This window comes from Mytilus trossulus, chromosome 4 (assembly GCF_036588685.1).
Source record: "Mytilus trossulus isolate FHL-02 chromosome 4, PNRI_Mtr1.1.1.hap1, whole genome shotgun sequence".
In the NCBI taxonomy this organism is placed as follows: Eukaryota; Metazoa; Mollusca; class Bivalvia; order Mytilida; family Mytilidae; genus Mytilus; species Mytilus trossulus.
In genome coordinates, this window is record NC_086376.1 from 42,870,396 (window position 1) to 42,942,484 (window position 72,089).

The 72,089-nt window shown below is 32.7% G+C and overlaps 5 protein-coding genes across 5 annotated transcripts; 3 read left to right on the top strand and 2 right to left on the bottom strand.

Annotated features, from left to right (window-relative positions):
* Positions 1-29,334: 29,334 nt before the first annotated feature.
* LOC134716623 (THAP domain-containing protein 11-like) lies at positions 29,335-30,658 on the top strand. Its single transcript, XM_063579631.1, has 2 exons — positions 29,335-29,721; positions 30,581-30,658. The coding sequence occupies exons 1-2, from the start codon at positions 29,410-29,412 to the stop codon at positions 30,656-30,658; spliced, it is 390 nt and encodes a 129-aa protein (XP_063435701.1). The 5' UTR covers positions 29,335-29,409.
* A 110-nt stretch (positions 30,659-30,768) lies between these two features.
* LOC134716624 (uncharacterized) lies at positions 30,769-34,183 on the top strand. Its single transcript, XM_063579633.1, has 3 exons — positions 30,769-31,263; positions 32,586-32,845; positions 34,046-34,183. The coding sequence occupies exons 1-3, from the start codon at positions 30,831-30,833 to the stop codon at positions 34,181-34,183; spliced, it is 831 nt and encodes a 276-aa protein (XP_063435703.1). The 5' UTR covers positions 30,769-30,830.
* Positions 34,184-35,302: 1,119 nt separating this feature from the next.
* LOC134715324 (putative nuclease HARBI1) lies at positions 35,303-38,102 on the bottom strand. Its single transcript, XM_063577433.1, has 3 exons — positions 37,374-38,102; positions 36,302-36,588; positions 35,303-35,539 (listed from the first exon to the last, which is right to left on the bottom strand). Exons 1-3 carry the CDS (start codon positions 37,909-37,911, stop codon positions 35,336-35,338), a joined length of 1,029 nt encoding a protein of 342 aa, XP_063433503.1. The 5' UTR covers positions 37,912-38,102; the 3' UTR covers positions 35,303-35,335.
* Positions 38,103-38,171: 69 nt separating this feature from the next.
* On the top strand, positions 38,172-40,854 carry LOC134715323 (uncharacterized). Its single transcript, XM_063577432.1, has 3 exons — positions 38,172-38,249; positions 38,807-38,996; positions 39,868-40,854. Exons 1-3 carry the CDS (start codon positions 38,198-38,200, stop codon positions 40,715-40,717), a joined length of 1,092 nt encoding a protein of 363 aa, XP_063433502.1. The 5' UTR covers positions 38,172-38,197; the 3' UTR covers positions 40,718-40,854.
* On the bottom strand, positions 40,797-45,441 carry LOC134716625 (uncharacterized). The gene is made up of 7 exons (XM_063579634.1): positions 44,811-45,441; positions 44,124-44,266; positions 43,535-43,845; positions 42,761-42,883; positions 42,204-42,396; positions 41,280-41,743; positions 40,797-40,810 (listed from the first exon to the last, which is right to left on the bottom strand). Exons 1-7 carry the CDS (start codon positions 45,219-45,221, stop codon positions 40,797-40,799), a joined length of 1,659 nt encoding a protein of 552 aa, XP_063435704.1. The 5' UTR covers positions 45,222-45,441.
* Positions 45,442-72,089: the final 26,648 nt, after the last annotated feature.

Sequence of the window (72,089 nt, forward strand, 5' to 3'; positions counted from 1 at the left end):
TTCAAACTACCTCTTCCCTTTTTTATTGGGAAAATATGCGTCATTTTCATCAATTGGGAAATGAATTTTACTGAAACTACAATTTACAAACCCATTTTCAAGAGTCAAACCAGTGCTTTAAAATAAGACCCCATTATGTCAGTGATGATACATAAATAGACCCTCAAATGTGCACATATAGTTATTATAGGCAAGAAAGTTGTTTAAATGAGTGTTTTTCAGTTTGTATTTATGCACAATTACTACTGAGACTGCACTGTTTGGGAAAAAGGTTGTCTTTTTGGGAATAATTTTAAGCAATTTTTTTTTCAAATTGGGATTCTTCTCGAGGAGAAAAAGCCTTTATTCTCCACTAACTTAAGACAAACAACATCACTGGTACCATATTATATAAAATATTTACTGGTTGTAAGTAACAAGTTCTTAATTGAGATTCTTGTCAGATATGCTTGGCTATATGTTTTCCTTTTTGTCATATTAAGAATTGTTCTGATTTAATATGTTGGTACGGGAAACAAGGATCATTATCTTCATACAAAAAATAAGATAATAATAAATACATGTTTAAAAAAAATGGAATTTATTACAAAAGATATGCTTGAATTGTCCTGGACCTACTTCTGCGATGGGATGTGTTAAAGGAATCCTTCTATGAATACGGGACCAACAGATTAGTAATGGTAGACCCTAATGTCAAATCATCTTAAATTTCTGTCCAAAAATGCTAACATTACAATTTTCAATAACAGTTAACAGCAAATACATTATCACAATAAAAGATAACAAAAAAAAACCAACTAAAAGCCCAATATCAGCTAACAAAGAATAAGACAATAACAGCTAACAGCAAATATATTTTCAGAATAACAGATAACAAAGAATTAAATTGCCTCATAACAGCATAACAGTTAAACCCCTTGCCCCCTTCGTTAATGTCTGTGTCATCTTTGGTCTTTTGTGGATAGTTGTCTCATTTGCAATCATATCACATCAACTTTTTATATCATCATTTAGGGGGTAAGGAGGGGTCCTAATTTGGAAATCCCAGGCTTGAAAACACGAAATCCCGAGGTCCCGAATTTTGATAAATTTACATCCGAGATTCGATAAAAGAATTCCAGGATCACGAAAGGGTTAGTCCCGCAATCCCAAATTTAAAAACATCCGATCCGGGAGTCTCGATAAAGGTCTACTACCCCTCATCATTAACATTATACTGGAGACGATATGACGTTCATGTAAAAATAAAAAAAAAACTTGAAATGGACAGTTAAACAAATCTCAATTGAACAACAATTTCCATCCTGATCTAGATTTGAAAATTGTGGTTTCTCATGGGATGATACAAACAAACATTTAAGTAAAACAATACTTTTTTTCGTTCCCTATTGTCTCAAATTGGTGTGTTTTCGTATAAAGGTACTTATTTATACATCCGGTGCTGTATTATCCAAACCTAAAGCGATATTTGACAATGATCAATTTATTAGTGCGCGTCGGGCACTGCAACATTTTAAAGGTAACCTTTCCATGGAAATAAAATTCACCCTACAACTGTTCTTTTCTTTGATGTCTTTTAGATTTGAGCATTAACAATGGTAACTGATTGCGAGCAGGTCGTAAGAAACAGCATCAGTACTCTTCTTAATTAGACCTGTACTTTCACTGCAAGCATTACATAAATATATGAGTATTATATTAAAACTTAATTAACCCAGATTGCGTCTTCAATTTTCGTATTTGACATTAGAATTTTGTTGACAGCAAGAAAAGTCAAAGTTGTAAATCATTCTTAAATGTAAGATTCAAATTGCATTTAATATCAATAAAGGTCGATTTATAGGAACAGCATTTAACGAGCACACTTCGATTCGGAATAAAAAGGATACCGAATCGTAATTGATGTTTAACTGTAATTCCAGGGGACATTCATTCATGTCTTCAGAGGTTAATGGATTTTTCTTGGTAAATAATAGTACACATGTTCTTAAAATCCATTACCCATTCCTTTGGAAATTTTCCAGTTAAAGTCATAAGAAACCTCAAATTAAAAATAAATATGCATATGTTTTTTTATAACTAAATGGATAGTTTTCATTTTACAACTTATGTACATACTTTTTTTCTGAGGAAAATTCTTTAATTTGTCCACATTTAGAAGAAGTTTACTTATTTTTAATTGCTTGCTTCCAGGAAGCAATTCGCCGACATATTTTCCGTATGCATAGTGACCCGAACGTAACCCTCCTCGTGAAAATCCGGTAACCACAATACGCATGGATCTGTCATTGTAATAAGCAAATATCAGATTATACAGTCATGTTAACCACGCGCTCAATAAACATGCTTTTTGTTATTAGTTTATTATAAGGTGACAATCGGTAAAACTCAGCTTCAAAACACGGCATTTAATGAGCAGCCATATTTGTTAAATCATAATAAACAGAGAGAAAAAAATTGACGATTATATGATATATTTGCGAAAATAATGATAAAATCGTGCTCAGAGGACTAAGTTTATGATCTATTCATGCATTGGTTCAAGAATTGGAAAAACAATTTTTTTTCACCACTCACTCGTTTCATATGACTTTACGAGTATTTGAATCATAGCGAGTAACGCGTTTGTACATACTACATGGTTTCAAATTCAAGAAAGCAATTTAAATTGTTTGGAGCACTTGACAGAATATAAAGTCAATGCGATGCATATAAATAAACGCAACAGTAGTATACCGGAGTATAACATCGATGAAAATGAAAAGATCACAATTTAATCTATGAAATTTGATTTTCAGTGAAAACAATATATAATAACCTGAAATAGAAATGTTTGGCATGCTTTTTAAAAAAATAAATACGTTTTATACTGCATTTTATATACTAGATAAAAGAGATTAATAGTTTATTCCCTTCAGAAAAGAAACTTATATTTTTCAAAAAAAATTATAATACATGTGAAATACCTGAAGGTACAAGAAGTTTGCATGTTGAGATATATTTACGAGGGATTTCCTTATACCGATGATAAAATATAGTAAATGTCTTGACTAGTTTGTGATATCAAACACCCTGGTGTAATAATCTTTCAGTAATACATAAATTTCTCTCGTTAGAATCAAAAACATTGTTACATACACTATCGAGAGGACGCCTCCGGGTGCGGGAATTTCTCGCTTCATTGAAGACCTGCTGGTGACCTTCTGCTGTTGATTTCTTTTATGGTCGGGTTGTTATCTCTTTGACAAATTTCCAATTTCAATTTTCAATTTTATGAACACCGTAAGATGGTGACAAAGGAACGTCACCATCTAAAAATGGATAATTTAAAAGGCAATGAGAATACCATCTCTTTTTTTCATAAAATTTAGTATTAAGCTTTCCGTGAATGATATAAATATCAAGATCGCAGAGAGGGCAGTGGTCATATTAGTTTTAGCTTTGTTTAAAGTAAGTTCAATATGATATATTTCTTAAGTATACATACTGAAGTCGTAATTATTGAGAGCCAAAATATCATCCAAATATCTAAAAGTATTATTACATTTGTGTATCAGATGTTGTTTCGATGGGTCTTTGCTGATTTTTGTCATAAATTGTAAATTGCAATACAAAAACAGGTCCGCAATAAGTGGTGCACAGTTAGTCCCCATTGGAATTCCGATAACCTGACGATATACATGTACGAAATCTCCAAAGCGAACAAAAAATGTTATCTAGGGCAGATATTGTATCAAAGCATGTCCAATTGAAATAGTGTTTTTGTTTATTGCTACTAAAAAACTACCTTAAAGAGTTTGAACATATATATTCGCATTCTGACTTTTTAAATGCCCTTTTGATTGGGTGGGCGAATTTTTCTTAACGAGAATATGAGGCAATGTGGTATATAGGGTAGACAAAAAAAGGTTTTGTAGTGATTTTTTTTATTGCTATTAAAAAATGACCTAAAAGAGTTTGAACATATATATTCATATTCTATCTTTTTGAATGCCCATTTGATTAGGTGTGCGAATTTTTCTTAATGAGAATATGAGGCAATGTGGTAAATAGGGTAGACAAATAAAAAAGTTTGAACAGTTTCAAAATCTCAAATATAAGCATGCAATTTATCAAATACTTCCAACGAGTTCTTAAAACTCCAAAGTAGATTAATTCCACTGTTTTCGAAGGCCTTATTTGAACATTTATTATCAGGTTTTTTATTGTACCATTGTCAACAAAATGTGACTGGTGCCACTAGACTTATTTGGAGAACGTCTCCTTTCAGATATATGCTTAAGAACAAGCTAGGCCATTAACGCCATCATAGATACCAGTTATAACATTTTGTATTTACGCCAGTCGCGTGTTTCGTCTTAAAAGACTCATCAGTGACGTTCGAATTAAAAAATAAAGTTAAATAGTGTATGATGTTGAAGAGCATTGAGGACCACAAATTCCTAAATGTTTTTCCAAATACATATACAGCTAAGTTAATATTTTCATGAGGTAGAAAAGCCTTTTAGTATTTCAATAAAGTCAAAGTTTTGTAAACTGTTAATTTATAATTATGACCATATAAATGATAATTCATGCCAACACAGAAGTGCGGACTACTAGGCTGGTGATAACCTCGAGAAATTAAAACTCCATCAGCAGTGGCATCCACCCAGTGGTTGTAAATAAACTCATCATAGATGCCAGGAATAAAAATTCGTATTGACTCCGAACGAGGTTTTTGTTTAAAAGCAATCAGCAGCGACGTCCGAATAATTAAATAAAGGCCCAATAAAAATGAATACATTTCCTTCTATACATTTCTAGAAATATGATAGGTTAAAAAGCGTTCGCGTGTAGACTGTATATTTCATATAAGGGGAGTAGGGAGGTGGGGGGCTTATTTAATACACGGTTAGTAACGGAGTTACCACTTTGGCACTATTTGATTACTTAAATGTGTAGGACTCTGAACCGCGATGGTCACGCTGAGGTGCGATGGTTTGACGCTGATGTGCGTTTTATATCACACTGAAGTACGTTGGTAGTATTGTGATGCTATCTTGTTGATAGTAATGTCGAGGTGCGATGGTGGTCACGCTGAAGTGCGATGGTCTATACAAACTATATTTTCAATGTTTTTATATGTCTATGTAGAAGACAATTTGTATGAAAAAAGCAGTTTTCCATGTTTTTAAGTTGATCGGGAGGCTTACAAAATTTGATTACAACAGCAAACGTTGAGGATTGGTGGAAAGTTTTTTTTTAACTTCTGTAGCGAAAGAGTCCTTTTTACGTATACGGTTGAGAATGCCATTCTTTAAATACACACGGGTTAGCAAACATTCTGTCCGTATTATAATATTACGGTAAACGACGATCTTATACGAGCAACAAAGTAAAGAAAAATGTAAGTTTAGAATTATAAAGTCCACAAAAAAGTCCTATAGAAAATCAAGGTGGACGATGAATCATTTAGGATGCAACTGTAATTAAGGGCAGACAAAGCAATTAATGAATGTAGATTTATATACAGTAACTAAATATTAATTAAATCTACATGTACTTCTAAAAATAATCTGTATTATTTTAAACTCGCCATCATGGGTTTGATAGACCATCGCACTTCAGCGTCACCATCGCGCCTCCAAGTCCTACAAATGTATTGAAGTTTTGTTTATTATTATTATATCAAGGTTGTTGATAATAAATTGTAATTGTTGACATTAGTTTTTTGTGCAGACCAATGGAAGTAGGTTCTTTTAAAAAACTTAACACTTGAACGCTTTTAATGTGAAAATAAGAAGATGCGGTATGATTGCAAATGAGACAACTCTAGTCTAAATTCAACAAATAAAGATAGTCGGTAAGATAAATTCGTTACATACATGAAGTGTTCATAGCTTTGCTCGAACACCATGGAGGAAGATCCATTGTTCAAATGGAATTCGGTTTATCTTCCTTGGCACGATCGTAGCCCGGTTTTGAATCGAGCATATATGGGACACTTTTGGGAGTAAAGTGCACGGAAGGACACCCCAGTTCAAACACGTCATAAAATAAACAATGCCACCCATCAGAAATGGTTGCTGCTACCTTAGCAACAAATTAGTCGATTTAAGGCAGGAATCAGAAGACGTGAAGAGGAAGTTATCCGTTTGAATGGAGAATGCGCATAAAGTACTAATTATTTGGCGCATAACGATCAACCACGATGTTAACAATCATCTTAAGATTAATTTTGAAATGTCTGACATTGTAAAGTTAGACTACAGCAAAAGTTGTAATATGCATTTTTTTGTACAAAAAAACCCTTGATTTTGTTATCAAAATTGTGGTTAGATAAATCTTTTTTTTTCAAACATTTTTTTGTTCGTTTAAATGACAATGTTATCATCAACTATGTTTCAATATTATTTTACAAATATTTTATCAAATTCCATCCAAAATAAGAGGCTGAATGTTCAAGTTTTAAAAAAAACAAGGTGTTGCAATACTTTTTTCCATGTGTATATATAACGTATTAGATCACTATCACAATAGGTAACTTATAATTTCGGAATAACAAAATAATACTCGACTTCTTGCTTTTCTGTGATAACCGTGTTCCCTTGTTATCAAATTTCTTTACGATTGCTAAAAACATTATGTAGCGTATATATTGAATTATGCAAATATTTCTGCTTGACTGATATGTTGTACTAGCACTACCAACAGTACTAAGAGTTCAGACAAAATATAGAAAACGGGATTAATAGAGAAATAGAATGTTATCAAATCCATATTGACATATTTAGAAGAAGTAATCACATATAAAAACATATATTCACAATTGCTATTTGATCATTAAGTTTGATCATGGCTTGACATATTTGTTTTATTTTTCACATTTAGTGCTATTAATAAAACATTCATTATATTAACATAGATAAAGTTAGCATTGGATTTGCATTTATATCATGAATTCAGTCAATGTATTCATGAATTTAGACATTGCTTTAGCATACGACTTTAGATGGTTGAGCAAACCTATTCCATAATAAGCTAAATGTCTATCAAAAGGTTAAATTTTCTCATCATCAATGTCGTCAAGTATAATCATTATAATTGCTGATAGAAAGTGAACGTGCACTCGAAACTGTATTTAAAAGTTACAGTAGTGGATAAATGAGAAATAAGATAAGTGCTTTAATATGTAATTGCTGTCGGATAAATTTCCAGTTGACAACACAAGTATTCATTACTTTTGTGTTTGCACCACTAAATTATCTTTGAAATGCATATGTAATGCATCATTACACGCTTCCTAGTCCCATCAAATTGTCTAATCTTGTTTTTAGGCATCTCTTTGAATTTAAAACCAGCAATTTATAAAATGAGTAGACCTACTCTACTTATTACTGCATACGTTGGTACATTGTATTACTGAGAATCATTACGCCAAAGTCAATCGGAAACACAGATTGTTTGGAATGTAATGACAGGTAAGTATTCACATTAAATCGGTACATACAGGACTTCTATTTCGTTTTTCTGATACTAATGGCAAATCATGTTTTTTTTTCGAAAAAAAGTTAACAAGGTGAGCATTCGCTACAGTATGTCAAACAATCGTCACCGTCAGCAAGTTTCTTTACAGCTACGATTGGATCAATAAAGGATGTTATGTAATTCATTACTCCCAATTACGGGTGTATTTTTCTAAAAACTGATGTTTTAAATTGTGCACCATCATTTAAACTATTATAAAATATATGCATTACGCAATTAAACAACCAAAAATTGCAAGATGGAATTATATTAAGAAATGATAAAATCTTATAAAAAGTTCATTTGCGATGAAACATTTGATCGTAATTACTACCTGATTGTGTTCATATAAGCGTTATTCTTTAAACACTAACATTTTTTTCTACAATTCGGTTAAATGGCGTAAATTCAGACTAGTTGTTCTGTTACATTCCAATTTCCTTAGTGGAATTGGAAACAAAATGTCAAGAACATTTTCAAGTAGAAATGAAACTAGCAATATTGAAAGCAATTTTAAAAACCACAATTGTAATAAGCAAATTTCTCTTACTATTACATTCATTAGTGAATGTATTATCTTATTTTGTGCTATTTATTTTACGTTCCAAGAGCTGTTCTGCTCAATTATTTGTCACTTTTATGAATTTAGTTTGTTAATTTTACAGATTATATATTTCTACTTGAATAGGCATGTTCAAGAAATCACGTCTATAATGATTTCATTTATATAAGTAATTAATGTTGGTAATTATATCTGTGTGCTTAACCGATGGATCCTTGATATGTTGATGTCACTCTGGTTATACGAGACAAAACAGAATTCATCATGATGTGCAATATATTATACCTCCAGCAAAAAAATGGCTTCATTATTTCCCGAAACCGAGTTTTCCTTAAACAATAATGTTAGATCTCAAAAATGAATAACTTTGTAATAAGTTTGTTTTGCAATCATTCCTAGTGATTTTATCGTTGCAGTAATTCTTTAAAGTCATTTCTAGTCTTTTTTATCGTCTTGAAATACTTTGTTTATTAATTTAAATCAACCTAAAAAATGTCGTGACTGAATTTTCTGATGGCTAATAGTATCCTATTTAAGAAATAATTGATACCAGCTATACTTTATTGTAGTTTTAACATGGGTAGGCATTATATTATTATATTATAAATAATCACGAATTAGGACAATTATGGTAATTTCTATGTTCGATGTGTATAAGTGTACAGTATTTGAGTAGGCTCTTTCATCAACCTCTTTGTCGATTTTTATCCAACTAGTTCATACCAGTTTAATTTCGCAAAGTTGTATTTCAAAAATTCAAAATTGAAACAAAAATTATCTTATTTATTAACTTAAACAATATTTGTGTCACAATATAACAGAAAAGTTATATTACAACCGTCTTTTCTTTTCAGGTCAATTTCTGAATCGGGTAGGTCTTTATTTACTAAATTAATCGTAAATGTTCCGCCGGTTATTGTAGCATTAATAAATATGTTCATATCTGATAGAGGATTCCTTGATAAAGTTGTGCTGACATTCCAGACTTGGCAGGAGCTGGAGGGGCCTTTTGTCAGAGATTCATTTATACTTGCGGTAGTGTGTGAAAGTGTTTAATTTAATGAAATACATTAAATGCATACCAATTTGATAAAATTCATTTTCCTGCCGTCGTCAATATACGCATGTTCAAACAGTTTTTTTTGGATAATAAAGCATGGTTTGTTTACAAAGCAAAAGAAGCACGTCATATAAGAATCTAAAATCAAATGTGTACGATAAAGTGCAACACTGTATTATTGATTCTTAATGAATTGATTAGTTTATCGTTTGATCTCACACAAATTAATTGATAATCGTTTTCAACAACTATAATCTCCTTGCTGCACTATTAACAAAGATATTGGAAATGTCAGATAGTTAATTATAGTTAAAAAGAGAACTTCTAAATACATGGTGTCAAAGGCAAACAAGTGTTATATTTAAATTTGATTACGGAATGTTTGATATCATATTTTTTAAATTTGAAAGTTTGCCTAATATGATTTAAATTAATTTATAAGGTTGTAAAAACTAGTACACTACAATCAGGGTAAAGTGCAAGCAACGGCTGTTGTTTATTTTAGGTGCGATTAGATTGAAGGCATTGAACATGAGTGCATTCGTTTATTAGGATTCATGTATTCAGGCAATCTCTTTAAATTGAAATTTCTACGAACTGAATTTCACAAATAAACTAACTCATAGAATATAGTTGTTGTGTTATTTCATTAACCGAGATACATATTGTAGCGGGTCAATTGCTTAAAAAACAAACCAATTTGACCAAAGTTATTAGTTGTAATTTGTTGTAGTAAATTTAGTACAATACATATACAAACTCAGCATTGATACCGTAATAAAAATATTGTATGCTGGACAAAAAGTTTGACGATCAAATAAAAATTAACAAAAAAGGGACCAATAATAAATGAAATTTGATGTTTTTTTTATGAAAATGCAATTACGGTAATCGACAGGAAAATCCCTGATATGTCGGAAAATTCCAAGTTTAGTAAAAGGGAGACATGGATCATTACCATATATAATGAACGCAACAGTATATCTAGATTATTTGTTTTTATTCCCAAACATGTATTTTTTTCAACCAAAAATTAATGTAAAATCATATATTTTATTTATTTCTTAATTGTGTAAAATAAAATATGGAGTTCGAAAATTTAGTTGATGTTAAAATTATATGGTATGCTTTTTAACCCTGGTTTCCCCTTAACAATGGACATGTCACCGTAGACGGCAATGATTAAATTTAACCGTCGCCAAATTTGTTGTCAGAAAGACTACCAAAATTCTGTTGGGCATCATTTGAGTTCTGTTTTATAACTTCTGACTTCTCTGCCCCATGTATTACAGTGTTGAAAACGGCATGTGCTAAACCTTTACTTATGTTTCTGTTTGGAAAACTAATATTAACGTCATGTTTTGATTGAACCTCTTTGAAGATCTGTATGCCATATGACCACATATATGTTTAACCTGTAACGGCCATAACTCTTCATGCTCTTCTTTAATCGTTTTTGATCTCGCAGAATGCCACTGCGAACAACTTTTAAATTATCACGTACAACCCAAAGGCGCCAGTAGTGGGACATCAACTGAATATCTTTTCTTTAGGACTAGAGTTTAGCCCAGGTATTAAACTGAGTTCGTGGTGCTTGATCTTTAGTAATCAATTGTGTGACAGTGTGTTATTTTGTGAGTGAGTGTATGTGTAATTGTTTCTTTGTCTTCGCCTTCCAATTTAATTGTTTTTTAACATCCTTTTTCGATTTATTACAGAATGTATATATTATAATGATCATAAGTCATGTTATAACATGCTAATTATTCTGTAGTAAAACCGAAGGTTACTGTCTTTTCTAACTAAATGATCAACATGACATAATATAATCTGGCAACATAAAATGATATTATTTGAAGATATATTATCAAAATATTCATTAGATTAAATAGCGCACAGTTGAAAGTGCAATAAAGCAGATTTGTTTCAAATAAACTCCTCATAGATACCATTTACTCCAGACGCGCGTTTCGTCTACAAAAGACTCATCAGTGACGCTCGAATCAAAAATATTGTTAAGGCCAAACCTCATTTAGTGGAGAATGTTTAGTTATACTTAAGGTAATGGGTTAGTAATACATAAATCATCTGTCGTATATGTCCCAAACGGTCTATAGATCATAAGGATTATATTGCATCTACATAGACGTGTGTCAGCTATATCAAAATGATATGAAATAATTACAGATTATCGTTGATCATTCCAACGAGAGTTATTTTCTCGCACAAAAATACATTTTTTTTTATAGCAAAAACAGATTTTAATAAAGAAATAAATAGACATAGCAAAGCAAATATTCGTAGCATTCATTTGCCAACTATTGTATTAGCACATGTGTATGCACAAATAAAGTCTCATTATATTTATATTGAGGAGTTTAAATTGATTTGTTACTGGCTGTTTGAAATTTATATCTTTTTCGCTTCAGTATTTCTCAGACATGAAAAAAAAACTGTTTATGAATGATATTCAACCTGATTCCCTAGGCTGTACCGATCTCACTTCGTCTATTCATTTGTTAACTGGTTCCCCGTTTGAAAACATTTGACTTCCGTTTAAAACAAAACTAGCGATGCTTTTTTTTCCACAAAGTCATGTTTTTCTGACGTCTTTACACTTAATCAATTGGATGTGTACTGATTGATAAATTAGTCTTAGATGCATGATTTATTTTATTAGTTGTTAGTGGCTTTGAACTAGCTGTCAGTAACTGCGAGTACTCTCAGATCAGTTTGTAGTGTTTGTTGGTTGTTGTGATATACAAGAACCCTGTAACCGCCACTCTGTGATTTTGTTTGATGTTATTCTTTGGGAATCAATCGAATTAGTAAAGCCTTTTCATCTGATTTTTATAATTCGTTCTTATGTTGCACTGTTACACCACTGTTCCAGGTTCGGGGAGGGCTGAGATCCCGCTTACATGTTTAACCCCGTCACATTCTGTATGTATGTGCCTGTTTGGAGTCAGGAGTATGTAGTTCTGTGATTGTCGTTTGATGTGTAACATATTTTTGATTTTTGAGCTTGTTTCAGCATCACAATTGTTAGCCCCTCCTTTCTAGAAATATTTTCATTTCTTTTGTTATCCGTGTAAGCTAATTGTGGTTTTAACTTAATGGGAATTGTAATTTTGATATTTCTGCCATTGTTTCTCCCACACGTTTGTAAGTGCCCCTTACTTGAAATATTTTCATTTCGTTTGCTAGCTTCTGCCATGTTATACATCGTCGATTTAATATAAAGTTCATTGTTAACAAAACTAAGTTATGATTCGGACCGCTTGCATGTACAGTAGGGGTCGAAACACTGTCATGTGAAGCAATCATTCGATTCAAATTTATGTTCGTGAATCAGCGTATTCTTGGCCCTTTCTTCCCATATATGCATTGGTGTTTCCAATGTTGACGGTGGTGGGCTCTAACAAAAGTCTGGCGTTCTTGTGTGTGATTTCTTTTGATGAAATAAGAAGTTTTTCGTTGATGATAATGGTAATAATTGAGTTCAACATAAAAGATGAATTTTGGAAATGGATTTGGATTTCTGAATCGTTTGTTTATTTCACAATTGCATTAAAAATGTAAAAATATTTTCAAGAGCATTTTTATAACCGAAAAGATTTTTTTTGTTTTTTTCAAAAAATTAAACCGGTCTTTCATTTAATTTTGCTGATGGTTCATGCATTTCTTCATGACATACCTGTCAGCTTGATTAAAATCTATGTGTTGTTCTATTTCTTGTCTGGTTCTATTTTCAGATAGTTTGCTTGGCTGCATATTGTATAGTTTTCTTAGGGTTTCTTCAATAGCGAAGTACTTTTCCTCAACTAAAAACTTCCAGTTAGCAAGCAACATAAAATTATATTTTATTATTACACAGTGTTATTATAAACTGTTAGAGTAATTAGCTGTACAAGTTACTTTTATCGAAATAATTCAAGAAATAATTTCTTTACATAATAGACTTTTTGAAATCAGAATATTTCTCCATGTTTTACATGTCTTACATGTACTTAATATTGTTACGTACGTTTACGATATATACACTTATTATATACTTCGGCTTAATAACGGCTTCTGATCGAATTTACTGCTTTTGGGGTCCGACATCCGTGAACTTTTTATGCTTTGAACTCCTATATGAGAACCACGTAAACAGATCAATAATATTTCTCTTTTGTTGAAGCATATGATAAATATACAATACAATATGCTTTATTTCAAAAACACTCCGTCACATTGACATGTGAAACAAGAGGTAAATTACAAAATACAATCACATACAATTAAAGAAATAAATAAAACAACTTAAAAATGAAATATATATATAAAATTACTTTACTTTATATTATAATATTTTAGATAACTTTGAAATGAATAAAGACACATTTTTAAGTACGTTGATATTAGTCAATGACAATAGTCCTTTCATTTTTGCATCACTCGGATATTTCACATAGTACTCTGGAATATGTCGATTTCTGATATTTTATACTAATAAAGAATTGCAGTCAAATAAATAATGGTATTCATCATGTTCATTGCCAATTGCAGTTAAACACAAATTACATGTCCTCTCTCCTTTTGAAATGTTATACCATCTTCCCAGCTCTACTGGAATTTTTACATTACAGCATCTTAATTTTGAAATATATTTACATTCGAACGGTGTTAATTTTAAAAGATAGTGTTCTAAGCCAACGATTGTTTTAAAAAAGTCCATAAAATTCTCCTCTGTATGAGTTGTCAATTTGACTATGCCATTGTTGTATAAATGAATCTTTTAGTTTTTCTGCCAGTACGATTTTTAGTTGATTTATATCTAATGGTGATTGCTGAGTCCAAACATAGCTTAGTGCGGCATTGTCTAGGATCGATTTAATATAATCCGTCCATTTGAAAGTATAATCATCTTTTAAATTGAGCATAATTTGATAAAGTATACTGGTAAGTTTATTTTCATTGGTGAGAAGTTTGTTCCAAAAACAGAACATTCTACATATTATTACGGTTTCTATTGGTGTATGACCAAGTTCTCCATATTTCATAAAATTTGGTGTCGACGATCTAGTGTTCCACACATTCCGGCAAAACTGTAGATGCATTTTTCAAACATGTAATTGTTTCCGAATCCCCATATTTCACATCCATATGTCAGAGTTGGAGGTACAAGTGCATCAAACAGTTGTAAATGTAAGTCTTTGTATAGAGACTAAAAAGAGTTTTTTTTGTGCATGTTCGCTAAGACGTTTCTTCGCTGTTGCAAATGCACCATTGTAATTAAAGGTAAAAGCCCTAGATATGGATAATTGATAAAAATCTTGAATTTCAATAGACTGGTTAAATATTTAAAACTTTGGTAATGTTCTTGATTTCCGTTTGCAGAACACAACAACCTTTGTCTTCGATAATTAAACCTTTAACTTCCATCGGACACAGTATCTTTCAAAAACATTTAAGGCGTGTTATATTGATTCGGCCGTTTCAGATATAATTATAGTGTCGTCGGCGTACAAAAGAACGAAAAGTTTAATATATATATATACACGAGTCTAAATTGAAAACTACGTCCAAACCTATGATTGCGTTGGATAACACCAAGATAACGAATTTATTTCTTATGAACAATTCCTTTACTCATTTTGAAACCAGGATGTCAAATTGTAAAAATGGTAATGAAAAATTTGCAGCGTAATATTTTTTCAATGTCCATGATGCTGCACATTGTCAAATACTTTTTTACTTTATTTTTGGGAAAAATCTGAAATTTTAAAAAAAATTCTATTTATCACCGGGTGAACCAGGGTGGGGTGTTATTTACACCGGGGTAGTCAACCAATCAGATTGCAGTATTTTTGCTGCATAAAAATAATGGTTGTTATTTGCTGATGGTTCATTAGAATATGCGTCATGCATTTCAATCAATCGTTCAAATACCAGGTAATGTAGCATGTACTTTAAAAGAGAACTATGTGATTCTAAAAATATAGCGATCGTCTGCTAGGTAGAAGTAATGATCAACAAGGCTACTACGGAAATGTAATAATGACTGTTTAGTACAGAATTATCAGACAAAAAAAAAAAAAAAACGCTACAAGCTTACGTAACAATCTTTTACCTGTCAATATAAAGTTTGTTTAGAAAATGTTTTATGATAAAAAGGTTTATTCACATTACTATAAGACGTGTGACGGTACTTTTCTATCCCAAATTCATGTATTTGGTTTTGATGTTAATTATATTTGTAATTCTCATCGGATTTTGTCGAATGCTTAGGTCGTTTCCGTGTGTGTTACATTATAATGTTGTGTCGTTTCCCTCAGTTTTAGTTCGTTACTCCGATTTTTGTTTTTTCCATCGATTTACGAGTTTTGAACAGCGGTATAACACTGTTACCTTTATTTATAGCACTGATTTAATATATATATAAAAAAGCAAAACAAATATTTACGTTAGTAGAAGAGGGACGAAAGATAACGGGACAGTCAAACTTATAAATCTCAAACAAACTGACAACGCCATGGCTAAAAATGAAAAAGACAAACAGAAAAACAATAGTACACATGACACAACATAGAAAACTAAAGAATAAACAACACGAACCCCACAAAAAACTAGGAGTGATCTCAGGTGCTCCGGAAGGGTAAGCAGATCCTGCTCCACATGCGGCACCCGTCGTGTTGCTTAATTCGTTAGGTCAAATTCATGAAAGGGAAGGGGATTGTAGTTACGACGTAAGGAACATATCCGATATCATTTGTGAAACGGTTATTCCATAACGGTCAACCAACTCGTGATGACGTCCGTAAAATTTACGAAGGGATGATTTTAACTTCACCATTTGGAACTCTTGGTTTAATAGCTTCCTTGTGAGCAGTAACCCTCTATCAAGAAAATCATGATAGGAAATGCAAGCACGGGAATATCGTATCAATTGGGAGATATATACCCTGTATGCAGGTGCTGCAGGAATGTTGCTACTTAGAAATGGAAATTTTACAATTGGAAAGCTGAAATCATCTCTTTTGTCGTAAAGTTTTGTCGTCAACCGACCCTCATTGTCAATTTCTAGATGCAAGTCAAGATATGAAGCCGACTTAACTGCATCTGTAGTATCATTTATCTCCAATTCGATGGGATAGATGCGTTCCACATAGTCGCCAAATTTTGAATTGTTTAGTGAAAGAACGTCATCTATCTAGCGGAAAGTATAGTTAAAGGATATTGCTAACTTCTTATCTTTCTTCCTAAGAAGTTCCTGCATGAAGTCAGCCTCATGATAATAAAGAAACAAGTCAGCAAGTAGAGGGGCACAGTTTCTTCCCATTGGGATGCCGACAGTCTGTTGAAAAACACGTCCTCCGATCGTAACGAATATGTTGTCAATCAAGAAATCAAGCATCTTGATAATATCGGTTTCAGAGAATTTTTTGTTTAAATCAGAGTGATTCTTTACAAAGTAGAATTTATCCCTCCCTAAGACAAGATACTTGTATCTCCGTTGGCCATTCTTTTTTATGAAGCAAAGTAATACCAACTCTTTTAATTTGTCTTTTAATTTGTGTAAAGAGTAGAAAAGCCAAATGTTTTAATACTGTTACAAGATAAAAGAGAGTTAGATTGTATGTACTCTAAAAGATCTTTGGAATTTTTAAGTATCCACATCTGATTCACGCCACCTCTAGAATAGGCAGTTTTACAAATAACTTTGAAGCACGTCTTTGATTGCTGATAAAATAAATGTTCATAATTTAGAAAGGGGTTTCGTGGAGCACTTGGAAGACCCAGCAATATACCGTTGTTTGTAAGGACACTTATGTAGTTTAGGTATCCAATACAGTGATTGAAGATCTAGTTCTTCATCTTTGGTTGAAATACCAAAGGAACAAAGAACAGACCTATGATTATCCAGGATTTCCTCTTTGGTAAGTGTCGTGAGGGTATATGTTGAGTTTCCAAGTGAATTGTCTATACCTAATTCGTTTATCAAGCAATTAATGTAATGACTTTTACAGAAAAAAAACGATGTTATTTGGGGCTTTGTCTGCGGGGACAGCAACATATTTATCATGGAGGTCGGATAGGTGTTTAGCAACATTTGGGTCTTTGAAGATTGACGTAGCATGGGCATTGATGGACCCATTCAGTTTCTTAATTCTGATTTGTATTAACGACCTCAATGCCTTATTCCATTCGGATAGAGTGTCTACGTCTTCCTTCTCGCGCTTAGCCCATTGCCTGGCATAATCCTCGACTGAATCCATCAAAATTTTAAAGTTGTATTTCCAATTGATGGATTTAGGCTCACGATATTTCGGACCTTTCGATAACACATTTCGTAGAGAAGTGTTATTAACAATGTTAAGGTCACCGGTAAAAACGTGGCCAGCAGGATTATATGTGAATTGGGAACTAGCACAAGTGCAATCAGGAGGTTTAGACTTGAAGTCGTCAATATCGAGATCCTGCAAAACGCGTTTGTAATTGAAAATTTTAGTTGCAATAGGTTTGGTATAGGTATAAGAAATTATTGGTACAGACTGGTCTTTGAAATAAGGAGGTATTATCGATTGCACTAATTTATGATGAAGGATATTGTCTAGGTTGACGCCTTCGAGACCTTTGTGGGCAAATGAAAGATTTAGAAAAGATCTTTTCTCTTCTTCATCTTTTCCAATGCGAACTGGCTTGAAAGTCTGTTCAGTTCAGTGTGAGCCAAGGCTCCGTGTTGAAGGCCATATATTGACCTATAATGGTTTAATTTTATAAATTGTTAATCGTATGGAGAATGTTTAATTAGCAATCACACTACATCTTCCTATACATATTGTCATATTGTGTGGCCCTGTCTAGACCCAAAAGTGTAACTTATATTGAAATTTGCTTAACTAACGTAAACGAGTGTTTTTTTTCCGTAAATATATTAATATAAGAAAGCACTTATAAGCAAACCAATTGTATTTATACTTTTAATGGCTAATTTTATTTATTGCTTTGCATCACGGTGCGGAGCTATTAGTTTCAGTTGATAGTTAGCAAAAGTAACAGGATTTTTTTTTATTTTACGCCAGACGCGCTTTTCGCCTACATAAGAAATATCATTGACGCTAAGATCAAAATAGTTATAAAGCTAAATAAGTACAAATTTGAAGAGCATTGAGGACCCGAAATCCCGAAATAGTTGTGCCAAATGCGGCTAAGGAATGGATTCATGGGATAAGAAAATCCTAAGTGTTTCGAAAAATTCTAAGTTTTGTAACAGGAATTTTATGAAAATGACCATATAACTGATATGTACATGTTTGTCAACACCGAAGTCCAGACTACTAAACTAGTGATACCCTCGGTGATGAAACGTCAACCAGCAGTGGCATCGACTTAGTGGAGTTAAAAGACAATAACAATAAAGTTATCAAAGGTACCATAATTATAATTTAATACGCCCATACACGCCATCTTGCAATAACTACTTATCACAAATAGACTCTGATTGGTTGCTTTATGATGTGGCTGCGGTACAACAACAGCAATTGGATTAAATAAGATAAAGAATTCAAGACTTTATTCTTCTCTGGATATAACATCAAATGCCGGAAAATTAACTAAGTGTAATTAATTTCCAAGTAGCTGTCAATTATTCATGTTCGTTTTACTATGCATATATTGCACACTGATATACAATACTGAAATATCATTCATTTGTACGTTGTTGTTTTTTTGCTTTGTTATTCTGCAATATGCACCATTTGTTTTGCTAAACAATGTTCCAATACAATGTTCACAAAAATGCATTATCGATATTTTAGTTCTTTTGAAAATCTAGACACACCTCAAGGGAAACATACCTACATATTCGTGTCTATTTGTAAATGTTTAACTTTTCAATAAGTAAATGAACGATATTTTTTAAAGCATAGGTGTATAATGCACACTCTTCAAGTGAATCCAATATAATTCAATCAATATTTAAAATTGCCACATTTCCAATACTAAATACAACCCCATAGATCTCTTTACGCATAGCAGTTCGCGCATAACAAAGCATTGCATTGTGGGATTGTTTGCGTCCTTATTTCCCGCTTTCAATACATAAAGAAAGATGAGTGAGAATAAAAACGTTAAAGATTTAAAACGGGACGAGTTGGGAGTTTTTTTTGCGGGACCGCGGAATTCCATACGTAAGTAGGAACAAGGAGGACAGACTGGTGTTGGCATCAATTGCTGAAAAGAGAAATGTCCCCCTGAAAACTTCTGTCGATGACGACCTCCAGACAATCATTGAGGAACGGAAGAAGATGGTATTAGAAGATGGGCTCATGAAGCTTCCCGATCCTGTGAAGATGTTAGCTGGGTGGGAGAAAACATTTATCAACTTCCCGAATACATCAGCCACAGATGTGGAAGACTACATAAAGTTGGGTAAGATCAATATTATAAAACTATACCCCCCCCCCCCCCCCCCTATATTCACTTATAGATATAAAGACATATAAAAGGCACGGACATTTTTTTTTCTGATGGGCAAAACTTGATGTAGGTGCTGTCAAGATTGTTTTTCAACAACAATGAGAGCCAGAATAAAACCTAGTTTCCCCCAGATAATCAAATGGTATATGCCAAAGTGTCAAAGTAATTTAAAAAAAATAATAAAAAAATACACCATCAATTTCCTATGTAAATTTTAAAATTGTTTGAATGCACATTGAACGACAAATTTATGTGACGTATATAATTTTTCTGACGTCAGGCACTCAAATCAATCCATGTGTTCGTAGATAGTAGATGTTTTTGTGTCCTGTTAAATTGTTCCTTTTAAAATTGTTATACGATGATGACTGATGTACCCATATTTTGACTATTTTATTAATTGTGACTGTTTATTTAACGCAAAATGTAAATGTAGCGGAATTTGATGAGACTGTTATTAAAGTGAGAGGGTTAGCGCTATAGAACCAGGTGTAATCCACCATTTTCTACATTTGAAAATGCCTGTACCAAGTCAGGAATATGACAGTTCTTGTCCATTCGTTTTTGATGCGTTTTGTTTTTTGATTTTGCCATGTGATTATGGACTTTCCAAATTAATTTTCCTCTGAGTTCAGTATTTTTGTGATTTTACTTTTTCCTATTATATCTTATATATATATATATAAGGCTTATATTTTTTTCTACATCAGATGCGCATTGTGTCTATACAAGACTCATCAGTGATGACCTAATCACAATGATTATAAGGTCTAATGAAGTGAAGAGTTGAAGAAATAAAGAAAACAAATCCTACAAAATAGAGTTGAAATACACTGTTTATGATTTGATTTTCTTATTAGATAAGTGGTGCCCCTAAATCACTATAACTGTAAATTCCAGTAAATTCCAGAAAGATGTGCATTAAGTTAAATCAAAACAAGGCACTGGGTAACTGGTTTGTTTACATGTGCTTTGATTATAACATCCTACAAAAATGAGGAGAAAACTACATGTATTTATGTAACAAGTATATATGTAATAATTTTTACAGGTGCTGAGAACCATAATGTTTAAACAAAAGGAATTAAATCAACAAAAGAAGGAGAAAGTCTATACTTGTCTGGACACGTCACTGGAGTTGAATACCACCGCATACTAATATTTCTTACTGCTACATAAAGGCTATTGTTGCAAGGCAAAAGGCACAGACACAAGCGCCATATAGTGTTTGGATTATCCTGCAGAAGAGAACAGGTACAGTCGAAAATGCATATTGCAATTGCCCTGCAGGTTTGCGAGGACATTGTAAACATTGTGTTTCTTTGTTGCATTTTATAGTTCGGCAAATAGAGGCAGGATGCAACAAAGCATGTACATCTAAACCACAGGAGTGGCACAAACCGCATGCTCAGGGGAAAAGGGTTACTCAACCTGAGTTCGTACGCAATCTTGTAAAAAAGTAACTAGTAGATTTGATTCTACTCCAGAAGATTTGAACAAAAAAGGGAAATAAATCAAGATTGGCATTTGACCCTAGATCAGTTTGCTACAGAAAAGAAAAAACATTGTTAGATTTTGATTTGAAAAAGCTAGAAGACATTACAAATGGAAATTGTGGTGTTCTACTCTATTCACCAAGAAGTAATATTGAAAAAAATGCTGGGCATCCTGATATCGAAAATATACAAATTGAAGAGGAAGTAGAAACTATTTCAAAAACAATACCTGTTCTTGCTAACGAAATTATTGAAGCAAAACAAAACATTAATCAATGTGACTTTGGGGAAGAACTCATGTTAAATCTTGATAATTCAATAACAGATGAAACGGTTGACTATGTTGTCCGCAAAACCTGCAAACAAAGCAGTTCAAAAATATGGTTTGATCACAGGATTGGACGCATAACTGCATCAGTGGCAAATGAATGTTCAAAAAAAGTTAATGAAAAAGATGAAGTATTAGAAAAAAATAGCTCTGTTGTTGCGAAAATTTTCAATTATAAAAGGGCACCGGCTTATGTTAAATCCTTGAAATGGGGAAGAGAAAGAGAATTACCAGCAATAAAAGAATATGAAAAAAATGCAAAAGGCAAACACAAAGATATCAATGTACAAAGCACAGGGCTTCACATTTGCAAAGACAATCCGTGGTTGGCAGCCACACCAGACAGTTTAATAATATGTGATTGTTGTGGTCTTGGATGTTTAGAAATTAAAAATCCTGAAAAATATAAAAATGACACAATTCAACAAATGGCAACCTCAGACCAATCTTATTTAAATTATTCTGACAATAAACAAATCAGTCTTGACAAGAAACATCAATATTATACTCAAGTACAAATTCAGATGTATGCTACAAATACTAAATATGCCGATTTTGTGGTAAAAATAGTTGCAGCAGATGACAACATTTTTATTCAAAGGATTGCCTATGATGAAATTTTTACCATGAACGTAATACATAAATGCAAAGTTTTTTTCACCAAAGTTATCGTTCAGGAATTGTTAACACATAAAGTAAAATTGTACTATGAAAAACTTCAAAAAATGAACAAAACAGCGATCAAGTTTTCCCAAATTCTAATTTAGAAATTAATGATGTTGACCAAGAAGTTGACACTGGCAGTGCTACTACATGTATGAATGAAGATAATACTGACCTACATGTACCTTCTTTTAATCCAGCTGTTGTATGTCCAATCTGCAGCTGTGAATGTAAAGACGAGCCTTTGACTTTAAATGAAGAAAGTATTTGTTGCTCAAAATGTGACTTTTGGTTTCATTACCCATGTGTTGGAATAAAAGGGAATGAAAATGTTGTGAGGTCAAAATATAGAAAATATCGTTTTGTAAGAGTAGCAAAGGCAAACAATGATTTTTCTAAATATAAAGAATTTACATATTTGATTATATATATATTAATTTGTTACAGGTTTATACACACTTTAATAATACAATGTAACACATGCAGGACTTTCAATAATATTTTTATAAGGTAAAATGATAGGTGTACAAGTCAAAATACAAACAATTATATACAACTTCATGTATTTCTATCAATACATCATCCTTGTAAGTTGTGTTAGTATTGAAAAACTAATTGAAAATGTGGGGAAAGGGAGATAATCTAAATTCACAATAAAAGTCATATTTCTTCACACAGATTTTTTCAACTGGCTTTTCCAAACTTCTGTAAATTTGATTTTTTTTTAAATTTAAGACTTTTATTTTGTCTTGATAAAATGTTCATTTCATTGAATATTTTCAAATTCAAAATTTGTGAAAGAACAATATGCTTTAAACAAATTGTTCATTGTTTTGTATTTCTTATTTTACACATTAGATTAGACATGTAGTTGTTGCTGTCATATATAAACTGTACAGTGAATTAATAAAATTTTGCAGTAGTATATGAACATGAATGCAAATTATGGATAAAAATAACATGTGATATGACTGCCAAAGGCAATGAGACAACATCAAAGTCTAAATGCATTTAAATTAAGCAATTATAGCTCACAGTACGGCCTTCAACACAGAGTATTGGGCTGGCATGACTGATCATATAGATTTTCTCATTACTCTGACTTATTATTTTTGTGTAGTGGTACCAACACACCAGACAGCTTTACCAGACAACCACATACAAAAACAATATTGTCAACTACATCACTTAATATCAATGGAATTGGTCCTTGCAAGATTTTAAAATCTTTCATTCGTTCAATAACACGCTCAACATGAATCCGAGCATTTGAAATTTCAGTATTGCTGATATTTTTGGATTCCCTAAACTGAATGTTTTTTCTTGCAAATGCTGGAATTATTAGTTCAACATCTCCTAGTAGAAAGTCATCTTTATTATTAAGACCCGTATCTGCCATAACTTTATCACCTTTTTCAAATAAATCTAAAATGCCACATCTTTTAACAAGTTCAACATCTGACATGTCACCACCTGTTGCATGAGATACAAATGAGACTGTACCCCCTGGAGTACATGCAACTAAAACTTTGTATGTGTGTCTGGACTTGTAGTTGAATATAAAGCAGAATTAGTGCTGTCTAAGGATGGCCTCTCTGTCTGTACCTCTGTGCAATCAATAATTGACGTTACTTTTCCGTATTTAGAATAACAATCAGGATAATATTGATCCAATTGATCCCGTGTTGGCCAATGAATAAGTAGTCTTAACTCAAGGACAAGAAGAGAAATCCAAGTAATGATAATTGATGAAACTAGTGAGCTAGAAACATTAAACAAAGAGGCCATAAATTCCTGGTTCAAATTTAACCTTAATTTCATTAGGGTAATCAACAGTTCATCTTCTAAGGATAATTTGCGCTTTGGTCCAGGCTTTTTAGCATTATTTTCTTGTAAACTTGTTGTCTCATGAGAATCCTCACCTTTGTAATACTTCATATTTGAACTTCATCAAGTAACCAACAAAATAAAGAATGACGCCAATCCTGTATGTAGCCTTATAAGATTATCCGAATGTTTAATGCTGATTATACCAAATGATTTTTGTTTTCAAGATCCTTAATTGTTTCTTTTGCACTGGAAAGCTGGTGGTCTTTTTCAGCCAGCTGGATTTTCAGAAATTGTATTTCTGCACTCAGACTTTCTTTTGATATTTCATTCTCATCAATTATATCATCAGATATATTACATGTACTTGAATCCGTACATATATTTGTTGTCAGACTAACATTTTCCGAGTCTACAAGTTCTGAAAGTTTTTTCCTGCTTTTTGAAGCCACAGGTTTTGAATGCACTTCAGTGTTTCTCATTAGGAGCCGTCTTTCATATGAAGTTTGGGATGTGGTGCTAACTTACGTGGCTGACCATATTCAAAATGATTTGAACACACTCGTGTATTTTTGTTCACTTCAAAGTTGTCCCTGTTAAGTAATTTGCTCCACTTTTTGTACCATTCTTCTTTTGGACATTTGTGTAGCTTTATTGATGCGTTTGAACCGAGACGTTCTTTCACATGGGGCATTACCAAAATCCTGAAAAAAGAAGGCTAAGTCAGGGTGGGGCCACTAAGCAATCTGCCCTCTTTGCAACCAGCTGATACTGATTAAAGCCTAAGGAAGGAATCGAACCTTCGTACCCTGACCGAGCCCTCTTCTTTTTCAGAAATTGACAAATAATTTTAGATTCAAATGTAAATATAGTTTATTTTTAAGGAAGAAACATGGAGATCCACGGTAACACGTATAAATAAACACTGAAATAAGTAAAAAAACGTTAGTTTTGACAAATCTGTAAAATAATTTTCAGTCTGTGATTTCTTTACTAGCCACCGAAAAAAAACTATCAGCCAGAGTTATTCAGATCTATAGAAAACACAACCTCGAATCTCACTGTTGAATTTCTTCTCATTTCTAAATGAAATTAAGTGTAATTTGCAACTCAATCATTTGTCAATCTATCTCTAAATGTTTAATAACTTGAAATTAAAATATCGTGCTTTATAAAATTACCTGTCCTGCTGATCGTAATCATTATTGCATCCGTAAACTGCACATCTATGCGACATAGTTTAAGGCAAAATGGCGCTAAAGTGAACAACGCAAACTGTCCCACAATGCATTTCGGCGTCAGCCATCAATGATCCGTGAATAGATCTATGTTCACATATAACCTGAAACTAGGATAGAGCGAAGCAGTCCTCAGCTTTTTAGGAAGCTCAAACGTGTTTATCATAAGAATAGTTTATGATAAACTAATAGAGAATTACGTGTTAATTAACCGACCTGTTTGAGATCAAATCAAAAAAAATATTGAAGGGTTTTAGAGCCAAAGAAGCTATAGAACAAATGATTCAAAATCATGTTTTCTGGGTGTTCCGAAGAGAAGACCCTTTCATAATCTGAATATGAAGTTTTGTTCAAAATATTTTTTTTATATTTTGGTCTCAAAGCAAACACAACTTCATATGGAGACAAACGTTTGGTTTTGAAAATTCCTACATGTAGTTACAGCCCTGTTTACAAACCAATTTACAGACATTTCAAGTATATTTAAATAATATTTATTCTTATGTTATTAAAAATTTTGGGAAGTGTTTCCCGATTTTTTTTGGGGAAAATGATAAATTTATGAAAAATCTGGTGCCATCTCATACTAAGTTGTTTATTTTCAATACATTGCAAGTCAGGTAATTTATTTTCAAAGTACCACAGAACAAACTATTTATTTTTGTGATTATCAAGGTTGAGTTATTTATTCTCAAAATCTCCCCCAGCACTATATGTTCGTGTACCGATTTACATATTGTATTGAGTTTTATGAATAAACTCATCATAGATACCAGGACTTAATTTAGTATATACACCAGACGCGCGTTTCGTCTACAAAAGATTCATCATTGACGCTCGAATCCAAAAAAGTAAAAAAAAAAGGCCAAACAATTAAACTATGAAGTTGAAGAGCATTGAGGACCAAAATTCATAAAAGTTTTGCCAAATACAGCTAATGTAATCTATGCCTGAGGTAGAAAAGCCTTAGTATTTCAAAAAAATCAAAAATTTCTTAACAGTAAATTTATAAATATAACCATATCAAAGACAATTCAATGGTAGTATACAGAGGAGCAACCAGATCGTTTTTATAATACTTGATTGGTTAAACATTTTAATTCACAAAAAAATTCTCAGGACACCAAATATTCATAATTATGCTTAATTATTCCAATTTTTTCAGACAGGCAAAATTGATTTCAGTAGTAATGGACCCAGCATTCAGTACACAATTGACACACTAGAAGAAATTTTAAAAATCAAAACAACCTCAGGAAGAAATGAAGAAATATTTAGAAGATGAAAAGTAAACTATTGTAACAAAAGAATTTAAAGTCAGTAATACTGATTTTAAGCAAATGGAAACACTATTGACCAAGTATGTCACAGCCCTTAAGGAAAAATAAATTCTAGATTTGAGGATGCTCACTCTGCATTTGAACTTTTCAACCCTATTTCTTTGCCAGAGAGAACTGATACAGAATTGATAGACTATGGTGTAACATCATTAGAAAAGCTTGATGGAGGCGTTCTATCCTAACATTGATCAAGACAAGAAAAATGAAATAAGTCACTGAATTGAATAAGATCAAGTAAAATATGGTAGAATGGAAAAACTATAATAAATGATGACAATTCTTGTTGAGCGAAACACACATGATGTTAAAGATGGGTTTAAGGGAAAGACTGATTTCTGCAATTTCTTTCCTCACATTATTGAGCACGCTGATATTTGCTAATCAATGCGAATTTTAAAAGCCTGGCCCGAAGGGGGTCAATCACAATTAAAAGAATAAAAAAAGTTACAACAAATTATATTATCAATTAGCTTTAATAATATACTATGAAATTTCATTCACAAAATTGAACAAATGCAAAACATCTAATAAAAGTATAAGAATAAACAAAAATTTTAACAACATTTCTCAAGAAACCGCTCCATTATAGGTCATACATTTTGTACATATTTATAACGGATAAGAAAATAATTCTAAGAAATGTATTTTCAGATGATTACTCTATAGCTAGTAAAAAAATCAATTTAAACTTACCCAAAAATCGAAGAAAATATTAGACATTACCTTATTTTTTTCAAGTAAAAAATTAAAATGAAATCCCTAAAATCCAGAGGCTTACGGAGGGCTTCGCCCACTGGTCTCCCTACACCGGCTATCCCAGGACCCACTGACCCCCTCGACGTTTGGGTAAGGTATCTCCATGATCTCAAAGGTACCTCCAGTGTAAAAAAAAAGAAACCCCTGGACATTTTAGAGTGCGCTCGACCTAAGGGACTCAAGGGAGTTTAGTTTTTAATTTAGAAAAAAACCAACTACGAAATCATAGAAAAAACAAGTGAGTCATCTATGTTATTCTCTCTGCATTGGTTTGTGGTTTTTCTACAAAAGTTGGTTTTATCCGCCACAAAAATCCCCTTTTCTATTAAATGCAATTCAATAATAAATAATAAGCTTGTACAAAATGACCGATCTCTGTTATTTAATATCTTTGCTATTGATACTAATACAATTTCAAAATTTCAAAGTTTACATGGCTGCAGAAGAGGTCATAAACCTTCAGAACTATAAACCATAATTTATGAATTCATGTGCTTGAAGATGTTTTGTATGTTTGATAAAACAATTCCATACAAAATATATTCATTATTGTGACTTTTACTACATAATTTGCTAAAAGCGACATTCTGTGATTCTCAGCCCTTACCGAAAAAAACCCCACAATTGTCCGAAATGTTAGATTCGATGGAGTTTAAATAACTAATAATCATATTCTGAAGTGTGTACCGGTACATGTAGGTCTTGAAGAAATTTCAAATATGTTTTCTTTCTACAATCTTTCCACTAACTGCTAATAATTTGAAGACCTATAAGTATTATGTCAGTTATAGATGAAGACAAAATATAAGAAATGCATACAAAGCAAGGACATTAAAGAACATGATGTTTAAGAATTACATCCGATAATTAAGATGACTTGTGAATACCATTATACTAATGATATGTTTCCGGTGTCGTTTGAAAGTGTCTCGCATACATTTATGAGGGTCTAGAATGGATTTACAAAAAAATAGAAAAATATAAGAAAAATAGTTTAAAATTGGAAAAAAAAAAAATTTAGATGCTAAAATATAAAGGATAGGGCAAATGCAATGCTTTAATATTAAGAATAGTGAAAAATGGCTAACAACATAATAATTTTTGTCGACGAACAGGACTTGATTGCATTTTGTCTGCATTTGGATGTTAATCTGACGTCATTTAATAACAATGGTGTTCTTATCAATGACAACGTCTGCAAAGTAAATTAAACACCATTAATAACACTGCATATAAATTACAATTTTACAATGCATGTATTAACAGTTTCCAAATTCAGAGGAAAATGAGTACTATGATTAACTAAATTCAGTGAAGAATTGTCAAATTTGATTTAAAAATATTCTTAGACAAAGAAATTAAACTTGAAGGATCTTACGTAATAATGCATATATCATGAACACTGTGTCTCCATTTTGGCGCCAGTGTTTCCCGAAATACACTTCATAATTATTACAACCAATATAGTTATGAGTGTTCAAATCTGTCATTGGACATTAAGGTTAGGAAAACAACAGTTACTCAACCTTAGCTGCTTGACAATGAATTATGTTGTTTCAAATTAAACCAAAAACTGGAATTTTACAAGACTTAATTTGTGAACATATTTAAGGAATAACATATTTTTTTTTCCGTTTCTGAAGAATTAATTTTAACAAATAAACGCTATGCGGGTTATTCTGTTTGCACCTTATTTTTAAGATTATTTTGAATACACAGGAAGAAAAGTAGTTGATGACGTCACAATCACATGACAAAATTATGTCTATGAGCGGAAAGACAAAAACATTCACCCAATCAGAAGGAGTGTAAAATCCAAATTTTAATTATTTAGATATGAGCTTATTTAGGCCTGTACAAGACATAAAAGCGTACAACGTTTATTTGCTAGCATTTATAGGTTTTGTTCATTATCCGATATGGTAATCAACTCTAAAATACTCAACACATTAACATTTTTACCAAAGAAACCCGTGAAAGTTACACTGCGTTCCTAGCATTTATACGCATGATTAAGCTTAGAAGTGTTCATTTGCAATGTCAACCAAAACATTTTTTAAAACAATTTATTGAATAACCTTATTCACTGTAACTGCGGTCCTGAATCTCACGCATGCGCGTAACGGGCTCTGGGTGGATCCATAACAACAGCGTAAACAAACGAGAATGGTGAAGAGTTGTTGTGCGTATATGTGCCACAGTAAGGCAAACGAAGCAGCAAGAAATGCCGGTATTAGTTTTTTTAGGTTCCCAAAGGATAAAAGAAAGCGGTCATTGTGGACAAAGGTAATAAATAGAGCTGATTGGGAGCCAAATGACAGCGTCCGCATCTGCTCACTACATTTTGTTGACGGGTGGCACAGTGATGACCCAGATGATATTAATTATGTACCAACCATCTTCCCATACAAAGAAAAGCCACTCAGCACCAAACAGAAGGCACAGGAAACTAGAACCGTCTCCAGACAAGAAACAAAGGTTAAATTTAAAAGCAAAATACCCCCCTTAATTTTAGTGTCATATGAGTAATGAAGGCCATTTAAAAATACTTGATGGAACTCAATACATGGTAAAAAATAGGTAAAAATATTGGGAGGGGGGACTCATAAAAATATCTCTTGAGCTAGCTATGAATTTATAATATAAGACTGAAAAACGTTTCATCAATTTAATGAATGAAATGAACCTATATTTTGTGTGGGTATCAGGTATATAATGTTTTATTATTTTTTTTTGTGTGCAATTAATGCTTCTGGTCAGTTCTTATACATAACTTAAATGAAAAGCCAATTATCAAGGTTATGGTTAGTGGTTCCTGGTTTTGTTTTAGGATTAGGACTAACTAGTGTTAATTAGGTTAAGGTATATGGGTTAGGGTAAAATTTGGGGTAAAAATGGTTCAGCATATATCTTTAAGGGCTGGGACCATTAAAGTAAAAGAAGGCCATGGATGGTGTGGTACGATTGCCAATGAGACAACTGTCCACAAGAGACCAAAATGGCACAGACATAAACCGTGAACATAGTTGTAATACACAAACTGCCTTGTCAGCTACATGTATTAGGCCCTAAAATGGGTTTATAAGTTCATTTGTTTTAGATAATCAATCAAAATAAATTAATTTCAGTACTTCAATAAGATTTTTAGAGTATCGTACCTAATAGTTAAAATATTAAATTAAATAAACTATAAAGATATGACAAATTGAGACATCAAGCCATAATATTCAATTTGTTGATTATAAAAAAAGACCAAGATAACCAATCATAAATCTTTTGTAAATTACATGCATACAGTGTGCATATTACTCATTTACTTTATTTTTTGCTTTAACAGGACTTATTAGCAGAGGAACAACTGCAGAGATGTATAGACCAGGGCCCGGTTGTTCAACTTGTCGTTAACTTAACGTAAGCGTTAAATTTAACGTGTCGTTAAATACTCTAACGTATCGTTACTTAACCCATGGTTAAAATAGTGTTGTTCAACTTGGTTTAACGCTGTCGTTAGTTAACGTTGACGTTAAATAATTTAACCACTCGTTAAATATTTAACTAAAGTTTAGAGATTATCTTCGTTACCCACAATGCATTGGTTTGTTAATATTTACTTCAACATGGCTGAAAAGTCTTCTGCTAAAACACAAAGGGACAGAAAACCTAACTTCACCCAAGAAGAAGTAAATGTAATTCAAGACCAAGTGCAAAAGAATTACAAAGTTATTAATGAAAAGTTTGGGGATGGTATAACCAATTCCAGAAAGACTGCTGTCTGGAGCAGGATTTCCATCTTGGTCAGTGCTTTGGGTGTTGCCAACAGGTCTCCCAAAGACTGCAAAGACAAGTGGGCTAACACAAAGAAGGAGGCTAAGAAGGTTTTTAACAACAGTAACAAAGAGCAGAGGGCTACTGGTGGTGGTCCACAGCCCAAAAAACTGAGTCTGGCCATTGAAAGAACAATAGACCTTTGTAAAGACTCAGCTTCTTTCAAAGGTCTTGAAGGAGTTGAAAGTGTACTTGGTATATATCAGTAACTAATTTATACTCTTTTGTGAATATGTAAAAATAATAAATCTTTTAATGCTATTAATTATTCTCTCCGATTTCATGAAACTTTGTGTTCAAAAAAAAAATCGCCGATTATTTGTATCATGATTTGATAACATTTGACAGGTATTTAGCTGATTTATTAATCTTTAATAACGTGTAAGCTTAGTATTTAATTGGCATTCGGCTATATTCAGTTTTACTCAGTGAATAATAAGTATTTCAATTCATTTGGTCAATTATTTATGTCGTCTGCATTCTAGTATTTACGTCCTAAATATTAACCTTGATAGATGCTCAGCATGCTAATGAACATATTTGTTTTTGAGCCTTATTACCTCATGACACACATTTTTCTAGCGCTGGATGATTTCAAATATTGTCATTTGACAATATTGTAATGATAGTAAGGAACAAAACATGTTCAGTTCAAATTTTCGTTTATCCGGAAAGAACCTCCTTGCTGTTATTTCCCTTTGATTTGTAGCCGACAGGACGATGTTTCTCGGACCCTGGCTAACCCGTACCTTAAATTCGATCGTGGCATACGCTCGTAAAGGCCTAGATTTTAACCATTTTAATAATCATCTTTTGTTGGTCGTTCAAGATTTGGAAAATAAATATATATAGTTGGTGTTAAACTTGGTGGGATATGAGTGAAAAAAAATGTGGATAAAAAGGGGGAGGGTTATACAGTGAGAAATGTATACACAGAAGTGCCACTGGAATAGGTCCTTTTTATTTTGTCAAATATACCGAAGGGGACGCAATCTCAACACTGTAAAATATAGATGGGCCAGCAATTTCCATTTAGTCAATTATCATTATTTTTTTTGACAGCGAGTGAGATTGCGAATTTAAATCCAGCATTGGCATTAAATTCGCAGTCTCACTCACTGTCAAAAAAAAATTCTTTACATTACTATGTAAACAATTTTTTTTTAACAGCGAGTAAGATAACGAATTTAAATCCAGCATTGGCAGGTGCCCTCTAATCCTTGATGATAATTGACTAAAGATTCGATACCCAATAGATTTGCTAGAAAATTATTTAAAATGGTGCAATACTGCTTTACAATTGAACAGAAGGTTGTCTTCTGATATAGTTTTGTTACTAGCCGTCTCGTTTTGGTTGTCATTGATGCATATGGTTTGTCAGGCTAGGTCAATGAAAGCAAAGAAAGAATGTCTGACAAAAAAAACTCTCTGTAAGTAAGAAAATTTAACAATAGACGCACGTCTATTCATCATCATGCTAATCATAAAAATAACAATCTCCTTATTATATTTTCTAGATGACAACTCAGCAGCATTGCCAGAGGAGAGTGCAAGTAATTCCCAGGACCTGTTTGATACCCCTCCAAGCCAACCACTTTCCCAATCTGGATCTGAATCCATTCTTCAGCCAGTACCACTACTACCGCTTCTACCGGCTGTAAATATTCAGGTGCCACGCCCAGCAGCTGCAGTAGTTGAGCTGTGGAATCTAACAGCAAAGAAAACAGAAAATCCAAAGAAGAGGAAAGCAACTGCTGATGATGTTTATGGGCTTCAGGTAAAATTTCACATTTGCATTTATTTTAGAAATAATCCAGAATAATAAAAAAAACGATTAACGTATTATTGTCTTATAATGAATGGCTTAAATTGGTGTTAGTTTCAAGACTGTCATTACTCTGGAAAATGAAAAGATAAAAATCAATTATCAACACTAAAAAAGTTGACTTTTTAGGTCCCCATCGATTAGTTTGTATCGAACAGATTCAGATCGAAGGGGCTAGGGACCCGGTCGATCCCCTCCCCTTTGTGGTCAGTCATTACCCGCTTACAAACAGTTCAGGATCTACCACTGGTATAGGCAATGATGTGAGACCGTGCATCGATCTCAAAGTACACTTAATCAACATTTTTATGAAAATCTTCTAATATAAATAATTTGAATTTATGGTCTTCAAGCTGCTGGCCTAAGCAAAGGTCCAACAGGTCATACACTTTATCTGGAAATCTCAATTTCATGCAATACTTCTGTAAATTCCACAAGAGTTTTAATGTATACAGACACATATAAAGATATATGTTAAAATATTCATATGGATGTAACGTAAGGGTACCCAAATTGCACCGAGTACCCAAATTGCACCTATTTAGAAAAAAATAGCAATAAAAATCTTACAAGATTTCCTAGAGACTAAACAAATTGTATTTTTATGATTTGATACTATGCCCGTCTTTCAACATAGGTAAACATATTTAGTTATACACAAAACGTTCGCAGTATTTATCAACAGATGGACTGTTTACTGAAAAAAACAAAATGTACGAAAACGTCACCATGCGACGTCATCAAAACGTCATCTTTTTAAAATTGGCAAATACAATATATTATAAGTATCCATTTCGTAAAATATGAATAATAAGCATGGACAAATATCCAATTGTTCGAAATATTTGAAGAAATTAAACAAAAGCTCGGTTATTAGACTTTTGATGATGTAAATTTAAGCATGGATGCAATTTGGGTACTCCTCATTACAGAATCATGGATAGTTTGGAGGTTGATTCAAACCCATTTTTTAATGACTCAATATGGACTAAAAATTAAATTGGTGTACCTATATGACAAAGAAGGATAGGGCTACAAAATAAACACAGTATGGACATTTTTTTCCTGATCATAAAAAAACGTAGGTGAAAAAACTGTCAAAATAGGTGCAATTTGGGTACCGTCACGTTACATGTATCATTTTTATTTCAGGTACTGTATTTGAAGGGTGAAATGGCAAAACAGACAAAAGAAATGAGGAAACTAGACCTCCAAATAGAGTTGCTGGAATTAATGAAACAAGACAAGGAGAATACACCATTAACATTTTCTCAACTTTTAATGAATTAAAATATTTATTTTTCTTATTAATTAACAATTGTTTGCCACACAGTTTTCACTTGACCTCGACCTCATTTTATGAATCAGTGAACAAGGTTAAGTTTTGGTGGTCAAGTCCATATCTCAGATACTATCAGCAATAGTTCTAGTACATTGGGTGTATGGAAGGACTGTAAGGTTTACATGTACGACTGGCAGGTGTCATTTGACTTTGTCCTCGTTTTCATGGTTCATTCGTCGATGTTTAGTCTTCTTGGGTAATGTTAAGTTTATGTGACAGTTGTAATATAGCTTTATTGTGTACATCAATTGTGTCTGATTTTATGCCCTTTAAGGGCCCTGTAATTTGGGAAATAAAAATATTCTATTCTATTCTATTCGATATTAAGGACTATCCACATACTATCAATGATCAATATCAATGATTAGTAAAGAAGGCTAGATATTTCAGCGTGTGTACTCTTGTTTTAATTCTGGCTATGCATTTATTTGGTATGTTTATATTCATTCTTATCGTTTGCTTTACATCCAGTGGCAAATATTTCATGCATGTTCATGACTGAGAACAAATTTACAAAGAGTACAATAACTATAATCAGACCCCTCACAGGATTTTGTAATATGCATGGCGTTACACTATATATCCATACAACGCAATCAGATTATACATGCCCTTTCCAACTGGCGTATTTACACACCCAACAGTCTATGGAAGACCCACTTTGTGACAAAGTGAAAAAAATCTAAAGAATGACCTTAAATGTATACCTTAATCAGGCCTTGGGGTAAAATGTCATTCAGTTTACAGTTGACAATGAGATGGTGTTAAAAAAGCGTGACGACCGACACTTCGTAGTGCCAATAAGCTCATCATAGATACCAGGACCAAATTTAGTATACGCCAGACTCGCGTTTCGTCTACTAAAGACTCATCAGTGACGCTCGAATTCAAAAAAGTTAAAAAGGCCAAATAAAGTACGAAGTTGAAGAGCATTGAGGACCAAAATTCCTAAAAGTTTTGCCAAATACAGCTAAGGTAATTTATGCCTGAGGTAGAAAACATCTCGAATGCATGTATTTTGAGAAAACATAACTTGTATTATTTATCACAATTTTATATTGGATGAAAAAATAAAGACTCTTGTGTATTAAACATGTATTTCAGTTGAAGAAAACTCTTGCGATATGCTCTCTAATGTGTCTACCATCCTGTTCTCCTTCAAAATTCGGAACTTGCACTGGTTGGTCTTGCTGAACATGTACACCACAAACGTCTTCCAAAGGTTCATTCCTTGTTAAAGCTATGTTATGTAGAACAGCACAAGCACCAAACACTCGGCAGACTTTTTCTGGTTTCATTCTGACCTGAAATTTATAATTTCATAATTATGGGCAGGAAGATAGCTTTCAATTAAAAAAAAAATGTTTCAGAAACGACTGACTTTGCTTGCAGGAAATAGATTGTGTTCCAGTTCCTTCCGTGCATTACATTATATGGTACTAAAAATTGTAAATAAAGAAATTTTGATACTTGAACTTACTTTGACAGTTTTTCTTCGCTTCGAAATTGCCACCCCGTGTCAAACATAGCCGACACTCCGCATGTGGCGTTCTACACGGTGAATATAATCCCTATTAACTGCGGCTCTTTCTGTTACAATTGTCTCTAGTTTTACAGAGCTACATTTAATTTTTATGGGGATAGTGTCGCTTGTATGAATTTAAAAAAGTCAAGACAAGAGTTTCGAGTTAAAAAAGAGGCAGGATGACAATTTATTTATGAAAGTGTGAAAATAAAAAGGCATTTTTCATACTAGCCATCCCCCTCAAACAATAAATGGTAGCTCCCTAATTAGTATCCTTTTTATAATTAGTTTCTTTTTTGTGTCCCTTTTTACTCAATATATTTTTTTCTTCATGGCTGAAGTTTTTTTCGGCATTTTTTGTATGAAACTGCTGAGGTTAATTAATCATTTTAGCTATGCATCACTATATAGGATTATCTCATTGTTGAAGGCTGTACAGTTACCTATCGGTGTTAACTTCCAAGTGATTTGGTCTCTGGTCATTGACAATCAAATCACTTTTTTGTTATCATATTTTAAAGTATTCTATAATTATTTTTACCTCAGAGTGTAAAACATGAAATCTTCTCTTTAAGATTCCAAAAGCCCTTTCAATAATGGATCTTGTACTGGAGTGTGCTCTGTTAAATCTTTGCTGGTGTCTTTCTCTGGGATTTAGATATGGTGTCATGAGAAAAGGGCGACATGCATACCCGCTGTCTCCTAGTATCAAACCGTCTGCAAGTCCTCTGTTGTTTGTCTCCAGGTAGTGGCATAGGTTTGATGTGTTGAAGATGTGGGAATCATGGGTTGATCCTGGCCAGTTAGCAGATATATTGGTAAATTTCCCTGAAAAATATTAAACTAATTTAATTCTATGCAGAGTACTAATTAATGTTACAGTTAACTGCAGCTTGAATAAAGGTCACTCAGTCTATTGCTACTTGTGACTAATTAGAGGGGGTATAGGAACTTTGTCGGGACTCCAGTTAATAATTATTTTTTTTTCAATTAAAAAGTGTAACTCAACTAGAACTAGTCTAATTTTCATTGAGGCTCATTGAAACCCTAAAAAATGCATACAGATGATTGAAACTATTAGTATATTTAATAATTTTATAATTTATGAATGTTAAAAATCGTTTTCAGTGAAAAATGTATATAAGTTTCCTTCAGTATGGGGAGGGGGGTCCGGATCCAGAAATCCTGTGCTTAAAAACACAAAATTCCGAGATCCAGAAATTCAAAAAAGAATTCCCGGATCCCGAAAGGGTCATTCCCAAAATCCCGAAAGGGTGTCATTCCTGAAATCTCGAGCTTAATATAACGTACACCCGATCCCGTACAGAAAAAAATACAACAGTAATATTATGCTTTCCTTTACCAACATTGTAAAGATTAGAAATAGCACATATAAATAAGTGGCACAAATAACGACACTGTTTGGAGTGACAGGTGCGCGGTCTTATTGGAAAAGATAGCACACAATGACCCGATCATCGATCGATCACTTTTAATATTTGGGTCGTATAAGATCGAGGGCCGAATTGTAGACTTACTGACGAGAAAGTTTAAGGGAGATAATAAAGGTAAACAAATAAACAGACGAAGCGGATATAAACAAATTAAAGTACCTTCGTAATCACACACAGCCTGCACGTTCACACTATGGAACCCCTTTCTGTTAACAAAAGCTGCCTCGTCCTCTGATGGCCCTTGTATCTTGATGTGTGTGCAATCAATGCACCCCAAAACATTTGGGAAGTTCATTTGTCTGTGGAAACCACACTTCATCCTGTTTTTAGAATTGATGTCTTTTGGCCACTGGATGAAGTTGTCTTTCACATCAAGTAAAGCATTGGTAACATCATTCACTGCTCTAGATACAGTTGCTTTGTCGTAGCCCATTGTATCTCCAATTACTTGTAAAAATGACCCAGAGGCATAAAACCTCAAGGCTATGCATACTTGTTGCTCCACTGTTAGAGCAGTTTCCTTTGCTGTAGATCTTCTCAGTTTATCACCCACAATATTGCATATGTAGGCTATAGAGTCTCTTCCAAACCTATATCTTATCCTCATTTCATTGTCAGTCAAATTGTTTAGATGTGAAACCATTCCTCTGAAGATTCTCTCTTTTCTTTGCCTAGGTACCATTAACAGAGCAGCCATTTTATCAATTAAAACGCTCCGTTAAGTATTTAACGTTGGTCTATAGCAGCGTTAGATTTTACAGAAGTTATCGACAGTTTAACGTTGCGTTAAATCTAACGTAGAGATGAAGAACAGGATTAACCATGCGTTAAATTTTAACGAAGCGTTAGCATATTTTAACGACAGCGTTAGACTTAACGACAAGTTGAACAACCGGCCCCAGACAAATAGAGACAGTGCTATTCTTGCTCACTCCTATTCCACTGTAGAGCCAGAGGTAGAAATAAGTTTGGACCACAATGCCATGGATGTGGAAGACGACATAGAACTGCCCTATGTGCAAACAAGAACAATAGGTACATTTTGTATTTCAAAATTCATATTTTAAATACCAATCAGTACTTATAAAAAAGAAGATGTGGTATGATTGCCAATGAGACAACTATCCACAAAAGACCAAAATGACACGAACATTTACAACTGTAGGTCACTGTACGGCTTTCAACAATGAGCAAAGCTCATACCGCAGTCAGCTATAAAAGGCCCTGATAAGACAATGTAAAACAATCCAAACGAGAAAAACTAATGGCCTTATTTATGTAAAAAAAAATTAATAAAATGAATGAAAAACAAATAAGTAACACATAAACAAACGACAACCACTGAATTACAAATACTGGCAGTCAGATGTAGCTATTAATCCCATGTAGGAAAAAGAGGGCAGTCCATATATAACCCAATAAATTAAAACCTGATGAAATAATGAACCCCCAAAAAAATCTTTGCTGAGCTCGGTTGCGTCTGAATGGTAAGCAGGTCTTGCTCAACATGTGACACCAATCATATTGCTCAATTTATGTACTTGTAAATCATTTGACACGGTCATTCATGTTTTATTTAATCTTTTTTTAAGGTTTTCAATGTGACCCTGATCCATTGCTAATGGAAAATCTACTCCTGAGGAAAGAGATTAAGGAATTGAAAGACCAGCTTGCTGAAGAATCAAAGAGGAATAGTGGTATCCACAGAATTAAAGATGATGACTCTGCTACCAAGTTCTACACTGGGTTACCAACATTCACAGTGTTTCTCTGGTTGTTCAAGTTAGTACATTAAAAAGCTCAAGCTCTAAATTCATAATCAAATATTAAACTTTATTAGATTTCATAACATTTAAAACAACTAATCTTTTGGTGTTATTTAATTTCATAAAAAACAATTAATCTTTGGGTGTTCTTTAATATTAATTATGTTGAATCTAGATTTTGGTTATTGTTTGCTATTAAGTACATTTTGAAGTCCTTCATTCTATGTCAGATACCTGTGCTGTGTCAGAAATTAAAATACAATCCAAATTCAGAGCGGTTTCAGATTTCAATTTGAGTTATCTCCCTTCTTTCAGAAAATTGGTCCTATAGTCATAAGACACCTAAAATTAAAAAAAAATAATGGGTATGTTTTTTATAACTCAATGTACAGTTTTCATTAAGAATTATAAAAAAAATTCTTTAATTCGTTCCTATTAAGAAGAATTTTACTTTATCTTAATCGCTTCCTTCCCCTGACATATTTTTTGCATGCAAATTGACCTATCTCATAAAAATCAAGTGATCGCATAATGCTGAATGGATGTCCTTAACTATTATCTAATTGTACATGTTAAACACGTTCTAAATATCCATGCTTTTTTATGATGTCGACAAACAGGTGACAATCCTTAAACCTCATCATCAAAACATGATTACCTACCATATTTTCACAACAACACTGACCCATTGAGAATAAAAATTTGACAATTATACAAAATTTATGCAAAAAAATGATAAAATCGTGCACAGAAGACTAAGTTTATGATGTTTGTATGCCTTGATTCAAGAATTTTGTGGTATTTATATGTAACACATATGAAAAGGCCAGAATTATTCATTAAACTTCTTCAAGACAGTCATTTAGAATTATTTGTTTCTGTTTCAGTTACCTATGTGCAAAGAGTTCCAGAATGCAGTATTGGAAGGGAGATGGAAATACACCCAGTAAGGATAGGGTTAGAGTGTCTACTTCACGACTTCAGCCTATTGAACAGTTCTTAGCTGTTATGATGCGACTTCGTCTTGGATTGTATGTGAGGGATGTAGCGGATAGATTTTCAATTTCTGTTTCTTCTTATTCTAGTTATTTCACAACCTGGCTCAACCTTATTCATGCTGAACTTGAAGTTATTAATGTTTTTCCACCTAGAGACATCATTACCAGAACAATGCCAAATTCTTTTAAAGATCGATACCCATCTACCAGAGTGATCATTGATTGTACTGAAATTTTTATTCAGAAAGCTTCCAGTCTTTTAAATCAGAGTTTGACATATTCCAGCTACAAACACCATAACACTCTTAAATTTCTAGTTGGCATCACACCATCAGGTGTTATCTCATTTGTATCTGAAGGTTGGGGTGGAAGAGTATCAGACCGTGAAATAACAATTGAATGTGGTATACTTGATTTACTAGAGCCTGGCGATAGCGTTATGGCTGACAAAGGATTTACTATAAATGATTTACTTGTAAAACGTCAGTGTGCTTTAAATATTCCACCATTCAGAGGTATTAAGGACCAATTTACGACAGATGAAGTATTTCAGACACAAGAAATTGCACAACTTCGTATTCATGTGGAAAGAAGTATTGGACGAGTTAAAAACTTCCATATTTTAGAAGGGGTACTACCATTGTCAATTGCTCCACTTAGTACTAAAATATTTCAAACATGTTGTTGGTTGACAAATCTAGATGTTCCTTTAGTTCAGGATGATATAAATGATCTGTAATTCAAATCTGCTGTATAAATTTAAGTTTTTTTACCCTGTTTATTTATTCATAAAATGTGGCCAAGTGAAATTCATTCCATTATACTGCAAAATCTTTAAAACAATAAAGTACAATAATATAACTTAAATAATTAACTTTTTTTATTCTGATTTAGATCAACATGACTTACATGTATTTAACTGAATGTGGACTTTGAAAAGTATATATATATATACATGTACATTGTAGGTATTAATTTAACCTGAGCATTGTGTATTGAAAATCTTTAAATTAAGTTTGTGAAGAATTGCAAGAAATAAAATATTAAAAAAGTATCTTACTTCATATCTAATTAAATTTTAAAATCATACAATTTCGAACTAAATTTTAAAATGCTAAAAGGTTAGAAGAACAAGTAAATAATTTTGAGTGGCCTTTTGACACTTTACCTTGTGCTTGCAGTTGATGTTAAATAAGTTAATAAAAGTATTTAATGAGAGTTTAAACATCACATTTCAGCTCATTCACAAATTTTGGAATAAATACATGTCATATAAAAATCAAGTAGTTTTGGCAACATACCATTACAAAAAACTTCATCAAAACAAATTCTCTCGATAAAAATGTTATTTTTGCTAGCATTTGTCCATACAACAAAATCGCACCATGGTAGACCCATAATTGCCATCTCTCCTTGCACTTGAGCATAGTACTTCTGATTTCTCTTCAATTGTGGTCCCGTTGGTCCCCATTCTAAACAGAAATTAGCCGAATTTAGGTTTAAAATGTCCTCTATCTCCATAGTATTGACTGGAACACCACCACATGAAAAAGGACACTTTATTTCTAGTACCCCAGTTTCTGTACCGTCTAAAACCTTTCCATCACCAGATGCACCAATAAAAGACATATGTGGGTAAAGCGTGAGCCCTGTGGGTAACACTGTTATATCCCCCTTTAAGGCTTTCTGGAAAGTTACATTTTCCTGCCTTGCCCTGTCCTCCATGTCAACACCCCACTGCATGGCCTTTGGTAATTGAGGATACCTGTGGGAATAAGATACATATATATATATAAAAAAATAGTAGAAATTATCAGTTTTACAAATATTTTTAGCTAGATTAACCAACCACAAACAAAATTATAACTTACATTGTATTTCATTTAGCTACAGCTTAGTGTGGTCATACTGGGTTATTTAATTGACTTTAAATTAAATTTAAAAAAAGAACTAATACATGTACATGTATTTAGCCTGAAATGACTTACTTATGTGATGTTTGTCAACTCATTTTGAGAGTCAATACATGCAGTTAACTATGAATTACAGTAAATAATTTATTTCATTGATTTATTTACAAATGTAAAAGAGATATTGTAGTGTATGAATGTTTAGCTTGAATGCTCATTTATACAAACTATTAAGCAATAGTGAATAAGAGAAGTGAAGAACAGATAAGCATCTTGTTATTATTTAATATGAATCAATTGAAAGCAGAAGTGTACCTATCCAAGCTAGATCCTTCTAAAATCTGTTTCACCAGATGCTCTTGTGAGGAATGACATCTGAGAATATCCCCAAACATACTGCTTGTGATACGTCCTATGTGAAGGTCTTTCCACATTTGGTTTTTTCTTTGGTCACAAGTCTCCTTTTCAATAAATGTCACTAATTCCAGGCTTATCTCAACTGGTGGAACTGAAAATATAAATTTGAAATACATTAACATAATTATATTCTCACAAAATTATGATTGTGGAAAAATAGCTTTTACAGCTGATTATACCTATGAACGTTGCTCATTATTGAAGGATGAACAGTGACCGACACTTGTTAATTTGCATCTCATTTAATTTTTGGTCTCTTGTGGAGAGTTGTCCACAGTGCAATCATATCACATCATTTTTTTTTTATATATACATATACACTGACAATGTATAAATGGTGCTTATCATGATCAAAGAGGGATAATCCATTGACAAAAAATTACCTTATGATTTTTTTCAATTCTAATAATGAGACTTGTTTATGACTTGATATTGTTGTTTTTTATAACACTCACTATTGTCTGAAGTAAACACCATTTTTCTCATAGCGAGCAGAAGTGGAGACTCTGTTGTAGTGACCTCCTCAACAACCATTGCTTCTGGGGCCTTATCAGGGATGTTCCAAAGGCTACACATACCTATAAAATAAATTGTCATACTTAAAAGTGCAATATTTCAATCTATTTGCTTGTTTAATACAAATATTGTGCTGTTCTTGTGGTTATGGCATTGTACATACATAACACATGACGGACACAACTAATTGGTTATTTTATTTGTTTCAATAAGAAATTGTGTTTTCATAGACAAAACTATTATCGCTGTATAACATTGTAACATTTAGGAGTGAAAATTACAAATTTATTGATGAGAAAAAAAGGACAGAATAAAATTGATAATTAACAATAATTATGATTAGATACAACCAACTTTAAAAGTTTAAAATTAGTATGTAAATGTAGTGTGTAAATTTTTTTAAATTATTATGTACATGTAGTGTGTCAAAATTTTAAATTATTATGATTCTTGAATGAGTATCTTTTATGATCTAGTCATTTATACTTTGTTATACTTTGTTATTATATAAACATCTATTTATGTTTAATACAGTTTTAAAACCTCAAACTTTGTTGCTTGCTTTATTTAAGAAAAAATTGAAAAGGTGTTTTCTGTATTTCATTTGTAAAATATTAGAAATTAGTGCATATGGTTTAATTGGTGGTCTGCAGTTGTAAGTAAGCAGCTCCTTTTCCACATTTTATAAATTTATTATATTGCATCATCCTTACCACTGTTGGGAAATACTGATTTTAGCTCTGATAGATGATCTAGGGCTCTGTTTATATCAGGAGCTCTGTCAGTTGAGTGTCTTGGATCAAAAGTGGCTATGCTGGTGGTCTTTTCCTGTTTATCCTTGTTTAGCTTGGGTCTTGATAAATCAAGACATTTCAGTGGTTGAGCCTTCTGGTTGACTGATCTAGGGACCTTCCACTGGCACGGCAATGATGTGCAGCTCTTATCCTGCTGTTGCTGCTTACTGGAGGGGCTGTTAGACAATGCGAACAGCAATCCACCAATATGGCTACATGACTGGGCTAACCTAAAAAAAATGTTTTTTTTATTAATTTGAATTCATCTTAATAACTATATATTCATATATAATTTATCATATAGGCTGGCTTAGCAGTGAGAATAATTTTAAGAGTCAATTTCAGTTTAAAGTCCATGTCTGTAGGAGCACATGTATGATAATAGGTTGAGCATTTGCAGGTGCAATTAGGTGTCTAACTGCATGTATAAATGTAATACTGTAAGCAGATCTTCTAGAAGTATGACACACTAAGACAAGAAAAATATGATAACATAAAAATAACATACCCAATAGGACACTGACAATAGGCAAAATCAATTGTCATGGTTTTCTGGTCAGGTGAAACAGTCACACACACATAAACTTGATAGCGCTGCTTCTTCATAGACGCCAGACAGAAACATTTTAGGTAAAATGTTACTTCATCAATCTGTAAGGAAAGTAAGAAATATATAATCAAAGCATTTGTTTTTCTTATTTTATTTCATTAAAGTTCATATCAACACATCTCAAATATTGTGTATTTTTCATACTTAATTTTTTGTTTCAAGTTCCTTGTCAGAACTGTTTTATGAAAGGTTGCACTGTCCTTATTCCATATATTTTAATGTGCTTGTCTAAAGTCAGGAGTATGTACATGTACTTCAGTGGTTGATGTTGGTTCATATCAGACATAATTGTTTTTTTTTTTAATATTAAACTTAGTTTTATAACGTTTCATATTTATTTGTGTCTTGGCATGTTATAGCTGACTGAACAGTATGGGTTTTTCCCAATTTTGAAAGCCTTATTGTTATCAATATATTTCTTATTAATTCCACTTCAAATGATCTTTATTGGATAGTCTCATATATCATACCACATCTCCTTATTTTTATAAGATACACATACACTTATGATTGAAAACAAAGGTACTTCATATCCTATCAAATCAAAGACCCATCAAATATTTAATTATGATTTTTAAATCTTACCCTTGAAAAACATATTTCATGGATATCCCCAGCATCAAAATGCTTCACAGATCTGTCCAGTCCTTTGAAGTTTTTGACATTACCACCATCATCTCTTGATCTCAGAATGAGGAAATTGTAGATGGTTGCAAAGGATGGCTTTGGAGTGCTGTCGAAAAAGCTAGGTGGAAGAGGAGAATAGTGCACTGACAGGAACGGGGGTAGATTCTCTTTCCCGCTAGCCCCTGGACCTATGTTTGTAGCTTCAGACACGGCTCGAACCGGAGTTAAACTTGTTTCTGCAACATTGTGGACCAGCAAACTACCTACTAAGTCATCTTTTTTTACTTTGGTGGTGTTTATATTAAGATCTGTAGCGAGTTTGCGGAGATTGTCGATGGATAACTTCTTTAAATTTTCGCGGGTCGCCATACTTGTTTAGTATAAACAGTTGATGTTGTCATGGTATCATTGTTGTAAAAAAGTATTTAAATGTTTCATATTTTATTGTTAAAATGCATTGAAAATACTATTTTTTATTTTATAATAATGAAATGAAGTGTTTAGTAAGTATGAGATTGTGGGTGGTGCCGACATTTTCGCATCCACCCAGAGCCGTTTCTGCGCATGTCTGCATAAATTAGTAAACAAGACTATTTCTATTTATTAGCTAGCATAATGTAGATACGTCATCGACATTAACTCTTCATATTAGACGTGATATTTTAACTGGAGTAATTGATAATAATCGTAGAATAATTTCTTAATGTCATGTCCTATGTGCCTTTAAACGTTAGTAGGCATTATTTGTTTCAGAATTTTAACCCCGAACATTAGCAAGGTTCAAAATATGGTCATATATAAAGTGTACACATATAAGAATGACTATAATGCGTGATTATAAGAAATTATTTCGATTTTAATACGACGCATTCAGTATTTTTATAGGTCGACGCGTACTAAAAACCATTAAAAAAACCCTCTATAAGTGAACTAAAAGAAATACCGAACTCCGAGGAAAGTTCAAAACGTAAAGTCCCGTAGCCAGTACTTCGGTACTGGCATGAAAATACGGATTTTTTGTGTTATAAAAATTTGCTGTTACAAAATATTAGAAATTTTTATAAATTAAGGAATATATCTCCCTCATGCAAAGCTCTGATTCCTTTCACGGATTTGGCTATACTTTTTGCACCTTTTGAATTATAGCTCTTTATCTTTCATATAAGCTTTGGATTTTGAAATATTTTGGCCACAAGCATCACTGTTCAAAGAGACATGTATTGTCGAAATGCGCATCTGGTGCAAGAAAATTACTTCCGTTTATTTTATTATCTAATGGCAAAATCAAAAGATCAAACGAATGAGTAACAACTTTCATATGCATATTTCTGACTTGGTACAGGCATTGTCTTATCATTAAATAGAAAATGATGTATTACACCCGGGTTTATAGCTAATTTTAACTTGTAATTGTAAGACTGTCGCATATAAATCGAGTATATTGACAAAAATAATGGAACAAAACAAAGAAATACTAGGTAAATATGTCAAAATTATGAACGACAGTTAACATTTTGATATAAAATTAATCATTATAAAGTCATACAAATATGTAACAAAGAGGTATTTACATCAAATTTCAATATTAAACAAGTTTTAAAAAAATGACAGTAGGTAATTTTTTGTTTTGTATAACAATAAGAAATAAAAAAAAAAATCGTAAGCAGCTACTAAATACTCCTTATTTGAGTAAGATGAATGGGAAACTAATGAGTTTGTGTGCATATATCAAACATGTTTAGTGCTAATTTGAACATGGTTTTGTTTACAAAGCGATAAAAGGAAGTTGTTTTCAAATCCAATCAATGTTTGGTACTGATCAAACAAGATTGTTTTATTTGAAAGTAGTTATCAAAGGTACCAGGATTATAATTTAACACTCCAGGCGCGGGTTGAGTGTTCATAAGACTTATCAGTGACGCTCATATCAAAACAGTTTTAAGTCCAAACAAGTAAAAAGTTTTGTCAAATACAGCTAAGGTAATTTTCTCCTAGAATAAGAAAATCAACAGTTGTTCGAAAATTTCAAAGATTCTTTGCTATCAAATTAATAAAGAAAAAATACCATATAGTAATTGATATTCATGTCAACACCGAAGTGCTGACCCCTGGGCTGGTGATACACTCGAAGACAAACGTCTACCAGCAGCGGTATCGATCGAGTGGTGTAAATAGTTATCAATGGTACCAGGATTATAATTTAATACGCAAGATAAGCGTTTCGTACACATTACTCAAAAGTGACGCTCAGATCAAAACACTCAAAAATCCAATCATCTACAAAGTTGTGCCAATTACGGTTACGGCATTCTACTCCTGGGATGAACATCATTGAATACGTCACTTAGTTACAATTAGAAATAATTTAGAATCTAATAGTATTAGTTACATAGTTTGCAAGGTACCTAATACGGTATATATGGGGTCAGTAAATTCCATATGGGGTGAGATCGAAGCTCGAATCCCAATATGAAATTTGCTGACCCCCATATATACCGTATTACGTCACTAGCACACTATGCAACGACTTTGTCTTTAAGCCCGCCTACTTATTACTTTATATGGAATATAAAGGGACGTTACTCCACTACTTACCGTGTATGAAATTAGCACCGCCTCCCAACTAACCTAATATTAAATATAAAGGGTTTCCACGAGGATGCTTTTAACCAATCATATTCCTAAAAATTATTCGGAGGTAAGATAATAACTCGTACATCATTAACGAAAGAGGACATTTAAGAATATGAAAAATCTCTCCTTTGATGAAAACATATGACATTCTTTGAGATTAAGGATACTACCGAAAAGTGGAAGATTAACTTCATATTCTGCTTTTGTTTTCCTCGAAATTGCAGTAATAGACGACTTGAAACAAACAAAAAATATGACAAACGTGATGATTTCAACTGAGCAAATGTCAACGATACGCTTTAACATATTCACACTATACGGACTTCGTTTTTTTCCTGCGAATTGACTACTTCAACAAAGTTTAAAGAAGAATGACTGAAAATAGTACATAGTTTTACGAAAATTAACACGAATTGGTTGACCTTTACTTTGTCTCAGATCATTAATGACATGTTTTGCGTTCTTACGTCTTGAGATACTTGTACAACGACTGCTCTGTAATCCTACTGTTTATGACATTTTGGCCGAGTGTGTAAATCCATTGATGCATGCGTACATTTGTAGAATGAAACTCTCACCAAGTCGAGGAACCAGATATAAATAGTTTTAGATTTCATGAAATACCCTCGGGGTGTAAGTGTTGCTTTTATAAAAAAAAATCAGCATAGATTAATGAAATATTAATGTGTCGTTTTTAATAGTACGACTGGCAAATAGTTTGAAGATTATTAAATATGTTTATGTTATCTAATAAACTACAATATATTAAAAGATGATCACTCTGACGAAACAGCATGCACACTTTTATAATAAGGAGTTTTCTCGACGATAAAGTTATCTTTATTGCAATACTTTATTGCATAATGTGTAGAACAAGGAAGCAATTATTATGTAAGACGAAAAGCAATAGCATATTAACAGCTCCTTAATCTATTCTAGAAAAAACGCGATCAGCAGATTTAAGTCAATTTACAAAAAAAATAAAATATGGAATATGTGCCTACGCAGTGCAGCTAATTTTCCCCATGCCAAATAAATGCATTTTTATGACATTTCACATTTAAAATAGATATTAAGTAATGCGTTTTAACTAAAATAACAATAGGAGACAAAATTACTAATTTGGAATGACATATCATGCAACAATCAACAGATAAATTAACGTCTTGATGACTTCAAAATTGTTTCTGTCTGTTTTATTCATACTACGTTGTAAAGAAAACGATCATTATCCTCATTTTTAATGTCTATATTCGGGCATATAATGCTCGTATATATATATGAATAAAATGAGACGTTGGTTGTGCGCCAAAAAAATAGGAAAAGTTCAACCTATAATTTTCGGTTATATAAGACTCCCAATCGACTCGAGTGTAAAATAAAAGTTTCAAAATTAGAAATACTTTCATAGGTTTTCCATCAGATCAAATCCCTCAGAACATAATTTAAAATCTATCACCGACTAGATTCGTCATTTATTTTGAGCAGGCAATTACAATTTGTTAAAACTTGTAAGTTGCCTTCGGCTGTTTTCTGATCTTTTTTCGGGTTGTTATCTCTTTGGCACATTCCAATTTCATTCTCAATTTTATCCAAGACCTCAAGGGAGGTATAATCACACTCCTGAAAGTCAGTTTTTTTAACATTGACTCATCCGATTGATCAGCAGTTAGTCCAATTTATTATGGCAGGTATTTCACATACCTCCTAACCGGCGATACACTGACAAGCTAATTGAAACTGTGAGCGATACCCTCGTAGAAATATTTCGGATTACAGGAAGTCAAGTCGTTCAGCGATGAATCTGAAAACGCATCACACAGTAAACCTGACCTATCTAAACCGTGAAATCAAATTTCAGAAATCCTTGTTCCTGAGAAAGATGCGACGAAAATATTTACGGGACAGCAAAACAACGGACGGACTGACAGAGGTAAAACAGTAAACCTCCACTTTTTAAAAGCGGGGTATAACGTTATTTGATATTGTATACCATTTATGAAAAAAAACTCATTTCATTAAGTACTGCATATGGTATTTTTTGCTAAAATGATGAATCTTTACGTCTATGTATATTCTATGGTGAATTTCTATAACAAATATGTATTACTTAATTGTTCAAATTATATTTCAACATATGCACCACGAAGTTTTCTTGTCATCAAATCAATTATTTGGTTAACCATCAATTTCCATTTTTAACATGTTATAAAGACCTTAAAACATTTATATTAATCTTCATGTTCAATCGTGTGCCTTCAATTTTCTTTCTAACCATTATCAGTATTTTATCGGAGACCAATAGTTAGAAAGCTATAAATAACGCTTACAGATCTGATGTAAATTACATTGCATCACCATCAGAGTCGATTTGTAGGAACTAATATTACCCAAAGGACTTATATTTAGAGCATAAAAGACAAGGATCATATATGACAAGACAACTATTCTGGGATTTATAATTTAGGTCCTGCTGATTGCATTCCCGAGTTTATACACTTATTTCAATAATATGCAAGTGCATCTACGTCGGGGCTTATTTATTTTTTATTTGAAAATATATGACATAAACTATACTAATTTCGTACAACTACTTGTAAAACAAATCATTTTTATTTTCTATTGAATATATTTGAAAACTTCCAAATTTATTATGAATTATGAATATTATTTTTTTTTATAAATTTTGTGCGTCCAAAGCACTTTTCTGGGTCCACTCTCATGCTCACATCCACAACACTGAAGTTTTAAGGATGTTTAAATACTTAGCAACATTAGGCACGTTATAACTAAAAGGACCATGAAATGAATGCCAAAATTGAATAAGTCTAATTTGCCTTAGGTAACGGAAACCTGTGTTAATAAATAATTTCTTAAATTACCAACCAATAACTTTAATAATCTTAACACCAAATGATTTATTTGTCTGATTCTTTTTACAATAGATTGTTATCGGTTTTGCTAATTTAAAGACCGGGGGTATTAGGCACCAACAAACATATTTAAAAGCATTGCTTCTGCATATTTCTCTCCCTAGTCAGTAGCCGTAGCCTGTAAATCGTTTGATGGTATATAACATTTTTTTTAGATAATGATATTTGATATGGATATGCTCATTTATAACGACTGTCTCATTTCATCTCTTTAGGAACGTTTCTAATTGATAATCATTACATATCTGCTAATTCAGATATTAATAGAATTATCTTCAACAATTACAGGAAAGCTGCTGAAAATAAACATTGAATTGACTATACTGATAAAAAAACCAGAGAGACATAAGACAACAGAGGGACATTCAATCTCAAAGATCGAAATTACTTAATTAAAGGGAAAGCAAATCCTACACCACATGCGTCACCCATCATGTTGCTCATGTTATAATAAACCCGGTAAACAGTCTAATTTGGTTGGTCTAATTCGTGAAAAGGGAACAGGATTGTAGTAACAACATATGGAAATATCTGATTTCATGTGAAACGGATATTCCTTAACGATCAACCAAACGGGTGATGGCGTCAGTAAAATTTTCGACAGGATGACTTCATCTTCACCATTTAGAACTCTTGGTTCAGTTGCTTTCAAGTGAACAGCAACCCTCTATTAAGGGGGAATACTTGTGTAAAGTGTAGAAACGTCAAATGTTTTAATACATATATTGCAAGATGAAAGATTCTTAGATTGTATGTACTCAAACAGACCTTTGAAGTTCTTCAGTATCCACATCTGATTCACACCACTTTTAGAATAGGGAGTTTTACAATAACTTTGAAGCACGGCTTTGATTGATGCTAAAATTGCAGTTTATATTTTAGAAAGATGTTTCGTGGAGCATTTGGAAGACAGTTATACAATTGATTGTAAGGACACTTATGTAGAATATCCATTGATTGTAAGGACACCTACACGTTGTGCGTGGCTTTACCTGCGGGGGCAACATATTTGTCATTGAGGTAGGACAAGTGTTTTGCAATTTTGGGTATTTAAAGATTGACGTAGCATGGATATTGCTAGACCCAATTTAAACGGAAACGAGTATCTTTTTCATTTTCTCACGTTTAGCCTTGCACAATCTTCGAGTTCATAGGTACTTTGAAGTTGTGTTTCCAATTGATGCATTTAGGCTTACAATAGTCCGGACCTTTGGATACCACATTTCGCAGGAAAGTTTTATTGACAATGTTGAGGTCACCGATAAAAAACATGACCAGCTGGATTATAAGTGATCGCGTCAATATTGAGATCCTGCAAAACGTGCTTGTAATTGAAATTGTCGATACAATCGGTTTGGTATATATAAGAAATGATTGGTAAAGACAGTTTTTTTATAATTGGGGATTTTCTATTGAACTAATTCATTATAAAGGACATTGCCAATCAGGCAAAGGGAAGTTTAAGAAAAGATCTTTTCTGTTATTCATTTTAACTTCTCCGATGCGAACTAGTTTGAAGAGACGGTGAATTGCAACATCCGCAATAATAGCTGTAAGTTTGTTTTGGTTTGAATGATAAATAGTAGACGACACAGGGTTTTCTTTATATACGCTTACAAGAATATTCAATTAGTTTCAAGAACAGTTGTGCGATTTTGATTAAGTGATGCAAATTGTAGTAATTGGTATGAGTGTGAGTGGTGCGTGGCCTTAAACCAAAATTTCATAAAATCCATTTCCAGCAGCTTAAAACGTAAACGGATATTAAGGAATCAAAATTAAATTAATGTTTAATTATTAAAGCTACGCAAATTAAAGAAAATACTTTCTGAATGTATAAAGTACATTACATACACTAACTATTTATTAGTATATAATAATTCAATTAATCGTCGGATTGGAGACAAAAACTGTAGTCTATTAAAATTTAATGTTATAGATAAGTAACATCAGTACTAACCCCTAGTTCCATTCATGTATTTCTCATTTGAAACTTTCAACTTTTTAATTAGTTCAATGTGAGGTTCCGATAATTCTTCAAACTTCCTTTTCCTTAATACTAACGAGCTACTTTTGTTTATGCTATGGCTTTTTTGCTCTACTTCACCAAATCCCAAACTGCTTATCTAAATCAAATAAAAAGGTTATATAACAAAAATCAATTAAGGTGGCTGGGGCGTCTTAATTAAACTGACAGAATTTTTTGATAAATTGTCAAAATGCAGCTTTCATCATGCTTTTTTTCAAAACTGTATTTAAAAGTATGGGTCACCTGACTTTTTTCACGCTATAGATTGCGCAAAATTATCAGATTTTGTAAAGATTATTCATGGAAAATAAAATTTTGCAAGATAAAACAAAAACGTACTATATAAAGGCAACAGTAGTATACCGCTGTTCAAAACTCATAAATCCATGGACAAAAAACGAAATCGGGATAACAAACTAAAACCGAGGGAAACGCATTAAATATACGAGAACAAAGACACAACACCGAAACGAAACACACACAGAAACGGACCAAGCAACAGACAAAATACCACGAGAATAACAAATATAACATTAAAACCAAATACATGAATTTGGGATAGACAAGTACCGTGCCACGTCTTATCTCAATATCTCAAAAATAAGAGAAAACACAAACGACTCAACGTTAAAATGTAACACACACAGAAACGAACAATATTATAACAATGGCCATCTTCCTGTCTTTGTACAGGACACTTAAAAGGGGAATAAAAGTGGTGGGTTGAACCTGGTTTTATGGCATGCCAAACCTCGCACTAGAATGGCAAAGTTAAATATATCATTGAAATGACAACATAATATTACAGGACAACAATACAAATAAATAGGAAAACATATTAGACAAAGAAAAACATGATTAATAGATAACAAAAAGCATCAGGGTTAAAATTCAATACGCCAAAAACGCGTCTTGTCCACACAAGACTCGCCAGTGACGCCTAGATATAAAAGATCGAAAGTGAAAAAAAGTACAAAGTTGTACAGCACTGAAGATCAAAAGTTGAAAAGGTTTTGCCAAATACGGCATTGTTTGTATGCCCGGGTTAAGAACATTCTTATTTTATAGAACAATTCATGCTATTGCAAACAGTAAATTTTATCAAATGAGTATGAAAGAGATATACATAATGAAACTGAAGTATTAACTAATTACAGAAAACTAAACCCGAATACATAACGCCCAGATATAAAAGAGATTATAAGAACTTTAAGATAAAATGTGAGAAAATTGCTCTTATAGCATGCTTTCAGAAAAGCAAAAGGAAAAATGGGGTCACCGAAATTGTTTTCTTGCTACATATCAAAATAGGAAAATTCGTAACACTTTCTATTGTAAAATAATACTTTATCGAAGTTATCTCCTCTTATTTGGCAAAGTTTGAAAAAATCTAATCAAACACAAACAAGGTATTTTTGCAAAATTACAACTTCAACTATGTTAAAATACACGATTTTCTATATTTATTTCTATTTTCTATATTTATTTCTAAAGTCTTTTACATAATTTACATACAACTCTCAAAATTTGCACATTTCATCAAATATACAGACCAAAGATATCTGCTTATTCAAAATCCAAGATTGAAAAAGACACCCGAGCCACTTTAAGTTCAATTTATAATTTGCTAAAACAAGCAAACAAAAGTATTTTATGAAAGCAACCAGTAAACTAAAATTATAAAGATTACATTAAACTATATATTATGCAAATGATTTTGGTTATTTAATTTAACTGTAAAAAATAATTTACATGGTAAGTGCATACAATGTATATTCTTTATTTCAAAACTTCTGTTTTAAATGATTTGTAATTATTTCCTAGGTTTGTAAAATAAAAAAGGTTACAAAAAAAAATATAAATACTTACATCTTTAAAAAACTTCTCACTAGCCCAAGACGGAAATCTGTTTGAGCTGGCTCCTCTTTCATCTTTGGTTACTGGTGGAAATAATGCATTTCTACATGCAATAGATGAGGAAATTTCGGCTTCTTCTGAATCAAACTCTAAAATTCTTTTAATCTTTTGTTGATTTTCCAATATAAAAGATTGGTTTTTGTCTCTAATTAAATTAAGCCCACAAGTCTACTGAACTAAATTATTATAAGTTATTTTTCAAGGAAAATGCCACAAACTGGGGAGAGTAAAATTATTAAATATCAGTAAATTATTAATCATTAAATAGGTTATAATGAATACACAATCAAGTTGTGCTATAAAAATATTGTGTATGTAAATTTTTCATTTCATTTTTAAAATAATTTATTGAAATAAATATAGTTTCAATATTACATCGTATGCAGTTGTGATGGTTGTTTTTAGTTCAAAAATGTCTCATTACACCATTTTTGAATTTGTTATACCCCACCATACAAGTACCATTATTTTTTTTAGTTAAAATTCATTACTGCAAATACCTTCAGAAGAAGCAGTGTCCAAGTTTTCTGTATGGCTGTTTACAACTTCTGGCAAAAGACAAAACTTTGTGTCATTGAAGTATTTCATTAACATGATAGCCTTTGTTGCTATTGACGCAGAAATTATAAAAGTCCAGGAATAGGTGTCTAGATCCAAATTGTTAAAAAAAAAAACACAATATAATACAAAGGAAAAATAATATTTCAAAACATAAAAAACAAATTGCAAAAGGTTATCAATTCGTATGTTATTTTTCAATAAGATGCAAGCAAAAATGTGCTTGTAATACCCCTAACCGCAATTTAGTTATTGGCAATCAGAAAAAAACAGTATAAAATTTAGGCACATAACAACATAGCATTGTCAAACTAGAAACCAAGTTAAAATTCATAATGTTTATACTGTTCATGTTCAAAAATGTGATAAAAAAGTAAAATTCACTCATTTTGATAAAAAATTTAATTTAGATAACAAAATAAAAACAGTATTGGCAAATACAAAAAAGCTAATGTTGAAAAATCGCCTTAATTCAAATAGTCAATGTCCCGTAACTCTAAATGGATATGCCAAATTACCAAACGTGACTTCGCATTACTATAAAACGTGGTACGGTACTTGTCTATCCCAAATGCATGTATTTAGTTTTAATGTTTAATGTTATTGTAATTCTCATCGGATTTTGTCAAATGTGTTGACGTCTTCTCTATTATATTTATGTGTTATGGTAAAGAAAATTAATCACTGCCTTCATTTATTAGAATTGATTTCGTTCAAAGTAATCAGTACGATATTTTACGTTTGAAGTTAGATTCATAACAAACCGGACATAGCTTTATAATATAGTTAATTGCTACCTCAGTTTGCTATTAATAATTATTGAAAAGTAAAATCACAAAAATACTGAACTCAGAGGAAAATCACTTGGCAAAATCAAATAACAAAACGCATCAAAAACGAATGGACACGAACTGTCATATTCCTGACTTGGTACAGGCATTTTCAAATGTAGAAAATGGTGGATTAAACCTGGTTCTAACCCTCTTACTTTAATAATAGTCTCATCAAATTCCGTTATATTAACATGATGCGTTAAATAAACAGTCACAATAAATACAATACTTAAAATATGGGTACATCAGCCATCATCGTATAACAATTTTAAAAGGGGACAATTTAACCGAACACTAAAACATCTTCTATCTACGAACACATTAATGTGCATACAAACAGTTTTAAAATTTACATCGGCAATGTAAGCATACAGGGTAAAAAAATCAAAAGTATGTAAGAATAAATTACAGAAATAGACCGATATTAAAACTAGTCCTAAAGTTATAGGTAGAATTTATGAGAATCCAAAAATAGTTAATACCACTACGCGATTGAATGATTTTGACGTTTGTGGTTCAACGTATATATAGTAATTCATACTAGAAATATATCATAATGGCATATTATAGATCAATATAATACTGACGGGATCTTTTAGATTACAGAGTCACGTAATAAGAAGAAAAGAAATACAAAAAGTCGCATATACAAAAAAACCACAAAAAAATGAAAACCAATACAAACACATTGACGAGATGTATAAGTACCGAGCCACGTCAAACTGATATCACATAAAACCATTCAACAGTAAAAGCAATATTAATACTAGAACAAAGACAAATGAAAGAACAATAAATCATGTTGTTAAGATGATAAACAACATCAGTACGCAGAATATATACATCAAGACCAGCGTGTATTATTTGAGAAGTTGATACGGAATATTTATCAACAAGGTCTTGATACCTTCCGATGAACTTTTTTAGAAAAAAGGACGAGACGCTCTTTGACATATCCCTGGTTCATCAACTTTCTACTGAGACACTGATGACGTTTTACAAAGTCTGAGTAGGAGCTGCAAGCTTTTGAATATCGAATAAATTGGGAAATATATATCCCATATGCAGGTGAAGTTGGTATATTCCTACTAAGGTGGGGGAAATTTATAATTCCAAAATTAAAATCGTCTCGTTTGTCATAGATTCTGGTACTGAGATTACTGTGTAAGTCAAATTCGAGATATAAGTCTATAAATGAGGCGGAGGAAGCTGTGTCTGTTGTTTCTTTAATCTCTAGTTCTGGGGGATATATCAATGGAACCCAATCAGAAAAGTTCGGATTTATGGAAAGAACATCATCAATATATCTGAAAGTGAAATTAAATAATCTGGCTTCTTTGATCTTCTTGTTTTTGACAAGTGTCTGGAGGAACTCCGATTCATATGAAAATAAGAAGAGGTCGGCAAGAGGCGCACAGTTTGTTCCCATAGGAATGCCGACAATTTGTTGGAAAAGTCTATCTCCAAACTCAACAAATATGTTGTCGATAAGAAACTCCAGCATACTGACAACTTGTTCTTCTGTGTAGCATGTTTTACCTTTTTGTTTGAAATGTACTTTGTTATTAAATGCAATATCAGTATTTAGTTCAAATATATAATCTTAAATCAATCCTAATTCTATCTTATTTATTCTAATGTGACGTCATTTTTATTTTTTTATGATCTGTTTAAAAATTCAAATGACTGTCATTTTTTCGTCATTTACAGTTTCAAATATGACGTCACTTGGCGTTGAGTTTTAAACTTAATATTCGGATGTGTCTACTCTTTCTGGGATTTTTTTTGAAAAATATATTTTGATGGCCTAGCTGAAAGAAATTTTTTTTATGTTTTGCACTGTAGCTGAAAAAAAAATTATGCTGTCACCTGCTTGAAATTTTTTTGCACTGCTGAATTTGAATAGTGAAAAATAACAACAGTTAAAATGTTTCACAGCAGATTATATACATCTGTCCAGTCTACAGATTACGCTAACATTTCTATTTTTACTTTTTCATGTGTTTTTGTATTTTCCTGTAGTAGTGTTTGATCCAGAAATATTTAAAAGCATTCCAAATCTCCCGCATGTATGCTACTACATGAAGACAAACTTAAAACTGCAACTATTATAAACATGAAATGGTCCTTTTATAACAGTACATCATAAAAAAATAAAAATCAATTTTAGGTAAATTTTATGGTTTTGAGCAAAAAAAATGTGTTTCTGTTCCACATTATAGGAAAAAAAATTGCTTTCCTTCTCAAAAGAAAAAATAAATATCGGAGGAATGTTCTGAAAAAAAAATTATGAACAAAATAATAATCCCATCGTTATCCTCTTAAATATTTACATTTAAGCAACAAGCATAAACTTTTATTATATATTTTTATCAAATAACATATATTTACCTTGCTCTTAGTTTTTATATTTATCAAACATGAAATGTAATATACAAACTCTTCGGGGAGGAAACAGGAACAGCCAAACAGTCTTACGGTATTTTCGTACGCTTCGACCGATAAATATATTGTACTTGTAATGTAAGAATCGCTCAGTGTAACATATCGACAAATATAATGCCTACCCATGTTAAAATGAGCAATGAGCATGACACGAAGGAATTATTTCTTAATTGGGACTATTAGCTCAGGTGTTCATAAGCTCGGGATCTGGGAATTCCTTTTTAGCTCACCTGGCCCGAAGGGCCAAGTGAGCTTTTCTCATCACTTGGCGTCCGGCGTCTGTCGTCGTCCGTCGTCGTCCGTCGTCGTCCTGCGTTAACTTTTACAAAAATCTTCTCCTCTGAAACTACTAGGCCAAATTTAACCAAACTTGGCCACAATCATCATTGGGGTATCTAGTTTAAAAATTGTGTCCGGTGACCCCGCCAACTAACCAAGATGGCCGCCATGGCTATAAATAGAACATAGGGGTAAAATGCAGTTTTTGGCTTATAACTCAAAAAACAAAGCATTTAGGGCAAATCTGACATGGGGGTAATATTGTTAATCAGGTTAAGATCTATCTGCCCTGAAATTTTCAGATGAATCTGACATTCCGTTGTTAGGTTGCTGCCCCTGAATTGGTAATTTTAAGGAAATTTTGTTGTTTTTGGTTATTATCTTGAATATTATTTCAGATAGAGATAAACTGTAAAAAGCAATAATGTTCAGTAAAGTAAGATCTACAAATAAGTCAACATGACCAAAATGATCAGTTGACCACTGTAGGAGTTATTGCCCTTTATAGTCAATTTTTAACCATTTTTCGTAAATCTTAGTTATCTTTTAGAAAAATCTTCTCCTCTGAAACTGCTGGGCCAAATTATTTGAAACTTGGCCACAATCATCATTGGGGTATCTAGTTAAAAAAATTGTGTCCGGTGACCCCGCCAACTAACCAAGATGACCGCCATGGCTATAAATAGAACATAAGGGTAAAATGCAGTTTTTGGCTTTTAACTCAGAAACCAAATAATTTAGAGCAAATCTGACATGAAGTAAAATTGTTAATCAGGTCAAGATCTATCTGCCCTGAAATTTTCAGATGAATTGGACAACCTGTTTTGGGGTTGCGGCCCCTGAATTTGTAATTTTAAGGAAATTTTGCTGTTTTTGGTTATTATATTGAATATTATTATAGATATAGGTAAACTGTAAACAGCAATAATGTTCAGCAAAGTAAGATCTACAAATAAGTCAACATGAACGAAATGGTCAATTGACCCCTGTAGGAGTTATTGACCTTTGTAGTCAATTTTCAATCTGCTTCCTTTGTTTAATATTCACATAGACCAAGGTGAGCGACACAGGCTCTTTAGAGCCTCTAGTTCGAATTTCAGTTTGTCACGATTTAAATTTATTTAAATTCATGAACTAGGGATTTTGTGTTTTTAGGCCAGGGATTTATTTCGGGATCAGGACCCTCCTTTCCCATACCCCCCCCCCCCTCCCCCCATTAGTCATAGGAAGGCGTTCACGAAAAAGAAAAAAGCCTAGCCAGACGTCATGATTATTTGAACTAACCTACTTTATGATATGATAGGGTCCCATGATAGTACTTAAAAACAAACAAAAAGTCTGCAAATACTGAAATGGCAGTAAATTCCATTGAGGCGGTTGAAAACTATACTAAGAAAACTAGGAAGGCATCCCAGAAAATAATAGCCCTGCAAGATGTCATATCTATTTTGACTATTTGTACATAACCTCAAATAGAAGGGCTCAAATGAAAGGGTGAAAACAGCTCCTAAATGGTCGACAGTTCCTACTTAAAATAAAGTTATCATTAAATTACCATGCCAGATAAATGCATGTAAATGTTTATCTTCTTCAAATATTTCACCTGAAAAACAAAACAATGCAAAAAGTAAATTCTTTTACAAGTTGAATGTAACACAACTAGTCCACGTAGTCGCTCCTTTTTAAAATTAAAATAGTAAGCAATTGTAAACAAGGGTACTCCCTTTAACATTGAGTAAAATCCAAACCATATGGGGGCTATAAAAGATCCTGTTTTGAAAATTCTGAAACAAATCAATCAAGGTAAAGGATAGATTTTTTGTTCTTACAAATGTATCTATAACAAAACAAGTTATAACAAAACAAATATGACTAACATGAACCACCAACAATCACTGGACTTCAGGCAGTCTCTTAACTTGGACAGACACATAAAGAATGTGCAGGCTTACTTATGTTTATTGTGCATTGATTTTTTTTAAATTACTTTTTTAATGCAAAAAGTCGATATATTATTTGGATGTTCAGATAATTAATATATATATATATTCTGAGTATTTATATTTTATTATTTATTATTTTTAGAATAAATTCAGTCAGCAGTTCTGGTAGGTCTTTTAATGAGGTAAAAAAGAAATGGCAAGACCTGCAAAGCAGTGTGAAGAAGAAGGAGGTGGCCAGAGTAAGCTATCAGAATCAAACTGGTGGAGGCCAATCATCTGATGAGTTGAAACCATGGGAGTTACAGGTAACACAACTTTCATTATTAGATTAAACACAGCTTTTCTAGTAATTTGTGATTTGTAACAATGATAAGCAAAAAACTCACATGTTGCACCTATAAATCTGCTTTGTATCAAATTTTATTACATTCTGAAGTGACCAAGAACATGAAGAAGCCAGAAAACACCAGGTGTTTACATTTCAAGGCTGAAGCATACTTATGACATGTCTTTATTTAAGAACCAAAGATAATAAAATCTTTTCAGGATTTTTTTTAATGAAAAGTTTACCCTCAAATAATGATTGAAACTTTTTTTGCATTAGAAAAGAGATGTCTGTATTGTATTTGAAGCTTTGGGGACGTCCATCAGTAGTTTTACTGTTACACGTAGCCAGGTGACAGTTAAACTACAAATATAATGCAGTCATCTTTAAATTAAGAGACCACTTACAGGAGAGCAAACTCGTAATTAAGAGACCACCAACAAGAGAGCCAAGAAATGGTTTCTTGAGCAGGTTTTACTGTACTGTATGGTTACATTCATTTACTTTAACAGTTTAATTAATATTTAACAGGTGAGAGATACGATTCAAAGAGCAAGAGCCCATGGCATTGACGGTGGCATAGATACAGAAATAAATGGTTTGTAATATATTTCTCATTTATTTTATCATTTACCATTTTCACTACTAGAATATATAAGGAATAGTTGCCACTGGAATTAATACAATAGATGGGTTTCAAGTATGAGAGGGGATGATACCCACATGAGGGCTTAGATGCATCATGGTATAAAAAGAATTGGTATGATTGCCAATTAGACAACTGTCCACAATGACACTAACAATTATAGGTCACCATACGACATTCCACAATGAGAAAAGCCCATACAGCATAGTCAGCTATAAAAGGACCAGATATGACAATGTAAAACAATTTAAACAAGAAAAATATCATAAAAAAATGGTAGTTGCGTTAAATTATGCTAATTTTTTTTTTTCTTTTCTATAACTAAGAAATTAGGTGTTCTTAAATAGAATACTTACTTTCATATTTTAGTCATTTGATGGCAGAATAGTGCAATTAAAATTTAAAACTATTATTATGTGTATCTGTAATACATGTTAAACCAAAATTCATCAGTTATGGCGGAACAAAACTGGATGATTTGAAAATTTAAAATATCAATCTGTAAATAAAACAAGAACAACTTCAGAGGTTAATAAGAAATATTTAATTATAACAAGTTTGCATACATATTGCAATGTATGTATAATTCTCAATTCACAAAAAATAAATAGAAACATCCTAAAGTAATAGTAAATAGCTGAAGATATTAGGTTTTGGAAGCAGTACAAGAGTTTAAAAATACTTTCCTATGAATTTCAATGAAATCTTTAACACATAGTTTCTTCATTTTAGATGGAATAACTACAGAAGTACATTTTCCAAGATCTGATATCGATTGATATATCAATTCAATTAGTCACCAAATCCATTGTTCCTTGTTAAAAATATGGCTATTTTCTTTAAAACTTCATATGAAAGAAATATTCACAAGGAACACAGGATTTGGTGACTAATTGAATTGATATATCAATCCATATCAGATCTTGGAAAATGTACTTTCCATTTAACTACAAAACTTTATAAAAAGTCAGTTTCGAATTATATGTTTGACAGCAAACCAACAACAAAAGTAACCTCAATTTACCAAAAATGCAGTTTTTAATTGAATTTTTAAAGGATATGGAAAATAATAAGAAAAGGAAATACATATAATAATTTGCAACAAATTGACATTAGCTTGTCTAGGTTTCAATTCATCTTTGGCAAATATTTTTTTTTCTTTCTGAATACCTTATATCCTAGTCCAAGAGGTAGAAAAATGGTAATGAAAAAAAGTTCAGAATATTATTCATACAATATTTAAACAGTAAATACACAACCTTTTGATAATAAAATTGTTATTTTATATGTTTGTTGCATAGAAATAATTAAAGGCATGGTAGAAAGAAATGTACAAATGAATATAATATTCCTTAGCAATACTCAAACTGTAGATATAAATTTTGTAAATGTCAATTATTCTTTTGAAAACTAAACCGGTACAGTAGAATAACCATAAAATTTTAATATATTTCAGACTCATATTAACTTATTTTGCAAAATTTTTTTTTTTTTTTAGATAGCATCCAGGGCATTGTGTATGATGAACCAAGCCAAAATGGAGATAAAGTTCTATATATTATTTCTGCAATGTTGTTATGAAAGAAAAGAGAAAGATTCAAACAAAAAAATATGTATTCCTTAGCAAGACTCATTCCTTGTAATGTATTTTCAAAATAAACATCAGCAATGGCTCTGCAGATATTTATTTAACAAATTAACTTTTGTGTGTAAAATTTACCCTAGAGGTGGTCCCGTTTTTCTGTACTCTCTGTATGTACAGGTGTGAGTCACTAAAGGCTTTACACAAACATGTGGACACCTTTATGCCCCATGTCAATCAGAGGAATTACACCTTTATGCCCCATGTCAATCAGAGGAATTACACCTTTATGCCCCATGTCAATCAGAGGAATTTGTTCATTGCAGAAAACAAATTCAGAGGAGATGCGGAGTACTTGTTTACCAGTTCCATACCAAATGTGTTCAATGCAGTACCAGGCTTTCCGGATTACGAGGTCTTGCCAACTTTAGATTCACAGAGGCATTTGGCAACCAAGGCCCGAGCAAGACCTCTGGCCACTCAAGTAGAGGCAGCATTCCTACCCATCTACAATCCAAAACAGACCCAGGCTCCAGTAAGGGCAGTGGCTCTGCAAGCCAACAGCCCCATTCAGACAAAGGCACCGGTGAGAGCAGCACCTCCACTTGCCCAGACAAAGCTCGAGTAAGGGTGTCAGTTTTACCAGCTACTCACCCTTATCCTACTGGCAACAACTACCATGTTACTGTTGCTACACCACAGCCATTCCTGCAGTCTAGGTTGGGACCCCCGGTTTGTGTAGGTGCAGCCTCTGTACGCCGCCTTGCCACACCTGTCAGCCCTGCAGTGCCACCTACTTTTTTTAGTCCCTGTCGCGACAGTGGGACTTGCAGCTAACCATGCCATGCCATTGGAGTCCAGCACTCCAATGGATGACTTGTTCATGCCTGATGTCACCATGACCTCTGTGGCAGACCAGTCTATTACCAACTCATCAGCCATCTATAACTACGTGCCAATAGATACACCATCATCATCATCAGTACCACCTACATGTATATGTTCTGCCTACCCAAATGTATACTCCACCATATCCACTATACCTACATACTGCCAGGACCAGACCAGAAACACCTATGTCCACTACAGGTGTGGCAAGTCCTGATCAAGATTCATACTCGCCGGATATATCACATACCGTGCCGTACATCTTTGATCAGGATTTGATACAGAATAAGGATGCGGAATACATACTTCCACATATTTTGGGGTCTGAGGAACCTCAAACATCTACTCCAAAACCGCAACCAGTGCAGTAAAGAAAACTGACAACTATCACTATTTAGTCTGTATTGTATTTACTGTTTATTTATAACTTTTTTAATTTTGGCCTATTTTCAGTCATTTTATAAAAATTTACCTAACTTGTTTAGTATTAAAAGCTAATGAAAATTATTTTGTTAAAAGTGTAATTATTTGACATTTGAATTTTGTATTAAAAAGAAAATTTGTTAAGTGAATTTACTTTTCTACATTGGTTAGAGGTATAGGGGGAGGGTTGAGATCTCACAAACATGTTTAACCCCGCCGCATTTTTGCGCCTGTCCCAAGTCAGGAGCCTCTGGCCTTTGTTAGTCTTGTATTATTTAATCTTTAGTTTCTTGTGTACAATTTGGAAATTATTATGGCGTTCATTATCACTGAACTAGTATATATTTGTTTAGGGGCCAGCTGAAGGACGCCTCCGGGTGCGGGAATTTCTCGCTACATTGAAGACCTGTTGGTGACCTTCTGCTGTTGTTTTTTTATTTGGTCGGGTTGTTGTCTCTTTGACACATTCCCTATTTCCATTCTCAATTTTATTATTAATATGAAATTATATTCTATTAAGTGGTCAGTTAGATTGTAAGGCTCGTGGTGTAATTTTTGATTTGAGATATTTTTTAGATTTTTTTTCTCAAAATAACGATCAATTCTCCTTATAAGGGCAACTCATGACTTTACCAATCTGTTTTACAGCCTCCGGTTTCTTCATATTCCGTCATACGTTTGTTCCTTGATAAACTTTTTAAATTTCTCGTAGAATAATATGTAGTAATTTTAAGCATCCTCAAGTATGTCACATTTCCATCATTCTTAGGATAATTATATATTTGTTGTTTAGTATTCTGAAGTAATCTAGATGTTAAGTCCATAGTACATGTACTCATTCCTGGTTTCCATGAGTAATTTTCAAGTCGATCACGAGGCAAAGTTGTAATTACAAGTGTAGTATAAATATATGCTCTTTAAACATTTTTTTCTGGTTTCAATGGACTGCAGTTAAACTGTTCATCTGTGACTTTCAACCTGAAAATATTGAAAGCTAAAATTAACATATGTATTTTGTTGTAAACACATTTGCGAGGACGCTAAATGTTTTATTGGGGGTAAAATGTAAGGCACCAGCCCCTACTCATTCTTATATAAGAATTTTGTTGTTGATAGTATTGTGTGTATTATATGACAAGTACATGCAGTGTTTGAATTGTGCATAGATTTATGTTATTATGTTCTTATCCCGGGGATAAAAATAATGCCGTATTTGGCAAAACCTTTTCAACTTTTGATCTTCAGTGCTGTACAACTTTGTACTTTTTTCACTGTCGATCTTTTATGTCTGGGCGTTATGTATTCGGGTTTAGTTTTCTGTAATTAGTTAATACTTCAGTTTCATTATGTATATCTCTTTGATATTCATTTGATAATATTTACTGTTTGCAATAGCATGAATTGTTCTATATAATAAGAATGTTCTTATCCCGGGCATACAAACAATGCCGTATTTGGCAAAACCTTGTCAACTTTTGATCTTCAGTGCTGTACAACTTTGTGCTTTTTTCACTTTCGATCTTTTATATCTGGGCGTCACTGGTGAGTCTTGTGTGGACAAGACGCGTTTTTGGCGTATTGAATTTTAAACCTGATGCTTTTTGTTATCTATTAATCATGCTTTTCTTTGTCTAATATGTGCTCCTTTTTATTTGTATTGTAGTCCTGTAATATTATGTTGTCATTTCAATGTTATATTTAACTTTGCCATTAAAGTGCGAGATTTGGCATGCCATAAAACCAGGTTCAACTCACCACTTTTATTCCCCTTTAAAAGTGTCCTGTACCAAATCAGGAAGATGGCCATTGTTAAAATATTGTTCGTTTCTGTGTGTGTTGCATTTTAACGTTGAGTCGTTTGTGTTTTCTCTTATTTTTGAGATGTTGAGATAAGACGTGGCACGGTACTTGTCTATCCCAAATTCATGTATTTGGTTTTGATGTTATATTTGTTATTCTCGTGGTGTTTTGTCTATTGCTTGGTCCGTTTCGGTGTTGTGTAGTTGTTCTCCTCTTATATTTAATGCGTTTCCCTCGGTTTTAGTTTGTTACCCCGATTTTGTTTTTTGTCCATGGATTTATGAGTTTTGAACAGCGGTATACTACTGTTGCCTTTATTTATTTATTTGAATGTTCACCAAATGTGGTGTTAGACAAGCAGCTTTAAGTATTTTTAATCTTTTTGTAATTGTTCATTTTTGAACAGAACAGAAACAGTGACATAACAGAAATAGAAAATATTTTATTCAATTTTATTATTGACTAGAAAATTTCATAACTGTAATATTCTCATTGTGAATGATTTGTCACTTACAGTTAACCTTTCACAGTTTAAAACTTTGAAACTGCTTTTAACAGAAATAAATTGGCATCACATACTTCCCAATATCTGTATTATATCACAAACTCTTGTATGACATAAATTCCATGTTACTTCATTTGAAATTGTTGAAACTTTTGTCCTTCGTGTTGTTATATAAGGCTAAAGTGTCGTCTGCTGCCAGTGCCTCGTTCCAAAATAAATTTGCATTTTTAAACAAGTGCTGATGTCAATCCACATAGTGTTACAGTTAGAAAAACGCTATTTTTATTCGTGTTGTAAATAAACTGACATGCTTATATTGTGAAATACATATTAAATTTGATCATGACCTATCGTATATAAAAAAAAATATAGAAACTTCAACACTTGTTTGGTGTTCTTTTCACCAGGATATAGCATTATAATATGATTGTCCGGATTCTATCAAAACAGGAGATGACTTTACTTAAGTCGTTGAACATTCAGTCTTGTCAGCAATAGTCTTGAGTTTACACTTTTCCAATTGGTTGGAATTTAGAGATTTAATTTTTGTTTTCTGTTGGGTTAGTTACCCCTGACTCACTACAGTATATTGGATAGGGACAGAAATTTTGCCTTGCAACATGACCCCTCAAAGAGTTATTGCAAGGGTTTTTAACGTGCAAAGACTGTGGCACTCTCAACACGAGGCATCGGATTTAACGCCCCAATTCTGACCGGACATGACTGCGAACTTAATATATCCCGCACAGCCAAACGAACGCCCCGCCTCGGTTAGCGTTTTACTGCCGGTCGGGAAAAGACCAAGTGACCATATTTCTATTCCCCAGACACCTTTGGGGTTGAAAGTTTATAAAGCGCCCTATATAAAAATAAAAGTTACTCTAAGGCGCTGTACATTCACATACGAATAAAAACAAATCAATGAAAATAACATAAAACATACATCGTGTCAAGATTCAAATTCTCGAATAAAAAATACCTACCATGAAATAAAATATCAATACGAAATACATGTTTAAACAAACAATTAAAAATTAACAATACAGGCTAAAAGCATGCAAAACAAGCAAAAACTCTAAAACGAAATATAAAAAGCCCGTAAAAGAGAAAAGAATTCAATCTAATTAAAACGCAATGCGATAAAACGAGTTTATACTGATATTTAAAAAAAACTCTAGGAACTTGCTTGGTCTTGAACTATTCTCGAGATTGTTCCGTAGAGATGCCGCTGTCCAATCCAATTGTCTTTCACCGTACCTCTTCGTCCTCACTTTTGGAACGGCGAGTAGTTTGTGGAACTTGAACGCAACGATCGGTTTGGCACGTGTAGATTGACATTTAATTCAAAGCGCAGTATACATATTAAGTCAGTATTTTGAATTGTGGTCTATATTGGTTGGGTAACTGATGTAAATCAGCAAGTATCGGTTAATGTGTACATAAGTTGTCAGTTTGTATTAGATTTATGAGTTTGACTGTCCCTTTTGTATCTTTCGTCCCTCTTTTCTTGTCCTGGTGATAAGCCGAGCAATTGTATTTTGAACTTTTTGTTATCTGTTCAATGTAGTCTTGTTGATATCGTTCAGCAGAATGTTCCCATAATCATGTTTTGGACCCTGAGAAAAAAATTTCAGCTGCCACTATATGTAATGCTATAATTGAAAGAAAAAAAATGATTTCGGTTTGTCGCTAAAAAAAAAGATTGTTCTTCGCCAAAGGCGAAAAAAAAAAGTTCATCAACATATACACCTAGGTTTTTCACGCAGGATACCCTAATTATTACAGTATTGCCCAGATAGAAATACTTTGTTGGGCCAACATTGGTGATTAGTTGGCACAGTTGGTAAACAGTTGGCGTTGGCAGGACAACAAGAGACCAACGTTGGTCCAACAACACTCAGCCAACAGTTATTTTGACATTGTTGGCCCCTCGTTGGCAAAACAACTTGGCACCAACTGTCATTTTTGTATGGTTGGCCAAATGTTGGCCCAACATTTTCTTACCAACTGTTATTTAAGTAGTTGGTCCAATTATATTCGACTTATGTCGTCCATTTGGTTCAGTGTAAGATCTTCTGACCGAACCCATTGAACCAATTTTAAACAAACTTTATTTGAATGTTCATTCTTAGGATATATTTCATGACAATATTGAAATATAAGCCAACATTGTGCCAACAATATGCCAACGTATTAAGTACTTATCTCCCCATTTTATACCATAGATTTTTATTTATTTTTAAATATTATTTCAAAGTGCAAACAAAAAGATGTGCTATTCATTCTCTTTATCTAATATTTTCAAATCTGTGTAGTCATCTAAATGTATTTATCTTAATGTTTGAATATTTTTTTGCGCAAGCAAAAAATATTTAAAACCAGCCCAAAACAATAAATAAAATTTGAATATAGTTTCATTTGAAATATAATCATTAATTTCATCTGTTCAATTGTCACGAGTGGATTTCCCCACTCTCCAATTGACAGTTGTTTGTATATTATCTATATACATGGCAGTATGAACCATAATAGACTGATTACTAATAAAATATAATAAGGAAAACATAATAAAACCTTATTAAAGACGTTGGCAAATATTAGTACGACCAACAATGGCCCAACATAATTTCAAAACTAGACTACGTTGGTAGACTGTTGGCAAACAGTTAACATTGTTGGCAGATTGTTGGCAAATAGTTAACTTTGTTGGCATACTGATGTTGGCCCAACAAAAACCCAACATGTTGGGCCAACGAAGGGCCGATGAGCAAAAGGACGGTGGCCCAACATAGTTTTCCAACGTTGGCCCAACAATGTTGCCAACAGAATGCCAACGTGGGACCAACACATGTTTGCTATCTGGGTGCCGACATAAGATACACTACTGGTCGACGACCAGTTACCGTCGTTTGCATTTTTTCCGCGAAACGTCGTGGTCAATCCGATGACGTCATCGTGTTTTTTTAACGGACAAGCATCAAGAAGTTGTTGACAAAATTTAGTTCAGTAAGTATCAGTTTATGGTTATTTATTTGTCAAAAATCACTTTTTTTTTACCCCCGCATCGCATGTTCAGACGGGGGAATCCTTTGTAGCAAAAATAAATAGAAACTGACCAAAAAAAGGTTTGTTTACATATTTTCGAGAACCCTGTTCGTCATTTGGGAATCGTTTCAGCCATTCATTTCACGATTTTGAATACAAATTTATTTTATAAAAATTGTTGTCATCCAAGATTCTCAATGGGCGCCATTTTATCCGATTTTTACCTGGGATGCAAAAATGGTTGCTGAATGAATATTGCTTTTTATGGCTGTATTTTCGGGTTGTTCCTACTTGATAATGATGTTGAAAATGTTATTTCGTATATTTGTACACATAATATAACATTTAGATTGAAAACATTAAAGATATATCTGCTGTATCCTATATTCTACAAATTTGATTCATTGCATTACTTGATTTGAAACACCATATTACGCTCTCCCTTCCAGAAAAGAGATTTTAATAACAAAATAATATATTGACTTACATTTTGGAATTCACAAATGTTATTCCTAAATCGATTCAAACTGCCGTTGCAGGTTGTACAACATAAATCATGCACATTTGAGAATAAAAGCGTACGTCTCCAGCATTGTTTACAAACTGCAACGCTTAAAGCCAAGGCCATTGTTATGATATTACGTCACATCTGTGTATTAGCAAGCAAGCACTTGTTACTTTTAAGGGGTGTATAAGGGATATTCACAACCAATGTACACAAAATTCGTTAAATTCGTTAACCTGTACATGGACGGAATTACTTGACGTTTGGCATTGCTTTTTATCTATTATAAAGAGTTGCAAGTCATACCTATCCCACCCATTTTAAAATGTGTGTATTTTTTTTTTGGGGGGGGGGGGTCTAACTGTCCACATTCAAATGCAGAAAAAATGGCAAAAATAAGTGTTTTAACACCCCACCCCTCTTTGGATACGCTACTGATACCATATTCTTTGTTTATGTACTTCCAGTTTAAACTTTGTGTTTTCAGTAACAAACATTTGATAAATTATGAAAAATAATTCGGAAGGCTTCCAAGAGCTTATCACTGAACTAGCAAAATGTGGGTGTACCAGAGTTAGTTTTCTTGTTTTGAAGGTTTTACACTAGTCATTTTCTGTGGATTTTTAAGGCTTGCATTATAGCGGCAGCCGTCCGTTTGGCCTTTAATGGTTTACTAGGTTTACAAATTGTGACTTTCATATAGAGTGGGAAAACTAGCACTTATACTCTTTCTTCTTTTATCCATCATCATGTCAACTCCAACACAAAGGTCTATATCGAAAAAAATGACGTACAGAGAGGTCATATCATCGAACAAATAGACCAGAATACAGTTCTTAAATCAAGGAAACAAACAACGGTTTCTTTCAAACTGGGACTTTTTTACCAATATTAGCTCGGCCGAGATCAGTCGATAATTTTAATATTTGTGCATCGTTTTTAAAAGTACTCAGTCCATTTAGTATAGAAAGTCCCGCTTTTAAAACGGACCTTGTATACCACATTAAATGCTCATAGATATGAAAAAAATGTGACTAGATTACCAATGAGACAACTGTCCATTCAGGTCACAATTTGTATAACATGTATAAGTAAAACATTACAGGCTTTTAAAGGCTTCCGAGTACAACCATCAAATAAACTCCAACGAAAAAAAAACATGCAATCATAACATACAACAACAGCGAGATGAGTACACAAAACAGCATAAAACGCTCCAATATGAACTAGAGGACAAGACCTAAAAATGTGTAAGGGTTCCGCAGAACCCAGTGTCTCGCCTACTTCTGCTGTAAATTGAAGGGTCAACAAAAATGAGGAAAAGAATCAATAAAAAATGTACCGCTTGATACTATCTTTTGATTGTAAGAAGCTTCTGTCCAAGTTGGGTAAAAATCCAGGATAGTTAATGAATCTAATAAATGTTTGTAAACTTGAACTGCAGACTGGACGTACTGTTAACTGGTCCATTTACAAGTAAAATACAGATACACAGGTACAAAATTTCCTTCAAGATACAAGCTTTTAATCATTAACAAGCTTCTGTCCAAGTTTGGTACGAATCAAAAATAGTACAAGAAAGGTAACAATTTTTCGTTTCCTGGCAGAAAATCCAAGTCCATTTAAAGTAAAATACGAACAAAATTGATTTATCGTTTTAAATAAAATTGAGAATGGAAATGAATTTACCTCTGGATACTTTCTTATGATCATACGACATAGACAAGTTTTTGTCCAAGTTTGGCACAAACCAACAAGGACCAAGGATAGTTTAAGAAAGTTATTAAAGTTTTAATAAGCTGGTATCAGAGATATGTGTCGCCTTTTTTAATTTCGATACGAAAATGTTGAAATTAAAATAGCAATGCTTTAACATCTTACACAAGTTATGCAAATATTCCAAGTCAATGAAACATGGCTAAACAAACTCCAATCAACATTGGTGTA

Excerpts from the sequence above, each read along its gene's own strand:
- LOC134715323 (XM_063577432.1), top strand. The coding sequence starts at position 38,198 with ATGGATGTGGAAGACGACATAGAACTGCCCTATGTGCAAACAAGAACA. Across the intron at positions 38,250-38,806 it reads TGTGCAAACAAGAACAATAG|GTTTTCAATGTGACCCTGAT; the intron begins GTACATTTTGTA and ends TCTTTTTTTAAG. Across the intron at positions 38,997-39,867 it reads GTGTTTCTCTGGTTGTTCAA|TTACCTATGTGCAAAGAGTT; the intron begins GTTAGTACATTA and ends TTTCTGTTTCAG.
- LOC134716624 (XM_063579633.1), top strand. The coding sequence starts at position 30,831 with ATGCATTGGTTTGTTAATATTTACTTCAACATGGCTGAAAAGTCTTCT. Across the intron at positions 31,264-32,585 it reads AGGAGTTGAAAGTGTACTTG|ATGACAACTCAGCAGCATTG; the intron begins GTATATATCAGT and ends TATATTTTCTAG. Across the intron at positions 32,846-34,045 it reads ATGATGTTTATGGGCTTCAG|GTACTGTATTTGAAGGGTGA; the intron begins GTAAAATTTCAC and ends TTTTTATTTCAG.
- LOC134715324 (XM_063577433.1), bottom strand. The coding sequence starts at position 37,911 with ATGGCTGCTCTGTTAATGGTACCTAGGCAAAGAAAAGAGAGAATCTTC. Across the intron at positions 36,589-37,373 it reads GGCTGTGTGTGATTACGAAG|GGAAATTTACCAATATATCT; the intron begins GTACTTTAATTT and ends AATATTTTTCAG. Across the intron at positions 35,540-36,301 it reads TTCATGTTTTACACTCTGAG|GTCAGAATGAAACCAGAAAA; the intron begins GTAAAAATAATT and ends TATAAATTTCAG.
- LOC134716625 (XM_063579634.1), bottom strand. The coding sequence starts at position 45,221 with ATGGCGACCCGCGAAAATTTAAAGAAGTTATCCATCGACAATCTCCGC. Across the intron at positions 43,846-44,123 it reads TATTGTCAGTGTCCTATTGG|GTTAGCCCAGTCATGTAGCC; the intron begins GTATGTTATTTT and ends CATTTTTTTTAG. Across the intron at positions 42,884-43,534 it reads ATCAGTATTTCCCAACAGTG|GTATGTGTAGCCTTTGGAAC; the intron begins GTAAGGATGATG and ends TTTATTTTATAG.
- LOC134716623 (XM_063579631.1), top strand. The coding sequence starts at position 29,410 with ATGGTGAAGAGTTGTTGTGCGTATATGTGCCACAGTAAGGCAAACGAA. Across the intron at positions 29,722-30,580 it reads TCTCCAGACAAGAAACAAAG|GACTTATTAGCAGAGGAACA; the intron begins GTTAAATTTAAA and ends TTGCTTTAACAG.